General features: G+C 49.5%; 2 protein-coding genes, 1 non-coding gene and 1 pseudogene across 3 annotated transcripts; all 4 read right to left on the bottom strand.

The window, feature by feature from the left end:
• Positions 1–8449: 8449 nt before the first annotated feature.
• Foxe1 (forkhead box E1) lies at positions 8450–9544 on the bottom strand. Its single transcript, XM_021641485.1, has one exon. It carries the CDS (start codon positions 9542–9544, stop codon positions 8450–8452), a length of 1095 nt encoding a protein of 364 aa, XP_021497160.1.
• A 641-nt stretch (positions 9545–10185) lies between these two features.
• LOC110551131 (basic salivary proline-rich protein 1-like) lies at positions 10186–11299 on the bottom strand. The gene is made up of 2 exons (XM_021641487.1): positions 11024–11299; positions 10186–10611 (listed from the first exon to the last, which is right to left on the bottom strand). Exons 1-2 carry the CDS (start codon positions 11297–11299, stop codon positions 10186–10188), a joined length of 702 nt encoding a protein of 233 aa, XP_021497162.1.
• An 18972-nt stretch (positions 11300–30271) lies between these two features.
• On the bottom strand, positions 30272–33253 carry LOC132652841 (small ribosomal subunit protein uS5-like; annotated as a pseudogene).
• A 34243-nt stretch (positions 33254–67496) lies between these two features.
• On the bottom strand, positions 67497–67603 carry LOC132653448 (U6 spliceosomal RNA). Its single transcript, XR_009591187.1, has one exon. It is a non-coding gene; the product is annotated as a U6 spliceosomal RNA (small nuclear RNA).
• Between the last annotated feature and the right edge of the window lie 3114 nt (positions 67604–70717).

Raw genomic sequence — 70717 nt, 5'->3', positions numbered from 1 at the left:
ACACACACCAGGTTCGTCTCCTGCTGGTGTGGTGTGCAGGAGGCAACGGCCTGGCCCTGTCTCTGGACCATGAATTCAAGAAGAAGCCCTCAGGGGCTCCTGCAAGCTCTTCCTGACAAACAGTTCCTGGCTAGCCAGCCTGGCAGGAGTGGTGTGGTTCTGTGAGAAAGCCACACATGCGAATGGCAGGTTGGGTAGAAAGCTCCTTCAACGCTTTGCTCTCCACTGGCCCTGCTGCAGGCCCAGACCCGCCTCTGCATGAAGGAAGTCAGTCCTCCTCCCCACGGGAGGGAGGGCCCTCCTGCCTGTGGTTGGGCTTTGTGCTCTCTGGATTCCAGGCTGTCAGTCTCCCTGGAGGCGGGGCTCTGGGATGCTGACCCTGCAGATTGTTTTGTTAGGTTTCTCCCACAATTAATTTGGAAATTACCCACCTGCCCACAATCTCTCCAGGTGTTCTATAAATTACCCGCATCTTCCTGCACTTCGGTGTGACCAAGGTAGACTAAAGCTGGGGAGGGTCCCCAAAAGGGCCACCAGCTCTGGAAGGTAGACTTGTTTTTTTTTTTTTTTTTTAAAAAAAGAGCCAGTCTCCTTCAGCTTTGGCACTAACCATCTGAAGCAACTAGATCCACATACATCATCTTTAAGCCTCACACGCCCTGTGGAGATAAGTCATGGGCTTGTGGAGTCACCAAGCTGAGAGGCTCCAGGAGAGAAGGCTCCAGGCGGCACTGACACCCAAGGGTCTCACATCCAGGCAGGGGAATTCCTCGCGCTTCTGATTCCCCGAGGCTGCCAGTTCATCTCCTGAAGGGACCCCGGAGCCTTGAACCCGTACACTTTTCGCTTTCTTTGCCTGAAGAACACACTCGAAGCCTGCTTCATCTCAGGGCTGTTGTGAGAATCCACAGGTGAAAAACCTTGTATACCCCAATGGCAGCAGGCTCTGCAGTGATGTCTGGGACCATTGGGCAGCTGGGAAGGGCTCTGGCCTAGAGTCTGTGGCTGACATTACTTCACAGAGGAACCATGGTGTGTCAGCCTTGCTGTTTTTCACAGTCAAGCGTGAGGGAGGACCACACCAGTGGTTCTTAACCTGTGGGCCATGACCCCTTTGGCAAACCCCTGTCTACTCCAATATTTATGTTATGATCCGTAACAGTAGCAAAATTATAGTTATGAAGCACTAACAAAAATAATTCTATGGTTGGAGGTCCCACAACAAGTGGAACTGTATTAGTGGGTCACAGCATCAGGAAGGCTGAGAACCACTGGGTTATGGCTATGACTGTTGACAAGAGAGTCAAAGGAAGGAAATGAACTGAGGACTGCTCTGACCCGCAGGACTGTACCCCGTAAGGGTCACCTTCTGCGTCAGGTTACATACCACAAGAGTGGTGGCAGGAAGCTCAGGGACAGTGTCAAACTTGACATATATGGCTTATTTCCAATAGCAGGGCCCACAGGTAGAATGGAAGCCTCCGGGGTTGGGTGAGCTCAGTGATGTCCCCAGACCCTAGGTCCCCATGTTCAGGCCTCACGTGGCTGCCGTGCTTCCAGAGGTCACATTCATCAGCCAGAGATTTTGTTGTTGTTGTTGTTGTTTTTGTTTTGTTTTCCTGCTGCTCGCTTCCTGTCTTCAAGAACAAAGAAATGCCTCCGGCAGACTGTTCTGTGTCTGTCCTTGGCTGGGTCAAGAGTGGTATTATTTGCCTTAGAAAAGGTACCATGTCTCCCTTAGAAACGGGTGTAAGACTGCCCCTAAAACACATGCTCAACCAAAATTGGAACCAAATTAGGGCTGTGTGTTCAAAGAAGGCAGCCTTTCTGCCTTCTTTGAATAGACCAGAGGGAAGATGGAGTGCTTAAATTTTGTCCAGTATCTGGTCACCCCCAGCCATACCGTCAAAAGCCTACACAGACGGGCTGGAGACTGGGGTGTGGCAGAGCACTTGCCTGACATATAGAAGGCCCTGGGTCCAAACAGCCCTGTGGCCAGGTCCAGTCCCCCTGAGTGCCTGGTTAGCGGGGAGGAGGTCTTAACACAAAGCGGAATAGTGGGATGAAGTTGTGATGAAAAATTGGAGTGGAAGAAAGCAAAGTGACACACAAGGGAAACCCTGAAAATACAGAAAATATGGTTTCCTCACAGTATCAGGACCGTTCAGGACACATCAATCCTTATCACTAAGCTCTCTGGTCCTTAGGTGGAGCTCCTTCTCTGAGCGGGACTGGACCAGCTGAAGTTTGAGCTGAGCTGCACTCTGGCTGCTGGGTAAGGACCGATGGACAGGTGAGGCGGCATCAGGAAGCTCCTTTAGCAGACTCAGAGAAAGGAGGGACTCCCACTGGACGGGTGTTGGAGCTGGGATGCAGGGTTAGGAGGCTCACAGAAGGAGCCGAGCCGTTCGAGTGAACAGGTGTCTGGAAACAGCAAATGGCGTGGCAGCTGAAGCTTAGGGTGCAGACATGGTAGCTGTAGGGGATGAGGGCAGGGAGAGGGTGATAGAAGGGACCATGGTGAGAAGCCGGGGCTGTATGACACACTCAAAGCAACAAGCTTCTGGATGAGCTGGCGGCAGGAGCCCCGTGGAGGCAAGAGGAGAAGACACCCCTTGGGACCATCGCCAGTTGCTGGTGGCTGAGGGCAGAGAGGGCTAAACTCTACCAGGCACAGTTCGTGTACTTTATTTCTGTCTCTGAGCCTGCAGAACCATAGCTTCCTTGCTTTGTCCACCCCAGCGAAAAGCTGCTTCCTGTTCTCAGGTGGTTAGATCACCAGCCTGAGATCCGTCTGTCTTGACTCAGTTTCCCCATCCCCTCTTCCTTCTGGGAGGGGCTGATACCTGATCCGCTGGGCCTTTAAGACTCTGCCCTCCTGTGCCTAGGAAACCCTCTGGGCTCAGCTGGAAATCTGAGCTTTTGGCTCTCAGAAGAGGAGCTGACGCCATGCAACCTGAGCTCTACAAGAAGCAGACAGTGTGCCTAGTAGTGAGGGCCACTCTACTGAGAAAACCACTTTGGTCTCAACCAAGGAAATGGCCTGCAGGACAAAGGACAAGGGCTGAAAAGAGCTGGCACCAGCTCATTAGGGGCCTACCTCACCCGGCTCCCTCTCTGCTTATCCATCCCAGAGCCTGGTGTATCCCAGGCTAGCCTTGAACTTACTCTGTAGCTAAGAATGACTTGGAACTTCCAATCCTCCTGTCTCTACCTCCTTGGGTTCAGATCTGCATGGGCACACGGTGTGTGTGTGTGTAGGGTGCTGAGGAGGGGACCAGCAAGGCCACCACTCACTGAGCGTACCTTCAGCCTCACCACTTGAGTTTTCCACGCTGTTCGCTGCTGCATTTGCCATGACACATTCTGCTTCCCCTCCTGTTTCTAAACCAGTTTTCTAACCAGTCACTGGCTCCTTGGTTTCCACCCATGTGATGAGGGCTTTCCCAGGGAAGGTCCCCCGCGGCCCCCTCCGAAAGTCACACTCCATCGCAAACTGACAGCTCTCAGCACTCTCCCAGCCCCTGCCACAGCCGAGCACTTCTACCCTTGAGGGTGATGGCCAAACATGGTCTCCCCTGGCGCCGATACCAACAGCGAGAGGTCTTGTGGAGAGGTCTCCTGCACCTCTGGGCTCTGCAGAATGCTCCTGGGGACCCCCACACTTAGGGGTGCATGTGAGCATCTAGATGTGTGAGCACAGAGATGTGAGAGCACAGAGATGTGTGAGCATCTAGATATGACAGCACAGAGATGTGTGAGCATCTAGATGTGACAGCACAGAGATGTGACAGCCAGGCTCTTTCCTGTGTTGCAATGTGATCCTGGGAACAATGTTGCCCCAGCCTGTCCTTCATGGCCATCAGAACTGCTTTTCATCAAGCAGTTTTGTTTTTTTTTGTTTTCTTTCCCATAGCTATTTTGTCTTGGCAACACCCACCCAGGAAATAGCACTTCCTAGGAAGAGGATGGCCACTGAAGCCAAAGTGTCAGAATGGTGTGTGTGTGTGTGTGTGTAGATTCTTTAGGGCATCCAGAGAACTCTGGCTGTCTAGAGAGGACCCTCAGCCCTCACTGGGTGAAAAGCAGCAACCCCTCGCTGCTAGCTGTGTTGCCTTTAGCAGAAAGTTGTACTTTTAAATGTATAGTATTAATTATATTCTATGTATATGAGTAATTTGCTTACATGAATGACGGTTCATCATGCATGCTTGGGGCCCACAGAGGTCAGAGGAGGCATTGGATCCCTTAGAACTGGATTTAGAGACTGTTGTGAGCTGAAAGTTGAACACAGGTCCCCTGGAAGAACAGCCAGTGCCCTTAACCTCTATGTCTCTAGCCCATAAATAAATTTGTTTTATATAGATGCTTTCAAGTACATTCCCAGCTGGAAACTGTGGGGTGCACACCGAGGCCAGAATTCTGAGACTGGGAGAGAGCAGGCCAGGAGGAGGGGCTGTGTCCTGCCTTGGCCCTGGCAACTCAGGGCCCTCTTCTCTTGCAGCCAGTGCTGCAGGCAGCACAGAGGAGCTGCTTCAGGGTTCTTGGTCAGAAATGGGACTGCCAGAAGCTATTTTGTGGGCTCTGCTCTATTAAAGTAAAATAGTAAAATAGTTTCTCCTTTTTTCAAAGTTCTGTCTCAGCCTAGGGCATGAAAGCCCATGGCAGTTTATTGAAAGACAGGTTCTGGTTGAGGGGATTCACTGGGACCTGAGATCACACACTTTCAGCAGGGGAGGGGGAGGGGGTGCCAGGAGTGCTGAGGAAGCACCGGCCTTTAGTGGAAATAAACACAGAGATAGTTCCTCCCACCTTAGCTTCTCCTAGGCCTCGCAGAAAATTCAAATGACCAGGGCAAGGGGAGTCAGAGACCACAGGGGGCCAAAGGGACCTGTACCTAGTCTTACAAATGGTTGAAAGTGAGGCCTACCCACGTGAGAGAGACCGTGACGAAAAATCACACAGCATCCCGGTCCAGGCATATTCCGGAGCTCCGAGGACAGCCGGTCCAGCGGAGTCCCAGGCTCACGGCTGCCACACACACTCCCCACACACTTCCGAATGTTCACCGGTGTGCACTCTGCTAGGCGTGTTGGCACCTCTCACACAACCACACAAAATCAAGCAGAAACACAAGGAGACAGTCAAGGTTTGGGCCTCCTGCATTGGGAAAGCAAAAGCAAAAGATCAGGAAAAGGGACTGCCCGGTTAATGGGGGCCAACTTTAAGTATGCGTTCTTGTCTGTTTCACTGTTGCTTTGTTTCTGACACAGTCGCCCGGTCCAGGCTGCCTCAGCCTCCCTAGTGCTAGGAATACCCGTATGAGCCACCGTGCTCCTTTTCTTCCTTTCTCTTCCTTTTTTATTTTATTTTTTCAGACAAGGAACGGACATTCTGATTTTATAATAAAAACGATATTTGAACAGAAACAGGTTCGCCCAGACTTCGTAGAAAATGGGAGCGTGCTTTAGGAACCCGCAATCGCAAGCAGCAGATTCGCGTCCTGGTGAGGGAGGTGGGCTGAAATCTTCCATCGTTGAGTCCTTTTACTCTGCCGGGATCACCGCGGGGGAGGAGAGGCCGCGGAGGCTGGTGGTTCTCCGGGTCCCTAACCTCTGCAGAGCTGGGTGGGTGGCGGTGGCTGGTGGCTTTCTGCTCCAGCGGGGAAGGAAGCGCTCTGATCACAAGACACTACCCAGGACGAAGTCTGCTCTTGTTGCTAGTTTCCTCATCTTAATTGCAAAACAAAATTAATTTGAAAGAAAACAAATGTCAAGGCTCCGGGGCGATTCTAAAGAGCCTCGGGCGATCACGGAAGAAAGCATCTGATTACTCTGCAGCCTGCGGTGCCTTCACCACGCTGGGGTGCTAGGCCTGCTGATGTGCAAGCTGGCTTTTCCGTGCTCCCAACAGGAGGAGCGGGAAAGAGAGGAAAATGAACGCATTTCGTGTCTCAGAGCGCCCCCGAAACGGGGCCCAAGGGTCCGAGCCCGCAGATTTGGAGGGGAGCTACAAGGGCCAGGGCGATGTGCTGGAGTGTTCTCACCGAGGGAGAGCTTCCCGCCCCCCCCCCCCTCCCTGGGTGTCCTGGCCCACCCGAGGCGTGGAAGGGCTGTGGCTGTCCTCAGTGCACGCTCCCGGCCTTCCAGGGGCCGCAGCCCCTCCCGCGGGCCGCCCGTCCCCCACGCCCTCGGACACGGACTCTTTCCTGCGCAAGCGCCCAAGACTGCGTGCGTTATGGATGCGAACGCTCAGCCTTCCGGGCGTCTTCTTTCGGTAGCTTCACGGCAGCAGCAGAGCCCCCCCAAGTTTCTGATAAGGCAGGTTTTGGGTGCCCCCCCTTCCCAGCCATTGCAACGAGGTTTCTCCCCACTTCCCTCCCCTTTAACTTCAGGAGGACCATCTGTGGTAGCAATAACACAATCCCATTTCGTAAATGAGGGCACTGGAGGAGAGGGCATTTTAAGGTTAATGGTGTTGTCAAAGCGCCCAATTTGGTAATTAGGAAAGGAAACAAAAGCTCAACTCCGGAACTAATATGGGCAAAAACTGCTCCTTTTCAGCCCGGGGAACATGCCACGGCTGACGGTCAACTCCATTCTTGAAGAGGTGGGCAAGGCTGCAGACCTTCGTGCCTGTGTAGCACACAGAACCCCCACCTGCATTCCTGGAGGAGCCCACCACAAGAGGAAGGGACCTCAACCTCTGAACTAGTCCAGACTTACAGGGGGGAATGCCACCTGCCTCCATCACAAAGTCAGGAAAAGCCATGGCGCTGCTGAGCACTTGAGTGCGGCTAGACCAAAGATGCTAGCTAGAGCTGTAAGGTAACAGCTCCAACATCTGAAGGCATAGATCAAAGAAAATGGAAACATTTTAACTGTTTTTACCTAGAGTGTGTGGAAATTATATTTCAGATATATTGGATTAATACAATCTATTATTACAACTAATCTCACCCGTTAATTTTTATTTTATCAATGTAGCTACTAGAAAAAATTATTCTTGTAGCTTGTACTGTATTTCTTCTATTGGATGTGATTTAGATAAGTACTCCTCTGATAGAAACCAATTTCACCTGTCTTTGTACACAGGATAGTTCTCTCTCTCTCTCTCTCTCTCACACACACACACACACACAGAGTTACCAATGCTTTCACGACATCTCTTCACAGTTGCTCCCTTCCTTACCAAGCTAAATACATAGAAAGAGGTCAAGCGTCTCTTGCCAACATTGACTTGCTCACAGGTTTTTATTAACTCGGTCCATCTCAAAAATTTGGGCCGTCTGAAAGAGGGGAGGAGAGTCCCTCAATGTTAGATCTGTTTTCAAGAGAAAGATGGAGACATGCTGGATTTTTCTCTGACGTTGAATTCTAATTTCCGTGAACCTGCTGCTTCAATCAAACAAGACACAGAATATAGTTTAAAAACATTTTTTTTTTTTTAAAAAAGGGTTGCATTGTTAACCATCCAATTTATTACCTTTTCTCTCCCTTTTGTTGGAGGAAGGTGCTGAGGCAGGCGCTCACGGGGAACAGAACAGCCAGCCCCAATTACGGAAACCCTCCCACCTACATGCTCCTTAACAGAAAACCCGATTTTTGACTGGGTAGTTACTGCTGCTGAATGAACAATACATCTCGCTCAAAAGAGTCAATAATTAGGACATAATCTCTACTTGGAGCTAGTCCTGGGACTTTGGGTTAAATACTTGTCAGTGATCTGTTTCCATTCTTGGATGGCCTTCAGACATCGAAGCCCTGGGTGGCTCAACAAATGCAGCCAAATCTGGAAGGCTGGCACCCGAGATAATGGGAGGGGGTTTAAACATGAGAGGACAGAATCACACAGTCTCCTCTGTAACAGACCGACTGAAAACTCAAGTGATGGGGCGGGATCACCCGGAGGAACTGAATTCTCAGTTACGACCCAGGCGCGTGGTTCTCCGAGGCGGAGAAAAGCAGCCCAGCTGATCCGAAAGATTTTTCTTTTAAAGCAACTTCTTTTGCAAACTGGCCCCCACTTTAGTTGGAAAGGCACCGCCGGGGCCCTTTATTGTAGTAAGGTGGTCAAAAGCGCAGGAGGCCGGGCGTGCAAAAAGCCCGAGCTCGGCGCGGCGTGGCTCACGGTGAGGCCGCACAACTCCGCCAGAGTTCGGGCTCCTAGATTCCGATGGGGACGACTACGCTGCTCTCCGCCCTTTACTGCCAGGGCCCTTCCGGGCAGGACGGCGGCAAGGCGTGTTCTCCGGGACCTCGCATCGCTGAGGGTCCCGGTGCTGGTCCAACCGGGGCCGCAGCCTCCCCGCGTCGGCCAGCGTCGCAGCGAGCGGGGTCCGGGAACGGTTCAAGGCTCCGAGGCGCCGTCTGGTCCGGGCCGCGGGTCCCCGGGCGAGTGACAGGTCCCATGGTGGAGTCCGTGAGGTTTGGCGCCCACCGGCCTGGGCTCACATGGCAGACACGAAGCGATCCACCGCGCCCGGGTAGGCGGCGGCGTGGCGGGAGGGGTAGGCGCCGCTCGCCCCGGGCCCGAGCTGCCCGCCGGGGTTGTAGCAGGGCCCCAGGGCGGCCCCGAACTGGCCCGGCGACGCGCGCCCGTAGAAGTCCACCGTGGCCTCGGCGCCGCCGCCGCCGCCCCCCGCGGTGGGCGAGGCGGGTCCGGCCAGGCGGCCCGCGGCGGGGAAGAGCGCGCCGCCCGCCCCCTGCGGGTACGCGCCGTCGGGGCCCGCGTAGGCGGCGTAGGCGGCGGGGTTGACGGGCTGGAAGCTGCCGGCCGAGGCCGCGGACGGCGCAGGCGCGAAGGCGCACGAGCCGCCGGCCGCCGACGGCGCGGGCCCCAGGTCGGGGCTGAGGGGCCGCTCGGGGACCAGGCCGAAGAGGCGGCAGGGCCCCGGCGACGCGGCGGGGTAGTAGACGGGCGGCGGCGCGCCGAGCGGGGGCGCGTAGCCCGCGTAGACGGCGCCCGGGTAGGCCGGCCGCGCGGCGGGGACGGCGCCCGGGAAGATGGCGGCGGCAGCCGCGGCGGCGGCGGCGGCGGCCGCGGCGTCGTGCATGTAGGCGGGGTAGGTGGACAGGTCGGAGCGCTTGAAGCGCTTGCGCCGCCTCAGGAAGCTGCCGCTCTCGAACATGTCCTCGGCGTTGGGGTCGAGCGCCCAGTAGTTGCCCTTGCCCGGGCGGCCGGCCTCGCGCGGGATCTTGAGGAAGCAGTCGTTGAGCGTGAGGTTGTGGCGGATGCTGTTCTGCCACTTCTTGGGGTTGTCGCGGTAGAAGGGGAAGCGCTCGGTGATGAACTTGTAGATGCCGCCCAGGGTGAGGCGGCGCTCGGGCGCGTGCGCGATGGCCATGGCGATGAGCGCGATGTAGCTGTAAGGCGGCTTCCCCCGCTGCAGGGGGCGCTTGCGCCGCCGGCCCCCCGCGCCGCGCCCCGCGCCCTCGGCGGGGACCCCCGCCGCCGCCGCCTCGCCGCGCTCCTCCTTCACGGCCGCCAGGGCCTCGGGCCGCGGCGGTGCGGGCGGCGGCGGGGGCGCGCTCTCGGCCGTCATGGCGCCGCCCTGTCCCGCGCCCCCCGCGGTCCGCGGCTGCCGACGGCCCCCTGGAGGGGACCCGGGATCCCTCTGTCCCGGGGTCTGAGGGCCGACGCCGGGCTCTGCACGCCCCGAGGGCAGGGGGCCTCGGGGGCTCGGCGCGCCGCGTTCACCGACGGCTCCTGCGGGGCGCCGGGCCGGAGGGGTCCCTGGCGCCCCGATGCCAGGCGACCGGGACGAGATGTGGTGGCGGTGGGGGGGAGTCCGGGGCGGCGGCAGCTGTGGGCGAGTCCCGGCGGGGCTGGCCGTCGAGGCGGGGCGCGCGCGGAGGAGGCCGGGGTCCCGGGCCGGAGCGGTCAGCGGGAGCTCCGCGCACCCCCGCGGGGGCCGTCCAGGCCGCAGGCCGGCGGCGGAGCTCCAGCCCGGGACGGGGCCGGGAGGCGAGGCGGGCGGCCGGCGAGGCTCCCCGTGCAGCCCTGGACGCCGGCCCCGAGGACCGCCCGCGAGGCGAGCACACCTGGGCAGCTCCTCCCTCCGCCGCCTTCCCCTCCTTAAAGGCGCCGGCGAGCGCGGGGCGTAGCCGGCTGCCCGCCCGCCCCCGGCGGCGCCCCCCTTACCCCCCGGCGGCTGGCACACCTTCCCGGCTAGCGGCGGCGGCGTCAGCGCGGGGAGGGCGCCCGGAGGTGCGGGGGCTGCGTCTGCGCGCCGGGCGGGGAGAGCCGGAGCCTCGGGGATCCGGGGGCCTCGGTGCGGCGCCCCCGGGTTACGGTCGGTGTCTGCGGGGAGCCGGGACTCTCGGGCGGGGAGGGCTCACTGCGTTTTTTCCTTGCCCAGAGAGGGGGGAGCTGGCCGTGGGTGGGGCGCGTTGAGCTACTGTGGGGAGGGACTGGGAAGTTTGGGGGGGATGCTTTCCACACCCCGTCGTCCCCCACCCAGCAGACAAGGCTTTCCGGGTCCTCGGCAACCTCGCTGCTCCCGGGAGCCCGCGGCCCGCTCTGTTCTAGCCCGCGCTTCTCGGCCAGGCGCTGAGGTGGCGCCCTAGGTGGCCCCTTCCCAGGTGCCTGGCTCGGCCCGAGGTTTTGTATCTCCAGAGGTGTTTAGGGGGAGACGAGTTGAGGGTGACTTGGGACCCTCCTCTACGCGCTGGAGGGCGCCTGGTCGGAGGAGGCGTGGCCCCTGCCCTCCAGCATTGGCTTCTGGGTTCCTCCAGTAGCCCGGGGCCAGAGTGAGCGGTCCGCCCCTGGGGGCCTGGGAGGGAAGGCTTGCGGGAGCCGTGGGGGGCGGGGTGGGGTAGGGGAGGCGAGGCTGGTCCGAGGCGTCCGGCGTCTGCCCCCCTCGGCCAGGTTTCGGTGTTGGAGTGGGACTCCGCGTGGTGCAGCCCCACCCGCCTGGCTCTCGAGTTCTCATCTCGGGAGTCTTAAGCGTTGCTTCTAGGGAATCTGAAGTTCGGTTCCTACGTTTCTGACCTTGCAGCCAGACGCCTCAGGGGGGACGTACCTCTCCCAGGGGCGTGAACCGTGGCGCAGAGCCGCGTGGAAGGTTCCTGAATGGGAAGAGAAACCATGGAGGGTTCCGGGGGAACGTGGGTGGCCCGGGCTTCTGGTTACGCTGCTTTCTCCAGGGAGCACTGCGGCGCCCTGGGGTCCTCTCTCTCTGCAGAGGGCCTTGGTCGAAGACCTTCCCCAGCGGGAGAGCTCCCCAGGGGCCTTCCTCCGCGCTGCCACCCTTCACCCTGCGGTTTCCTTCTTCCAAAGAATCTGGGAGAATCCACATTCTCCTGTTTCTTTCTTTCTTTTTCCCCCAAAGCAAATTTTAAGCTGATTATCCGATCAGAGAGTTCCGTGGTCCTCCGCAGTTCCAAGGTTCCAAGATTTGTATTTCTAGACTCCAAATTCTGAACAGCTGTGTCAGTGTGGTTCTTCACACCCCGTGATTGTACATACCTGGTAACCGGCCGAGAGGCGGTTGGGGGCATCCGAGGTGCCTCAGCCTGTGGAGGCGCTTTCCACAGAACCCGAGGGCCTGAGAAGAGTCCTGCTAGCAGTCCTCAGACCTGTACAAAAGGATGTGTGTGTGCCTCGCCAGGGCTCGTGCAGCGCGCGCGCGCGCGCGCGCACACACACACACACAGTGTGAAAACAAAACCTAAAAGGCCACTGTATAAAGAGATTAGGAAGAAGGCTTTGTGCCTGGAATTTGCTCCACTCTTGCAAGTTGCTGCTTCTCCGGCTTTAGTTTTTCTTTCCTCTTCTCCGAAATATGTCTTATTTTAAAGGGCCATCTAACTGGAAGATTTGGGTCTTAATAAGCCCACAATTGTTATCTTCCTTACTTCCAAAATGGGAGTAGCACACTGACTTTTGTATTGGACTGAAAGAACTGCTCATTGTTGTGAGTTGTCTAATGTTCGGTAAGGATTGTCTCACGACTTTCTCACTTTTCCGAGCGCTCTGACTCTGGCTAGCCGCCTCCACGACTCGGGCTTCTGGTCCTGCCTACCTCATTCTTCTAGAATCCTGATTCCTCTCAGACTTTGCTTCACCCTGCTTGGTAGTGCCTTAGCCTCCAGGGACTAGAATTCTCAAAATCACAACTGCCAGATTGGATGAAAAAGGAAAAAAAAAAAAAAAAAAAAAGAGCCTTGAGATCTTACCACATTATTTTATTCAGACAATGTGCTTCTACACCGTGTAGGGTGAGGATTCTACCCATGATCCAAAAGTTCTGACAAATTATTTTTTTCATTGTATGAAAAAATTTATTTTTTTCTTTAATTAAATTTTTATTTTTATATTACAGTTTATTCACTTTGTATCCCAGCTGTACTCCCCTCCCAATCCTGTCCTCCCTCTCTCATCTCCTTCTATGCTCCTCTCCAAGTCCAGGGATAGGGGAGGTCCTCCTCCTCTTTCCTCTGACCCTAGCTTATCAGGTCTCACCAGGACTGGCTGCATTGTCTTCCTCTGTAGGGCTGTCGTCCCCCCCCCCCCCCGCCCCCATCGGAAGAGGCGGTCAAAGAGCTAGCCCATGAGTTCATGTCAGAGAAAGTCCCTGTTCCCTTTACTTGGATACTGAGCTGACATGGGCTCTGACAAGTTATTTGATAAACATGCCATGAGTTTACCCATTTGGATTAAAGCAGTACGTAAAAATTTCCTCCTACCTTTTCCCTTTGCTTCCTTCTCATTTATTTATTTATTTATTTATTTATTTATTTATTTAAAGCAGGGGTAGGTTGGTAATGGTCTCAAGTTCCCTCCTACTGCCTTTGAGCCACAGACTTCATTGGCAGTCGTTTGAATGCTAGGGGATGGTGGAGTCCAGCGCCTGGGAACTCATTCTCCCAGTCCAGCAGCGGTGGGGGTCAGCAGCTGAGTGTGGGCCACTTCATTTCCTTCCAGTGTTCAACCTCAAGTGTTCCCAGCACCCCTTGGGGAAACTTGCTTCATTAATGGCAAGCATGCTTGTGCTTGCGTGCGTGTGTGCAAGTCTGTGTGTGTGTGTGTGCGCGTGCGCCCTTGTGTCCGTGTTTCGGTTACTGGGGTGTCACAGAAGACCTGGAACTCTTCTGCAGCAACGACCTTCTCAGATTTGAAGCTCCTGGGGAGAGGCTGTAAATGAAACCCAAGGGCCATCGAGAATTCCTCCGTATTTCTCAACCTAGGTGTCTCTGCCTGCAGAAGCAGAGATAACTGGCCATCCGCCTACAGAGTTCTTGGGGGTGAAGCTGGAGGGAGGCCCGCCCAGGTCTTGGGGAGGAGACAAGGGCCTTGCTTTGAGAGGGCACAGGCTCTTACCCTAACTGGGTGGCCTCCTGGTGGATTCTTTTAGCCCTTCTTATTCAGCAGCAACACAAGTTGCTTGCATCGTTCCTGAGAGCTACACGCCCACCATTATCAGGGTTATTTTAGGGTTGTCTGCCCGGCTCACTGCGTTGTAGGGCTCCAGAGAGCGTTCAGAGTGCTGCATTCCCCCCCACCCCAAGAACCCCACCAAGTATGGTTGGTTGTGACCCCAGATCAAGATCACTCATCCAGGGCCCAGCGCCTGGGAGCCAGCCTGGGCCCTCTGAGGCCTCATTTTGCCTCAGAGGTGAAATGAAGGATCCCTTACCTGTGTCCTTTCTCCTCAGAGCTAAGCAGTTGTTTTCAGGTTGAAACACAGGTGTGGAGAAAAGACCAAAAATCCCAGCTTGTGCCACTTGTGGGTGGAGGTGAGGTTACCCCCATTGACGAAGTGCAAAGTAATTAAATAAATGTTTTCTGTGGCCTGGCTGGGGTTTCGAGTCTGCGCTGGAGAGGGGCCAGAGCGCAGGGACCTCTGAGGCTCCCCAGTAGTGTGGGGAGCTGGCCTAGGAAATGCTTTCTCTCAGCTCAGCCACTTAAATACTGTAAACAGAGTCATCGCTGGGGTGGGATGGGGGCACAGGAACCTCCCCACCACAGGGCACGGGGCATTCGGACTCCAGAGCGGATTGCGGAGAGCGGGACCCTGCTGGAACCTCCCCAGCCCCTCAGCCCTGCGAAAGCGGAGGGCCGAGAGCGCGGTGCAGCGGAGGCAGAGGCGGGCGGGCCGGAACCTTGGGGGCGCTCCCGCCCCGGGTGGCGCTTCACGTCTTCGGCTCCTACTGCTTCCACCCTGGGCGTCCAAGGCGACAGCTCCATCCGCGCCGCGGGCCGGGGAGGAAGGCTGCGGCGAAGGACAGAGCCTTTCAGCCTCGCTGGCCGGGATCCTGGGCTCTGCCTTGGACTCTCGGTTCCCGGAGCGAGTGGTGCGCGGAGCCTCCCGGAAGCGCAGATTTGCAGGGATGATTGCTGGTCTTTATTTCGGAGGAAATAAACGTAATTACTTAATCACACGGCGCCCGCAGAAAGGCTGTTCCTTCAGCGGGTGGCGGGCCCGCTCGCTGACCCGGGTCCCGCGTCCCACCTCCTCCGGAGTGTAATTCTGTTTACGGTGTTTAAGTGAGTAAGCTGGGAGCAAGCGTCCTCCAAGCCGTCCCTGGGGATGCCCACACTGCTCCGGGAGCCTGGGCGTCAGGGTCCCTGCACACCGGGAGCCCCGCTAGGTCGCAGAAGACATTTCAGTAATTATTTGGTACTTCTTCATTGGGCATCCCGCCTCCGCCCGCAAGTGGCACGGGCTGCAATTTTTGCGGCTTGCCTTTTTTTTTTCTTCCCTGAGGAAATGCTAGATAGTCTCAAAAAGACGAGGCGTTACTCTCCCTCCTCTTCAAGGAGAAAGTTGCCCCGACTAGATTTCAGTTCCAGGGTCAGAGGCACAGGAAGATGCCGTGACCTGTTCCTTTTCCTTGAGTCCTGGGCACCTCCAGCCTGTCCAGTGGCCAGGAGGCTCACTGCAGCCCTATCGGGTGGAAGAGAGGCAGGCGGTGGCACCCGGGGCTAGAAGTTTGAGCTAGGGTGTTGAAGGTGGTGGTGTCTGCGCTTCGCTCTCTTTGCCTGCCGTTGAGTTTTCCTTTGTTCTTTGTTTCTGTTTGGCATCCTGGGGTGCATGTCTGTGTTGGTCTCACCTTCAGTTATTTTGCTTGTCAGTGTTCTCCCAGAGCCACTCCTGATTCTTGACTTGGGACAGGAAGAAGGGAGCCACTCAGTTCTCACAGCCATACCATCCCCTTCTCCTCTTGGAAGGCAAGACCAGGGCAAATGGGTGTCTACCCCAGAGGATACTGGGAGTCAGATCCTTTGCTCTGTGGGGAAGGGAGGGACTCAGCCTATAAGATTCCAGGTTTTGCAGGTATCCGAGGCTGCAAACAGCCTTCTCCAGGGGGCATCCTCTGTCTCTGAACAAACCCAGGAGACCAGGCTGCCCACATGTTCTCATTCCTTCCCAGGCAACTAAGGGCAAGGTCAAATGTGCTTTCTGGGCCTGCCATTCAGAGCCCTCCCCACACAATTCCTTTCCACTTTTATCTCTCTCCTGATCTTTTCTTCCTCTTAACAATTTATTTTTATTGTCTTTGAGACAGACTCTCAAGTGTTTCAGGCTGGTCTCAAATTCACCATATGAGGATTTCTGGGGTCACGGGCATGTACCACCACACTTGGTTTGTGTGGTGCTGGGGATCAAACCGAGGGCAAGCCGACAAGTGCTCCCCATCAGAGTTACATTCCCCAGCCCTCTTCTCCTGCAGCCTAAAGACAGCACTCTCAAAGAGGTCCAGAAAAGGGCAGACGTAACCACAATCCCACCAAATACACGAGAAGAAAAAAACTATCAAGCTGGCGGAGGTTGGAAGAAGGGGCAAAGGGGTGTTTGGCCTCCTCCAGTAGACTCAGGATTCCTGAAAGGGGGAGACAGAATATTTAAACTCCTTCTGTTTTCTAGGCTAAGGGTGGGAAGCATGACTTTCATGCCACTCGCACCCAGGTCACTAGCACAGAACATGAAGAGAGAATGTGCATGTACGTACACACACACACACACACACACACTGGTCTCCAGGGAAATGGAGCTATAGTTGGAGAAGCTGAGCTCCCCTTCCTAGTGTGGACATAATCCAGGAGTGAGGAAAGGTGAGAGACTGGTAGAGGGGTCCCTCTAGGAGATCTCAACCTGGGTGGGTGTCGTGTGGCTCCTTATGGTCCCTGAACCCCATCCAGGCCACCTGCCCCAGAGGGCGGGACAAATGGTCTACCGGAACTTGGCTCCAGGTCAGTGGAATAACAGCAGTAAAGCCTTAAGTATATGCAAGCCCCTGTGGAGACGTGAGGGAGGAGAAGAAAACTCTTTGGGAAAGGCCAGGAGGTGGGAGATGACAGCTTTGGGGAAAGGCCATCAGATAGTTGCCACATTGTGGTTAGTGTCCTAGGAGTGTGCTGGGCTGTCCTATCTTACACACAGCAGGGACCTGACAGCTACTGTCACTTTCCCCTTTAAGGTTTTAGCCCTCTCCTAGAAGATCCACTGTGTTCCCCTTTCTGTGTCACCTGTGGGGCATTTGCCAGTCAGAGGTGATCAAATGAGCAAGGTGGTTCAAGCTCATATAAGTGGCTCCATCTCTATTCCTAGACATTCTCTGCTGGCCCACCTTTCAGTCCTTCTCCCTTGGGTCCCTAAAACCTGTCAGTCATGGTATTAGAACAACCTGAACATGAGCAGAAATAGAGGATTTGCTTGAAGAGACAAAAGAGCATCCTCCTAACTGCCGTGCAGGCTTGGTCAGCATTTATCAGTGGCTTAAATGCAAGCCAGTGGGGCTGTGGCTGACCACATGGAGGTGGTGATGCTAGCTGCTGATAGACCCACAGCAGGCAGTAATCCCCAGATGGGGAGACCAAGCCAAAACCAACAAGACATTTTAAAACTGTTATGAAAACATTGTAACTTTACAGGAGACAAACCAAGAAGAAAACGCTCTCCACATGCCAGTTACTCCTCATTAATCTCCCAGCATTTTCTCCTCTGTGTTTTCTTCCTCTTTGTGGTCTTGTGCATATAAGGAACAAAAGGTTCACACAGATGTCGCCACAGTGTACGTATTATCCTATGGTCTCTGCACACAGGGTATTTGCATTAGTTTGTAAATACAAATACATGAAGCATTTCGCTTTCTGTGTGTGCATGTTTATGTGTGTGTGTGTGTGTGTGTGTGTGTGTGTGTGTGTGTGTATGTGTATAGGCCAGAAATTGATCTTATTCCTTTGTTGCTGTCCTCCTTGTGGGTTTGTTTGTTTGGTTTTTGGTTTTTTGAGACATGGTTTCTCTGTGTAGCTCTGGCTGTCCTGGAACTTCCTCTGTCACCTCGAACTCACAGAGACTCACCTGAGGTTAAAGTGTCGCCACCACTGCTCAGCCACTTTGTGTTTTTGAGACAAAGTCTCACTGACCCTGGAGAGTGCTCATTGGGCCAGCTCCAGGCCACTTTGGTCTCCATCTTTCCAGCACTGGGATGACAAGTGCACATCACCACACTCAGTTTTTTAGGAGGGGTCCGGGGATTGAACTCAGGTCCTTACGCTTACAGGGCACACGAACACTTCCATTCAGTGAACGTTACTCCAGTCCCTCGATCTTTTTAAAAGCTAGGTTTTGCTATGGAATTCAAACTTGCCTCAAACCCAAAGCTGGCCTTGAACTCATTGTCCTTTGGTCTCAGCTAAAGGCTCTAGAGGTATGTGCCCTCACACCTGGCTCTTCACTTCCTTTTTATTTATAATTGTAGATGAAACTGTCCAGTACTGATCTATTAGCACTTGCATGGCACCTGGGCAGTTAGATCATTTACACCAGTTTTTGACCCAGGTGACGCTGCCAGGCAAATGTTTGTACAGGGAACTTTTCATTTCGTTTGAAAATATCTTTGAGAGAAATTTCTGAGAACAAGATCTCTGAGAGCACAGGCATTTCTATGGTTCTTAAAACGTTTTAAAAATATTTATTTTTATTTTGTGTGCATTGGTGTTTTGCCTTCATGTATGTCTCTGGAAGTGTATTGGATCCTGGAGTTGTGAGCTGCCATGTGGGTACTGGAAATTGAACCTGGGTCCTCTGGAAGAGCAGTCAGTGCTTTTAACCACTGAGCCATCTCTTCAGCCCCACATTTATGGTTCTTAATACAATGCCCCAGGATGTCTGTACATAGGTCTTTCAGTTCATCTCAGTCAAGATGGTTAACACATCTGTCACCTCCAGAAGTTTGCTGCTGTCCTTTGTGATGCAGCTACCCCATTGCTCACGGTAAGCAGTCACTGGCCCATCTTATGTTGCCACAGGGGAGTTTGGATGTTAAAGAATCGCAGAGAATGAAATAGCGCAACAGTTTACTGCTTTTTATTTAGTACAAATATTTTGACATTCACGCACGTTGGATTACCAAGTCCATTCATTTTCCACAGGCTTCAATGGCGTCCTCTTCTGTGAATGTGCCTCCACTTGTGGACAGGCGGGCGGGCTGTTTTCAGCTTTGGCTATCACAGTCCAGCGGTATGAACATTGGTGCAGCGTCTTTGTGTACATGTGCGTTTTCATTTCTCTTGGAGTGCCGTATGCTGTGGTGTGGTGTCTGCATTTTAAACAACTGACAGGTTATTGTATCATTTCTCCCACAGCGTGCGGAGTTCCAGTTGTTCGGCCTCCTCACTAATACGTGACATGTTCAGTCTTTTTTGGAAAAAAACAAAACAAAAAACAAAAACTTCGTTATTTTGTGTAGGTGCTTTTCCAGAATGTATGTCATTTGTGCGCTATGTTCATACAATGCCCTTTGTACAGTGTGAAATGGTTGTGTTACAAATGGCTGTGAACCACCCTATGGGTGCTGGGGATCGAACCCCAGTCCTCTGCAAGAGCAGCCAGAGCTATTAACTCCTGAGCCATGGCTCCAGCCCCTGAAGTTATTATCTTAATTTCATTTAAATCATCCACTGCCAGAGTAAAGGAATGCAGGATGTTGTGGATTATTAATATTTACTTATTGATTTTTTTTTTTTTTTTTTTTTTTTTTTTTAGTTAAACTGGTTATTCCCAAACCAGCTGTATACCCAAATCACCACACAGAGACTAGGATGTATTTAGTTAACCTAGTGCGCAATTCTGGACAATGATTGCGCCATCCTAAACCTCCAAACCCGCATAGCTTCCTCCCATTCAGATTTCCCTCATTATACTTGCTTTTTAGTCATAGCTTAGGTCCAGTTCATTGCTCCTGGTGTTTCCAGGTCATCTCCCTCAGATCTCTCTTCCTGGTGTTTCTTCCCACTCTTCTCTCCTCCCTCCGGACCAAAATGTCTGACCCTACTCTCTCCATTGCTCAGTATTGGCTGAACGTTTAATTGACAATACAGAGAACAAAATGGTGGCATGTTTACACAAACTTGAGACAGGTGATGCTTAGAATAAACATCACAATGCAATGTCTGGATTGAAACCTGATAGTGGGATAGAGAAATCAACATGTGAATGAACAAGGGTAAATTGTACACATTCCGCAAGAACATTATACCAATAGCAGGACGAACTATAGGATGAAGCTTTCTGAGCAGCAGAGGGTTCAGGACAAGTCACCATGGCCAGCTTATCTTAAAAGAGTATTGGTAATCTTTTTTCTTTCTTCTTTCTTTCTTTCTTTTTTTTTTTTTTTTTTTTTTTTTGGTCAGTTTCTCTGTGTAGCCCTGGCTGTCCTGGGACTCTGTAGATCAGGCTGGCCTTGAACTCAGAGATCCACTTGCTCCTGCCTGCTTCATTTATTTATTTTTGAGACAGGGTCTCACATATTGCCCTGGCTGGCCTAGAACTACCGTTAGACTGACGGCAGTCCTCTGGCCTCAGCTAGGATTACAGACCTGAGCTATCATGCTTGTAGTTTTCCTCATTTCTTATGGTAAAAATTTAAACTATTGGTTTGAGATAGTTACTTAAAAAAGGGGGGGGGGCTGGAGAGATGGCTCAGTGGTTAAGAGCGTTGTCTGCTCTTCCAAACGGACCCAGGTTCAATTCCCAGCACCCACATGGCAGCTCACAACTGCCTGTAACGCCAAGGGATCTGACACCTTTACACTAATGCGCACAAAATAAAGATTAAATAAATTATATTAAAAAAAAAGGCCTTGCATTTTTAGAACACTTTTAGGTGGGCTGGAGTGGAGAGATGGCTCAGAGGTTAAGAGCCCTGGCTGTGTTTCCAAAGGTCCTAAGTTCAATTCCCAGCAGCCACATGGTGGCTCACAACCATCTATAATGAGATCTGGTGCCCTCTTCTGGCATGCAGGCACACATGCAGATAGAACACTATATAAATAAATAGATCTTTGAAAAAATAAAAACACTCTTAGGCTTCCAGATCAATGAGTAGGTTAGTACAGTGTTTATTTAACCCCTTCCCTGCCACACAGCTTCTTAGAAACTTATAAATTTGCATTAGAGAAATCCATTTGTTATACTTGATGAATCTATGTGGATACATTTATTAACCAAAATCTACAGTATGAAGAGTTTTTTCCTGCATAATACAGGACTATGTGTTTTGTTTTGTTTTTTTGTTTGTTTTTTGTTTTTGAGGAGTGTATATGTAATAAACTTCTTGGGCTAAAGAGATGCTCGTCGGCTGAAAGTGTTTGCTGTTCTTTCAGAGCCCTGAGTTCAGTTCGCAGAACCACGAAGGCAGGCGAGGCTACGGAGCAAATGCTCTAATGCTTGAGCCTATGGCAGGCATTTCACACTCAGACTGTCATAGCGTCTCACTCACTGATCCTCACTGAGTTTTGAAATCAAATTCTTTCTTCTTTTTGAGAAATATATTAGTTGTTTTGAGTCCCTTCCATTTCCATAGGACTTGGAGAAACTTACTAAATTTTTAAAACAATGAACATATTGCAGGCTTAATGAGACGGCTTAGCGGTTAAGAGCACACACTGCTCATGCAGAGGACCTGCGCTTGTTTCCCAGCACCATGTCAGGCAGCTCACAACCGCCTATAACTCTGGTTCTGGCAGACCTAACATCTTCTCTAGCTCACAAGTACTGGCACACACCCACATTCACACACACACACACACACACACACACACACACACACACTTCTAAACATTAAGAAATTTCAAAGCAACATAACTCTTGGCACATCATTTTAATTTCCATTTGTCTCAAGTATTTTAAGATTTTCTTTGTGGTTTCTTCTTTGGCCCTTGGGTTATTGAGGAACATATTGCTTAGTCTTCACGTATCTTTAATTTTATAAGCTTTTTGTAATGCTGACATCTAATTTAGTTCTGCGGGAGTCACAGATTATACTTTGTATGCTTTCGATCCTGTAAATTATACTGGGGCTGTTAGTGTTTGTTGTCCCCTCCCACATTCCCTCCTCTGCCCTCACCCCCCTCAATCCTCCTTCCCAGTTTCCTCTAGATCTCTTCACACCATGTTTTATTTCTCCTTTCTTGGAAGCTTCCCCACCCCCTAAGCAGCTACCTAACCTCTGTGTTTATTCTAAATGAAACAACATGCCTAAAGTTTGAAAGTTACCATCCACATAAAAGAGAGAACACGCGGTGTTTGTCTTTCTGGGTCTGGGCTGCCTCCCTCATGATGACTGATTTTAGCTTTATTCATTTACCTACAAACTTCATAATTTAATTTTTCTCAAGAGCTGAATAATTTTCTGTTGTGTAAATGTACCAGTTGATGGACATCTAGGCTGTTTGCAGTTTCTGGCTCTTATGAATTGAACAGCAGTGATAAGTAAATGTCTCTGTAGTAAGATGTGGAGTCCTTTAGGTATATGCCCACAAGTGGTATGGCTGGGTCTCACAGACCTTGATTTTCAGCTTTTTTTAGGAATCTCTACACTGATTTCCATAGTGACCTTTTGATGACTCATATATGGGCACCTACTACTGTAGAAGCTCTCTAAAATACACACAGATATGAAAGACATTTAAATGGATTTACCATTTAACAGCAGAGGCATTGCCCCAGCTAGATGCCTTGTGCTACCAAGGACCTTAGTAACAGAGATACCAAGGACCTTAGTAACAGAAATGGGTTGCATCTTCTTGAGTTGTTGGCTCAAATATTATAGGCTACTGTTACCAGTGGTATCTGTTACCCTCCACAGCCTGATGGCAAGGGCCTATTGCTGAAGGTACCACTTTACTTTATGTTGTCAAACATGAAGAAATCAATCTGGTGCCCACATAGGAGCTTTACCCTTACTGACCAGCATTCATGGTGCTGGAAGGCGTTATACATCACTCAGCTATGAACCTGTGACCTTGCAACTTGCCTTCAAGATAAATACCTCCAAAATAGCCCCACAAGCTAAGGAACAAATGCTCAAATGATGAGCCTGTGGGGGCACTTTACATTTAAACTGTAACATCCACTGGTTAAATTATTCATAGATCTTACATGACATATGTGTACAAACATGTATGTGTACATATATTTACAGTCGTATATTTTGACTGTAATAAAATTTCTCAGTGTTTACTAAAAGTCCAGTTTGTGCCTTACAGCCCTGGGTATATGGTGAGGTCTGTAGCGTTTATATCCTCACATTTAGAACAGTTGAGAAGCCCTAAAATATTCCCCAAGGCCTGTTCCACCCCTTTAGCATGAAGTAATGCTAAAAATACTTAACAATTATGGACCAGGCATGGTGGCAGATACCTGTAATGACAGCCCTTAGGAGGCAGAGACAGGAGGGTCGCTGCAAGGTGGGGCCTGGCAGTAGGGGCTGACCGATGGGAATGTCTATGTTGGAACCAGGACCAACCTTCAGGGCTTCCTGCCGTGCCCTCCTTTCTGTGTTTAACCTCTTTCGTTGAGGACCGTGAGGGGTGCTCAGGAGTCCCACGAAGGACAGCTGGAGTTGGTGGCCAGAGTTTGGGCCATTTGTCTGCGAAAGGAGCGTCTGTACATCCCAGGGCTCGGGGTTTACATTTAGGCTGTTCTTCCAGTTGCTGCACTGCAGTGGCATTCAGTTCCTGTGGTGTGCAGTTGCTGTGGCAGAGAGTGTCTGTGGCATGCAGTGTGGTGGCATGCAGTGGCTGTGTCATGCAGTGTGGTGGCATGCAGTGCCATGGCATACAATGCCTGTGACATGTAGTGTCACGTCATACAGTGCCTGTGCCATACAGTGCAGTGGCATATGGTGCCTGCAGTGCCTGTGGCATACAGTGCAGTGGCATGCAGTGCCTGTGGCATGCAGTGCAGTGGCATATGGTGCCTGCAGTGCCTGTGCCATACAGTGCAGCAGCATGCAGTGCCTGTGGCATACAGTGCCTGCAGTGCACCGTGCAGTGGCATGCAGCGCTGTGTCATGGGCTTTGCCTCTTGCCTCTGGGATAGCTGATGCCCTGTGGCCACAGGCCCACCTGGTATGCACCCTTCTGCCATATATTTTGACTTTAAAATGCTGTATCGTGCCAGGCAGTTTTCTGCCCAGGTGGCAAACTTGTGACCTCCGAGTTGGGTTTTGAACGAGCTCATCTCCTCTTGCTTTTGTGGGTACAGGTGGACTGTATGAAGGAAGAAACTCAATTCTGGGTTCGTGTCTCAGCCCTGCTGATGTTTCCCATTTGCCTCCAGGCAATTTTAATTCACTTCATGGTGGGTAGAATGGATGGAGATGGGTAAAAGAAAAGAGGGAAGCAAACTGTGAAGCACTGTATGCACAGGAGCATCTGCGTCTCCTGGCCCAGAAGGCTTCATGGCCTGGAACGCTGTTGTCTGAGTCTCAGCAGCCCAGATGACCCATGGCTGCCATTTGTTTTGGACATTCCTAAGATGTGATCATGATGGAACTTCAGCCTTAAAAGGAGCAGAGGGGACCGGGCTGCAGACCTGTACAGAGCTGAGACAAGCTACCCAACAGCCGTTTCTCTTCCCTCTGTTTATGATGGGGTCCTAAGGCCCTCGGTCACACACGCGCTGCAGCTGCAGTCATCCCTTCTGGTCCTGGCTCTTCACACCACCACAGCCTTCCGCTTACCCAACAGCACTTACAGGGTCTTTACTATACAATGGCTTCTTGGCTGACCAGTTTCGGGGTGATAGGAAAAGGGGGACAGTTCTGCTCTTAGGTTGTTCAGAGTCCTAAGAGAGCGACAGTTGAAGTGCCATCCAAACAAGTCTGGCTGCTTTCCCTGGGGATAGAGGTTTTTCTTTTTTTTAAATTATTCCTATTTTTTAACTGCATTGTTGTTTTGCCTACGTGTGTGTCTCTGTGAGGCTATTGGATCCCCTGGAACTGGAGTTACAGATAGTTGTGAGCTGCCATTTGGGTGCTAGGAATTGAGCTTGGGTCCTTTGGCAGACCAGCCAGTGCTCTTAACCACTGAGCCATCTCTGCAGCCCCTGAATGATTCCTTGATCATGGTGAAGAAGTGTGGCCATGGGGTCAGTGGGCAGCCAGGAGCCCTCACCTCATCTCATCTTGTTTATACAGACATCTTAAGTGGAGAGGTTGAGGCTCATAGAAAAGGAGGAACGCGGGTCACAGAGCTGGCAAGTGGTGGTCACTGGTGGGAACTGGGGATTGCCGGCTCTTGCTGTTGTGAATGGGCTCATTTGGGGAGAAAGAGCAGGGTTCAGGTCTCATGGGACCCGGGTTCAGACCCCAGCGTTGCCCTTTTCTTGGTGTGTGACTTGGGCTGGTTATTTTCCTCAAAAAGAACAAAAAACCAGGGGGAATGTCAGAGGTAGATGAAGGCTGAGGCCTGGATGCTGGCCCCTCCCCCAGAGCTCGTTCTCTGTCAGTCTGTGTCTCCTGGGTGAGGCCTTCACCTGACTGCCCAGGGCTTGGGTTCTGCACGGTCCCTGTTGTGTTGTGACCTCTATGCCAGAGACTCATGAAAATCTTCCGCTTTGAATAGCCTCATGGCTTCAGGGAGGCAGGAGGCTGGCTGGGTTTTGCCAGTCAAATCACTTGGCTTTGTCTGTTCTCTGTCACAGGCAGGCCAGACATCCACACTACGCCAGGAGCTGCGCAGAAGCCAGAGCTGCGCCCTGTTGGACCTGAGGGAGGTCTCACCTGCCAAGTCCTCCCTCCCGATCAGAGCCCCGGAAGGCCTGGGCCACCGAAGCCGAAGATGCCTGAAGTGTGAGAGCTTGGCTCTCAAACTCCTGGAGCACTAGGACCCCCAAAGCCTGCCCGATCATTTCTTTCACTTTAATTACGGTGATCTGAGGACAGATTCAGAGCTGATGGTAATAAGCAAGGCAGCCCGACTGCCTGGCTACAGACCTTATGCCTTTTAAGTGGGCCACTTAGGTTTTTCATATTTTTAACTTTTGTGTTAAAAGCATTATCCTAAGACTTAGGGTATGTTTACTTGTAACCTTCCTAGTTTTAGAAGTTTGATTACAAAAGAAAACTCCTTTCTTCTTAAGACCCCCTCGCTGTTTAACTTTGAGGCATGATAGCTGTGCTTGTTCATTGAGTAGACAAATAGGTTATTTTTTTCTTTTTCTTTTTGTTTTTTGAGACAGGGTTTCTCTGTGTAACAGCCCTGGCTGTCCTGCACTCACTTTGTAGACCAGGCTGGCTTCAAACTCACAGAGATCCACCTGCTTCTTCCTCTCTGAGTGCTGGGATTATAGGGGTTCAGCACCATATCCAATGATGAAAAGGTTCTTAAAATAAAACAAATAGTGAATACCTCATAAGTTTGTTGGTGTTGGCTGGACTCATTTATTTATTTTGTTTTTGCGTTTTCACTGTTGGTTTTTCTCTTTGTTTAGTTTGGGACTGACCTACTGATTTGATTGATTCTTTCCAAATTTCTTCTCCTTACTCTTTTCCCAGCTTCTTCCACTTGTTTTAATCCTCAGGATTGGTCTATTGTAGCCTGTCTGTCTGTCCATCTGCTGTCCACTTCTATCTTATCTATCTATCTACCTACCTGTCTGTCTGTCTGTCTTCTATTAATCTATTTGTCTGTCTTCTATCAATCCATCATCTATTTATAATTTTCCAATCCATCCATCCATCCATCCATTCAGCCAGCCAGCCAGCCAGCCATCAATCTATCGTTGTTAGATTTAGAGTGTAAACACTCTTGCTGGGTAAGCCCATCAACCTGAATTTGATCCCAGGAACCCAAATAAAAAGTTGAAGTGCAATGGCAAGGATCTGTTATGCCAGCACCACTCCTATAACAGCAGGAAAGGAGTTGGAGACAGCAGAGTCAGAGAGAGAGAGAGAGAGAGAGAGAGAGAGAGAGAGAGAGAACATCAAAAAGGGGAGGGAGACAACCACTTCTGAAAGTTATACTCTGATGTGACAGCTCATGCTGTCTGTCTGTCCATCTATATGGAATCTGCCTGTCTATCCATCTATATGGCATCTACCAGTTATTTATTATTTATCTTCCCACTCTTCATCTGCTATTTTAATTACTTACCTTATTTTGTAGTACTTTGTATATGTGAATTTAGGGCCTTGCCTATCCTTAGGGAAGCATTCTACCAATGAGACACTTTCCCAGCATTCTTTTAAATGCCCCCTTGCTTTTAAAATATTTATTTTTACTTACATGTATAAGTGTTTTGCTTGGATGTATGTGAGCCACATGCATGCCTGCTGCCTACAGGGGCCAGAAGAGAGGGTCAGATCCCCTAGAACTGGAGTTAAAGACTCAATGAGCCGCCACGTGGGGCTGGGAACCAAACCCAGATCCTCTGCAAGAGCAGCAAGTGCTGTTAACCACTGAGGCATCTCTCTAGCCCCATCCCTGAGATGGAGAGCATCTCATAGGCTCTCCTAGGTTGGCCTTGAATTCTCTCTGCAGCTTCAAGCAGGTCTTGAACTTACAGCCTGCCTTCCCAGGGGCTCCAGGTTAGCTGAGGTAGGTGGATGCCCTCTTAGTAAAGAGCATCATTGCTCAGAATTACATATCAGAACCACTGGAGAAACTTTAAAGCCTGTGGCTGTGGTTAGGACAGTTGAATGGTGACCCCTGACCTGGTGTCTTCTCATCTGCATATATTTAAGGTCTTCCCAGACAATTCTAACAAGTAGGGAACTTTAGGACTTTCGTAGCCTCTGTGGAAACTGCTTGTTCTGCGTTCTAGAATCATCCTGGTGGTTTTTCTTTTCTTTTTTTTGCATACATGGGAATTTATTACATCTACTGCTTTATAACCTGTTGTTTAACCACACATATGAAAACCTTCCTATGCACTTAAGTATAGTGTAATCTGATATTCTGTGGACACATATATATGTTACATTTATCTCATTAGTTTTACGTTGGGATTGTGAGTAGGATTGTACCAAATCTATAAATGAATTAGGGAAGTTTTTAAAAAAAATTCTTTATTTGTTTAGGTGAAATATTCTGTAGTATCATTGGCCATCTATAGCGGGAGGAGTTCGAACAACAGCCAACAGACGGAAGGGAATCCCTTGTTTATAGGCTTGCTTATGTTCTTGTCTCTTATAGTTATTCATATGTCTATATTGTTTAAATTCCTTCTTTATAGAGGGGCCTCTGAGTTCAGAAGGTAAGTGAAGATAGTAGATAGGACATCATGCCTTCCTTTAGGAAGCTAATCCTATCCTCTCACCTTACCCGGAAGCCACTACATGCTAGGAGGTTAGCAGCCCAAGGAAGGCCCCAGATGGGCTTCCCCTACAGGGTAGCCTCTGTAAGCTAAAGACACCCTCTGTGGAATGGGGCTTAGAGCCCAAGCGGCTTATGGCTGTCCACTTTACTTCTGGTTATTTCCTGCTGAAATTGGGGCATCTCCGTGGGGCTAAGTCCCCTTCCTTCTCCATCTTCTAGTGGACAGGCAGTTGGTGATCTTTGAGGGATTGTATCAAGAGATGTTATTCATGTGGGTCCATGTGCTGTGCTGAACAATGGTCAGGATGAACTGAGATAACAGGCAGATTTGACAGGGGCCTCTTAGGCACCAGAGTTTTACAATGGATGTTGCCGCCGCCACCGCCACCGATGATGATGATGATTCAGGATCTGTAGCCCTTGCCTGGCTTGGAACTCACTATTTAGGCCAGGCTGGCCTCGAACTCACAGAAACCTGCCTGCTGCTGCCTTCTGAGTGTTGGAATTAAAGGTGTGCTGGGCATGGTGGCACATGTCTTTAATCCCAGCACTCAGGGAGGCAGAGGCAGGCAGATCTGTGTGAGTTCAGGGCCAGCTTGGTCTACAAAGTGAGTCCAGGGCAGTCAAGGCTACAGAGAGAAACCCTGATTCGAAAAACAAAAACCAACCAAACAAAAAAGTGTGTGTGTGTGTGTGTGTGTGTGTGTATGCCCTGCTACATCATGTATTTTAAATAATAATGTATTTAAAGAATTCAATAGAGAGAGGCACAGAGAGAGATTCAAGTAAAATATTGTTTAGTAGCAACTGACATTCACAGAAGGGAAGCTGGGATAGAAGATCCAGAAACAACCCCTTGATATTTATTTTTAATTGAATTAAACATTTTGATATTGCAAACATATAGTATAGCACACCTCAATGTGATGAATATGTTTGTATGTGAGTATTGTAATGTTCATTTTTCAGACGAGTACCAGAAATGGAATTGCTAGGTTATAGACCTAAACATATTACATTGATGTGTGTGCATGTATACGCATGTGTAGGGCAGAGGTTATCCTGCCAAGTTAGTGTCTCCTTCCACAAGGTGCATTCATGTGGTCAGGCTTTGCAGCCAGTGCCCCTGTCTGCTGAGCTATCCACCTGGCCTGTCGTAGACATTTTAAAAAGGTTGACTTTTTATTACTTTAACATTTTTGAGTATAGGGGTTGGAGCGATGGCTCAGGAGTTAAGAGTGCTGACTAGACCTGGGCTCAATTCTCAGTACACACATGGCGGCTCACAACTGTCTGTGACTCCAGTCCCAGGGGATCCAACACCTACTTCTGGCCTCTGTAACCAGGTCTACATATGGTGCACAGACACACATGCAGGCAGACACTTCCTATAATATATGTTTATGTAGAATAATAAAAAGTGTGTGTGTGTGTGTGTGTGTGTGTGTGGAGGTGCCTTCAGAAGTCAGAAGAGGGAAGCAGGTCCCCTGGAGTTGGCCTTACAGGTGGGTGTGAGCTGCCTGACAATGGATGCTGGGAAATGAACTTGGGTCCTCTAAAGGAGCAGCAAGCACTTTTAACTGCCCCGAGTTACCTCTCCAGGTTGATACTTTAATTGCCAAATTTCAGGTTTATAAAGCAACTGTGTAGCCTAGGCTGGCCTGGAAGTCACTATGACTCACTGTAGACCCTTCTGCTTCAGCTTCCTGAATGCTGGGGTTCCGGGTATGACCACCACAGGCTTCTTTATCTTTAGTCTTAAAGCAGCTGGGGTAGACAAGTTTGCCTTTTCTGGAGAGGGAGGAACAAAGGCTGTAGTGTTAGATTTTGTCATTTAGCTTCAGATACTGATTTCATTCAAAGGTCCTTCAGGTAGGTTAGGTTTGTTGATTACTCGACTCTGTGGGATTCAGCTTAATGTTCATCTAACTTCCACTACAGCTTTAACATGCTCACAGTATTCCCGCAATTTGCCCAGTGCCCTTTGAGAAAGCTTCAACTTGGTAAGCTCACCTCCTGGCTGTGGTTCTCAACCTTCCTAATGCCTTTAGCACATTTCCTCGTGTTGTGGTGACCCCCAACCACAAAATTATTTTGTTGCCACTTCGTAACTGTAAGTTTTGTACTGTGGCGAATTGTAAATATCTGTCTTTCCGATGGTCTTAGGAGACCTCTGTGAATCATTTGACCCCCCCCCCCCCCAAGGGTTCAAGGCCCACAGGTTGAGAACCACTGTCCCAGGGCATCAGACACAGACAGATCTGTTTGATGTACTAGAAAATATGCTGGGCCAAGACCCGAAAGCCAGAGTTTACAGCCTTGATTTGTCTCCATCCTTCTCCGAGCCTTGGCTAGGGCAGATAGGAATAATCTTGCTGAGATAAGCAGTAAGCTAGACATGGAGCAGATTTCAGAATCTCACCCCTGTGTGAACAAGCACACAAAGCCTGAGCATTGTCCCACTAAGCCTCCTCCCATCTCCTATCCTCTATCAAGCCTCTCCCCATCTCCTGCGCTTCTCCTTCCTCATCCTTTCCCTCAGAGAGCTCTATTGCTTTTCTTTATCCTGCCCCTGGCCTGCCCTTATCCTTCTGTCCCTCTGTTTCTTTCTTTCCTTCCTTCCTCCTTCCTTCCTTCCTTCCTTCCTTCCTTCCTTCCTTCCTTCCTTCCTGTCTTTATTAAACAGACTTGATTCACTTATTTTCTTGTATAAAAGCCCTTATGTGGTAGCCACAGCTGGAGCCTGGGTCCTCTGAACAGACTCTGGTGTGGGCTTTCACAAGATGATCAGTGAATTCCTGATAAGGAGACTTGGTGAACAGTTTCTTTCCAGAGGTCAGGGGTCAGATAGCTGTAGGTCTTGGAGATGGCGTCAAAGGAGGCCTTGGCAAAGTTGCCCAGGGTGGCAGCACAGCCCCTGGCTGATGTGTAGCAATCACCAATACCAGCCATCATCAGTGGCTTCTTGGGCACAGGAGTAGAGTAGAGATGATGCTGGTGCCTCTGGGGCAGGGATGAGACAAACAGAGCCACAGCAACCTGTCACCTTGCTTGGAACAGTGTGGGGCTTGCCAGTCTTGTTCCTCTCCGCACAGGGACGATGGATAGCTTGGCCAAGGTGATGGCCCCTTGGATGGCAGTGGCTACCTCCTTGGAGCACTTAACACCAAGACCAATATGACCAATATGTCCCCAGTAGTGACAAAAGCCTTGAACCTGGTCCCTTGGCCAGCCCATGTCTGTTTCTGCACTGGCATGATCTTTAGAACCTCATCCTTTAGGGATGCACCCAGGAAAAAGTCGATGCTCTCAGATTCCTTAATGGGCAGGGAGAACGGTTAGGTCTCCTCCAAAGATTTTATCTTCATATCCTCAACCAGGCAGCCCAGCTTGGTGGCAGGAATCCACTCCTTGTCTTCGGCTTTACCTCCATGAGCCCACGTCCTCGTCCTTAACCACAGCCATGGCCCCAGCCACAACCATGGCCTGTGAGACCACTGTAGAATCCTCTGCAGAAATCTCTGAGGCTTCCTAATCCTGGGCCCCAGGTCCTCATCCTTGGGCCCTCCCACAGCACCAGTCATCCTCCATTTGGTGCTTTCCCAAAGAAGAAAATGCTCTGTTCCTTCTTTTAACTGATGCCTGCCCTATGCAACCTACTCAGGATAGCTGCTCTTCTCCCTATAACTGGAGGCCAATTTGTCTGAACTGGATTAGAAGCTGTTTGATGCCGGGAATGGGATGAGGTGACCATCTCCCCAGCACTGCTTGCCGCAGCGCAAATGTGCCGAGCAAATGTCCACGAAGTGGAGAAAAGTGGATGGAGAACGTGGCTATCACCTTGAGTGAGGATTTGCTTGAAGATCAGTAGTCAAATACTTGAAGGCCTGTTCCCACGGAGAGTTAGGGAAATGAAGTAAGAACGGCAGGCAAAATGGCTGCTAAAAATTCCAGCGCTGCAGGGTCTTATTTCTCACACCTGGCCTGGCCAGTTTGTTTATTCAGAATTTTCTCATTTCCATGTAAGCCACAGTCCCTGATGGCAATTTGGCTTTGACTCTGTATCTTCCTTTGCTTTGGCCATTTGGTTAAAAAATAATCACACACACACACACACACACACACACACACACACACCGCTCTGTGCTCAGTGGGCTCCTGGAGTTAGCATTCTAGAGAACTCCTATGTACCAAAGCTTCCTGCTCAGGACAGCAGAAGTCCCTGGGGTCTGCTCTCTAAGCCCTCACTGGTGAGTGCTATCACCCCCCCTCCCGCTTAATAGGTAAGAAAAAAAAATCTAGGGATGTTAACTCTTTCATGGTCACCTAGAAATGAGCTGAGAAGCTGAGACTTGAACCTACATGGGATCTTTTCTTTCATCAAGTCTTGTGTCTCCTACAAAAGGGACCCACAGTGATCATTTCAATTGCTCCTGAAGCCACTTCCATGAGAGAGGAGAGCTGGGCCTAATCTCACCTTGGAGAGGAAGGATCGTGAGGTCTCCATCCCCACCGCGGTGGTGATGGAAGGTTTAAGGTTCAGCAGCTCTGCCCTCATTCACAGGATACCTCCAAGCATAGCAGGAACACCTCAATCAGATATAACCGTTTGGTCTTGACTTTTTGGCTTTTAGAAGTGTGAACGGTGGAGTTGCTGCTCCTGTGCATCTCAGGCTGTGATGCTCAGCTGTAGTCGCCCAGAATGGACTACCATGGGGATTTAGCAAGCTTAGAGACAACCTTTCTGGGGTCTCTGGCACAGCAAAGTGGAAGAGCTCCTTGAAGAACCCATCCACACTGTTTCTGGGGGAATGACATGAGATGTTGGGGGGTGGGGTGGAGCTGCCAGATGGTAAGTTCTCTGCAGGAAGCTAGAGTCTGCCAGGTAAAGGGAGGGGAAAGACAGACCCCGAGGCCAGAGTGGGTGGAATGCCCTGGCAGTGTGGGGCAGGAGGATGGTGGCTGAGCTCCGTGGGCTTGGTGGAGACCTCCACACACACTGTGCTGTCTAGAACGGGTCACAGCAGGGAGAATGACCCAATCCAAGCTGCCATAGTGACATCAGGAATGGCAGAAGTCTGGGCCCTATCTCTTCTTGCTGCCCCTGTCCCCAAGTCTTTCACACTTCCCTCACCAGCTTCTCAAAAGCTGCTCTCTCCTTCCGCTATCTTCCAAGTCCAATACTCATGCATGTACAGGCACACATGCGTGCGCACGCGCGCGCACACACACACACACACACACACACACACACACACACACACACTCCTAGGATTTGGACACTATTCTAAGAAACAGCCCATCATTTCTCCCAATGGTTAGCATGGGGCAGCTTCCTGCATAGGCCTTAGGGCTCATCCATCCACTCGTCCACTCAACCCACCCACCTACTCTCTTTGCTATTGTCCTCATTAGAGGAACAGTTGGTTTCTCAAGTTCAAGCAGATACTTTTCAGCTGAATTCTGTCTCTAGAATCTCTTCCATTATCACCAGCATTTTCCTTATCTTCAAAAAGACTTCAGAATTACCATCCAGACAGTATTTTATAAGATAATTAATTAACCTCATTGCTATCCCCTGCTGCCTGGGTTTCTAGCTCTCACCTTTTGTTTCTGTGCTATCCCTATAGAGCTGATTTTGCTGCCAAGGGGACATTGGGAAGTCTGAAGTCTGGGCATAGAGCACCCGGGTTAGAGTCATGCTGGTATATCATACCAACTAGAGTGTGTGACTTGCCTGCTACAAATCTCCAGTCTTCTGAGACGTGTGACGAGATGTTCCTACCTAATTCCAAAGCCATAAGAATTAGCTGGGATAATGTTTGTAAAGTGCTTAGCATGCAGCACACACCGATAATTACAGCTGTAATCCAAGTATGTAGACATTTCCATGACCCACTTTCTCTGCTTAACTTCACTTCATAAGTTTCCTATCTTGTTATTCATTGCTCATATTCTTTCTTTTGACGCTTACAAAATGCTTCGTTAACCGTCATTAACTCAGGCATTTCCTTGTTGAACATTTAAGCTATTTCTAGTTCTCTCCTATAAATAATGTGATTAATATTTTAGAATGTAATTTTTTAATAGTCAAACATAGGTTAGTCCAACATACCTTTTGTCTCAAGCTCATGTAAACTCTGGTGATGAACTCCAGTGCCAAGGGGAGAGTTAGTGACCCCAGGCAGGAAGGGCTCCGTGCTTTATGGCTGAAGTGAAATGCGTGTGCAGGAAGAGTGTTGAGCAGTGGGAACACTTAGCCCCTCCATTCTTACACACTTGTGATAGGCCAAACCCTCTGTGCATGCATGCGTTCAGCCCTCTGGGACTTGTATACCGTTGGGGTCCCGACACACTGACTCTCATTCCAGCGTCAGCATGGGTGGGAAGATGAGAAAAGCTCCTTCCTACCCCAGGGGCTTTGCCTTGGCCTGGGAGGGATGAGGAAGATGGTCTTGGGGCGAGAGTCACAGGTGGTTGGAGCACTGGATGGGAGTCCTCTCAGGGAGAGGGGAGACTGGCAGGAGTCCCACCAAGTTGTCTCACTCCAAGTTGTCTCGGATTGCGAGTTCAAGTGCTGGGGGAAGAGCCGGGACTTATGCGAGTTACAACCTTTGCTTACAGGGAGTCTAGAGGAGCCACTGATGATGAGGGGTGCTGGCTTCCAGGTCACTGCACCCACCACCCTTCACCTCAACACTGCGCAAGTCACTGCCACACTCCCAAGTGCCAGGCATGCTTTTCATCTTAAAAGTTTGCTTATTATTATTGCATATTTGTGATGTGCTGTGTGAGTGTACATAGAACATACATGTGGAGGTCAGAGGACTTTCCTTAGTCAGTTCTCTGTCCACCGTGCAGCCCCATGATTGAGCTCTGCGAGTGCTTTTAAGCACCGAGCCACATTGATGGCCCAGCGGGCATCATTAAAAAGGAAGTGTTGGCAAAAAGAGGCAAGGCAAAAGAAAACAGAAGGGTTCACATAATATAAAATTTACCGTCTCCGCCGGCAGCATTAGATCTATTTACCTGCATCTCATGAAACTGAAGCTAACGTAACTACTTTCCTCTCCCACAACCCCTAGCAACCGCATCTTAAATTTCAGCATCTATGAATTTCACCGCTTTAGATCCCATCGGCAAACAGGATCCTGCACATTCAGCTTTTGAGACAGGGTTCCACTGTGTAGCCCTTCTTGGTCTCCAATGTATCAAGGATGGCCTCAAATTCATAGGGATCCATTTCCTTCTGCCTCCTGTGTGCTGGGATATTAAAGATAATATGCCATTGTACCCAGCGAACACTCGGTTTTAAAAGAAAAATTATTCTATTTCATGTGTATGAGTGTTCGGTCTGCATGTATGTATATGCTCCACAGACATGCAGTGTCTATGGAAGCAAGAAGAGGGAGTCAGGGGAACTGGCGTTATGGATGGCTGTGAGCTGCCGTGTGAGTGCTGGGAACCAAACCTGTGTCCTCTACAGGAACAACAGGTGCTCTTAATTTCCATCTCTCCTGCCCTCACATTGTCTCACTTCACTAAGCATGCCCTCAAGGTCATCCGTGTTGAAGTATGAACTAGCATTTCTTTCTCTTCCAGCATACTCTGAGGCCATTTATACATGTTAATTTTTTTTTGAAGCAGGGTCTCATGTAGCCCTGGCCTTGAGCTCAATTTTAGCCAAGGATTTCCTTGAACTTTTGATCTACCTGCTTCCACTTCCCAAGTGCTAGGATTACAGTGTGGACCACCAAACCTGAGTTATGCAGTCTGGGGATCCAAGCCGAGCTTTGTGCCTGCTAAGCAAGCACTCCACCTACGGAGTTAGAGCCTTGGCCCCGGTTTTGATTTTGAAATGTCTCTAGATCATCACAGGCTGACTCCAGACACCCTGTAGCCCAGCTTGACTTTGAACTCATGACTCTCCCACTTCAGCATCCCGAATGCTGGGATTGCAAGGGTCTTCTACCGTGTCTGGCTGTATGTATTATGCACAACCATTCTTGTAATCCTAGCAACAACCAGGTTCCTCACCACTGCTCTGGTGCCCTCCCACTCCTCAGACTGAGAAGCACATGGTATCAGAGACCCCTTTAATCCAGTGAGATAATACCCAGGTCATCAATGCCTTCCAGGGTGCTGGTTCTCTGGACAAGTAGCCTCTTAAAGAGCATTGGCTGTGGTGGTGACAGTGGATGACTCTCCGCTGAACAAATGCAGTTTTCTCAGAGGCAAGTTCTCGGAGCATGGTGGGAGGGCAGAAGAGAAAAAGCAGGAAGAACACACTGCTTTCCATCACGTGAGAGGCATACATTGCTGACCCACAGCTGAATCCCAGGCAGCCACTCCCAGCCTCTGTGGTCCCAGTGCTCAGGAAATGCTTGAGTGTGCCTGGAAACCTGAGCTTGGCTGGTCAGAGGACATCACCAGTTTATGCGTTTTGTCTGGCCGTGCTGCTGTGCCACACCGCTACCATGGGTTCACAGGGGACGCTGTTATAGCGTAACATGCATGTGAGGCACCTCCCATGATCCCGGTGCAGGGCTAACTTAGAGGGAGAGGGAGAGAGACAGACAGGCAGAGACAGAGAGAGACAGAAAGACAGAAAGGAGGGAGGAAGAGAGAGAGAGAGACAGAGCCAGAAGAGGGCACTGGATCCCCTGAAACTAGAGTTACAGGTAGTTGTGTGCTACCTGAACATGGTTGCTGGGAACTGAACTTGGGTCGTCTGGAAGAGAGGCACAGAATCTTCACCATGGAGTCACCTTTCCAGACTTAGATTTGCTTTAAAAACAAAGCTGCGCTGAGTGCTAATTCACATACTTCCAATCTATCTTTTTTTTGTTTGTTTGTTTCTTTTTGCTTTGTTTTGAGACAGAGTTTCTCTGTGTGGACTTGCCTGTCATAGAACTCCCTCTCTTGATCAGCATGGCCTGTAACTCACAGAGATCCATCTGCCTGTGCTGGGATTAAAGCCATATACCACCCCCACCTGGCTGAATTCCTCCTTCTAATGTACACAGTTTAATGTTTTTAGTACATTCACAGATGTGTGCAGTCACCTCCAGAATCAACTTTAGAACACTGAGATAGCACACACAATGTTACACAAATGGCCAGTTCACGCCCCAATAGTTTTTTCACTCCTCTCTGTCATCTTGTGAGCAAGCTCTTTACTGTCTGCGTTCCTACGGGTGTCCTGGTCTTTTGAACTCTCATCAGAATCACCCATGCAGTGGGGCTTACAGCTTTCTCTAGTACACATCTTCAGATGTTTCCATGGCACTCATGGATATCTCTTCTAAAAACCTTAGGATGATGTGGTCAGGTTTATCAGAGCGAACCCCACTCTTGGTAACAATTTTCAAGGGAAGGACGTCTTACTTTATTTCACCGTCACAGTGGGGAAGGCGTGAGGTGGAGATGTGCACACGGCAGACAGGAAGCAGAGGTGAAGGTGGGAAGCTGAAGCAGGCATTGCCTTCAAAGACCTGCCTCCATTGACCTCCTTCTGCCTTGCAGACATCTCCTCCTAAAGCTTCCACAGCCTTCACAATCATGCCACAAGCTAAGTTCTCAAAACAAGGGCTGGTGTGTGTGTGTGTGTGTGTGTCACATTTGTCATTGTAGTGGACATTTCAGATTCAAGCCACTGCAGCTCCATTGAAGAAAGGGAAAAACTCAACTTAAAGTTCACATAGAATTCCAAGAATACAAACTGGTTAAAACTATATTTAAGAGGAAGAGAATTGGAGGACTTATTGGTCCCAGTTTCAACCTGCTATTAAATCACACAATCAAAATATTATGGCCCTGCCATACCGAGCAATGAGATAGGCTAAAAGGCATTTACATGCCAGTGGAATATAATTCAGAGTCCGTAAATAATTCCACACATGTATCAGCTGTTTATGTATAGGCATATCTACATATGCACACATATATGTATGCATTCATACAGATACATATATGTGGATATGTATGCATGTATATAGTGTTTAAGCTCAGACTAGAGCCTTGTGCACATACAACACCACTGAGCTACGTTTCCAGTGTCCCTGTTAATTTGATTTTTTTTTTCTCAAGTCAGGATTTCTCCGTGTAGCCCTGGCTGTCCTGGAACTTGCTCTGTAGATTAGGCTGGCCTCAAACTCAGAGATCCACTTGCCTCTGCCTTTCGAGTGCTGGGATTAAAGGGGTGGACCACCACTGCCCAGCCTAATTTCAAAATTTTCTGAGACTGTATTTTGCTATCTGCCCAGGCTAGCCTCAAACTTCTGAGCGTCTCAAGTTGCTAGGTGACAGGTTTATGCCACCACAGCAGCTTTAGTGGGCTTTGACAGTTTATTTTTCACTATGTGTCTGCATGTGTATCTGTGTAGGTGTGTGTGTGTGTGTGTGTGTGTGTGTGTGTGTGCGAGTGTAGGTGCCCTCAGAGGCCGGGGGTGTTGGACCCCTTGAGCTGGTGGTTACAGGTGGTTGTGAACTGTCTGAGTGGGTGCTGGAAACCAAATTTGGGTCCTCCACAAGATCAGTATTCAATCTTATGCACTACGCTATCTTTCCAGCCCCAGGCTTCAAATGATTTTTAACAAAAGCACCAAGACCATCCAGTGGTCTCTTCAACAAGTAGTTCTGGAAACTGCACGCCCACATGCACCAGAAGGAACGGGGCCCTTCCTTTACATAACATGCAAAATCCATCAAACACCTAAATGTAAGAGACAATCTTAGAAGGAAATATATAGGAGGAAGCATTCATGTCCTTGGCTTTGGAAATGCTTTCTAAAACTGATAGCAAAAGCATAAGCAACAGTAACAGTAAAAACTGATTAAAGTGGGCTTTCTCAAAATTCAGAGCATCCGTCCAGCAGAGGATGCTACTAAGTGGGAAGATAAGCCACAGGATGGGAGAGAGCAGTTAAAAGGTATCTGATTCGGGGATATGAAGGACCCCTAAAACGGAACAGCAACAATGCCCCAACAAGCAGATTGAAAACTAAGGACTCCCATAGGCAGTCCCCCAAAGAGGATATATAAATGGACAATAGATATATTGTCCCAGTGTCCCAGTTAATTTAATTTCTTTTTGAGCCAGGGCTTCTCTGTGTAGCCATGGCTGTCTTGGAACTCATTTTGTAGACAAGGCTGGCTTCAAACTCAGAGATCCACCTCTGTCTTTTCAGTGCTGGGTTTAAAGGCATGTGTCACCACCACCCAGCTTGAAAACAAACTCAACCTCCCTCCTCACTAGGGAAGTGTATAAACTACAGCTAGCAAATGAAAGCACCACCGAGACCACCATCAACAAAACTCCCACAGTTAGCTAGCACTTCATACCTACTAGAAGTGAAATAAAAATATGGAAAATCAGAAGTGATCTGATTTAATCAGATCTGATTTAATTTAAGCGATCGTATTAATTTATTTTCCTGTTTATGTGAAAAATTCCTCTGAAAAAATCAATTTAAGAGTGCATTTGAGTTTATGGTTCATGAGTATAGTCCATCATGGGGCTTGGGGTATGAGTGAAGGGGCAGGAAGCAGCGGACCACTCTTCATCCACTGTCAGGAAGCAGGGAATGATGCGTGCAGGCCCCTGCTCTGCTCCTGCTCTCCACTCCAGCAGCACAAGGTCCTCCTGGGGAATGGTGCCTCCCACAGTAGGCAGTTCTTCCCACTTCAAGTAAGCAGTTGGAGGCCGGTCTCCGAGGTGATTCTGGATTCTGTCAAGTTGACAACACTAAGCATTGCAGAGATGATGTGAAGAAATGTCCTTCGGGGTTGTAAAGTGGTACAGCGGCTGTTTAAGACAGCTTGATAACATACACGGCTATGGTAGGACACACCTATAATCAGAGTACTTGGTACATAGAAACAAGAGGAACACTTACCCTTGACTGCATAGTGAGTTTGAAGCCAATCTGGGTTATAATGAAACTGTCTCAAAAACTTAAAAAACAAAAAGCCAAATACATTTATTATTATAAATATGTTTATCATATATAAATATTGTATTATATAGTTATAAAGATTATATTTATCACGCAAAGGAGGTTGATTCCGGGGGTAATTAGTCAGTGGGGCTTTAGTCAGGAGCAGAGGGGGTCTGAGCACACTCAGAACAAATGGATGCAAGGCTGAGGTTGGCGTCATTGGCAGGAGGGCAGGGTCAGCACCCAGCCCTCAGCTGCCCAGGATGGCTAGAAAGCTTTGGCTCATCATGGAAGGGCATCTGATCTCTCAAAGTGAACCCCTGGCTTCCTACTGAACACCTACTGTGTGCTCAGTGTTGGCAGGATGTTGGGGCTACAGAACAAGTGAAGTAAAGGTTGAAGCACTCAAACATGCCAAGGCATGGGTAATTGTCAACACAGTTACGCTAGAAAGCCTGGCACAGGAGACCACATACTGTGCGGTTCTGATCACGTGAAATGTCCAGAGAGAGTAACTGGACAGAAGCAGAGCCAGGTCATCTGCTCCCTGGGGCTGCGGATGGCAGAGGGAATCTGCGTGGGATGATGGAGAATCTTCTGGAACTGTACTGCAGTGGCGGCTCACACAACCCACACAATGAACTGAACTCAGTATCGCGCACTTAGGTGAAGTTTATGGTGTGCATGTGAGGCCAAACATTTTTTGTTGTGCTTGTCGGTTTTTTATCACAAGACTGCCTCATCTAGGGCAGTGTGGACAGCTGTCGGGGACCCAGGGCATGGGCTTTGAGGTGAAGCCAGCATGTGCCAGCCCTCACAGGACAGGTGGAGACCAGAGGAGAGCGTTTCTACTGTAGAGAGCACGGCTGCCCTCACGGTGCCATCCACAGCAGCCCCAGAGCCTCTCGCTCTCTTCTCACCTGGACCCCTACTCCCCTGCAGGGCAAGGGAAGTGCTGGCTTTCAACGTAGCTGACTGGCTGGCAAGCGGAACGCACCCCGGGTTAGAGGGCACCGCACCGGGTTTCAGCCATGTCCTGAGCAGTGGACGGGAGCCGGGAAGAGAGAACGTGGAACTTGGCAGATGGGGTTTAAATGTGATGTGACCTCTGGGTACTGAGTGGTCTTCTCTGGACCTAACTGTGCTGGATCCTCCAAGGGTCCCTGGACAGCTCAGCAAGCAAAAAATTAAGGGACAACCAGGACCCTCGCAGTGTCTGTTCAATGGCACCCTGGTGAGTTGTTTGCCTGGTTGTCTGTTTTGTTTTGGAGAGAGGTTTGGGTTATGGTGCCTAGGCTGGCACTGAGCTCCTACACCTACTATGTACCTATATACCCATAGCTCAGACTGTAAGTGTATGTCACCTACTGGGCTTCAGGCATCTCTATCTATCTATCTATCTGTCTGTCTATCTATCTATCTATCTATGGTCATCCCTCCAGCTTCTTGATCTCAGGACTCTAAGGTCTGGAGGTTTGGGGATGTGGTTCACAGGCTGACAAATTCTGGCTTTCTGCTCCTTCTCGGTAGGTACCCTCTCAACTCCTGAGTGTGTAGCTGTCTAGTTTCTTAGACAGTGGGAATCTGGACCTGAGACCCAGTTCTGGAGTAGGAGAAATTGTGTTCCTTTTGCAACACGGGCGTGGGAAGAGAGAGATTGAGATGATCTCCTTTGAATTAAGGCCTTTCCCCAGGGAGCTGGGTGGTTTCAACCTGCCCAGGAGCCTGGGACACCCTTGCCTGTGGGCAGTGCCCTAGAGGTGAGTCACCGGGAGGAAGGCTGTTCCCCTGTGGAAGAGGGCCACCCACCAAGGCTTCATTACCCAGCACAATGTAAAGTAATTGCCTCCATTTAGCCAGTGCCTAATATGAACCTGGCACTGTGGGAGGCGCTTCCTCGGCTTTATCCCACTTAATCCAGCAGCAGAGCAAAAGGTGGGCGGTATTCGTCTTGTTGCTAAAGAGGAAACTGAGGCTCAGGGTGAGGCAACCTGGTAGCATGCATTCCTTACGTTCTGCGGGTTGGAATCTCACTCGGGGTTCAAGATTCATCTCTTTCCCTGCCTTCCCTCGGGGCCGTCTCTGTCCTGTGTCTGCCTGTCAGCTCCTGGTGCTTGCCTCAAAGACTCTGTGGGTCTCAGAGTGTCAGTTCTTTCAGTGGACGGGAGCTTCTGAAACCCTTCCTACGCCTACTGGGCTCTGCGGGTTAGGCCCCTTGATCTCCAGACTGGACCAAATAACAAAGTTGAAGAGGACCTCAGTTAAGGTCACAGGGGTAAACTGAGTCCTGGCCCTCACACTGCCCTGTGAGGTCAACACAGTGACCCTTTAAAGACATAAGGAAACAAGTTTGAGAATGATAGCACACTGCTGGCAAGCAGGGGACTTGGAATCCAACCGTGGCCTGTCCGGGCCCAAAGCCCATTCTTTTCAGCATGCCAGGGAAGCTGTTTAATGTTTTAGCCTTTGGGGTCCTTCCGTATAGTTTTTGCTGAATTCACAAGCCACCTGTGAGTTCAGCCAATAGTTTTTTTTTTTGTTTTTTTTTGTTTTGTTTTTTTTTTTTTTTTAAAAGCTCACTTAAAGGAAAAAAGAAAAGAAGTAACCCTCTTCATTTATTCTAAAAAGAAATGTTAGCCGGGCAGTGGTGGCTCACACCTTTAGCCCCGGCACTCGGGAGGCAGAGGCAGGTGGATCTCTGAATTCAAGGCCAGCCTGGTCTACAGAGTGAGTTCCAGGACAGCCAGGGCTACACAGAGAAACCCTGTCTCAAAAAATAAAACAGAACAGAACAAGAAAGAAAGGTTGGCCGAGAACCCACCTTGACCAGACTAAGTATTCTAATAAACACGTTCATCTGTGTGCCCTGCTGTTGTTTCGGGTGCCATGTGTAAATGTTCTGTGACTGCCCTCTGTGGCCACATGATCCCATTGCTCCCAGGGACCCTTTCAAGTCTCTTCTCTCTCCACCCTGTTTACTGTTATTTTTATTATTTTTGTCTTGTCATATGATGCTTAGAGTTCTAGAGGGTGAATGTTGGAAGGGACAGAGCTTTATCATGTTCTTGAGTCAGAGAACCGACTGCTCTTGCAGAGGACCCGAGTTCAGTTCCCAGCATCCATATTGGGTGGCTCACTGGCTCTGAGGGATCCGATACCTCGGGCTTCCATGGGAACCTGCACATACATGCACACCCCCATATAGACACACCCACACAATTCAATAAAAGTAGATCTTAAAAAGAACAGATTAGATAGAATAGACTGAGCTGAAAGTTGAGAGCCAGAAGCCGCTGTGGTGAGGGATGAGGCAGCTGGTGGTGCTGCCCAGGTCAACCCCTCTGAGCATGAAGAACGGGCGGGTGGCTCTCTCCAGGCTCCTGTAGACCTCTTGCCCTGCCATTGCTTCATGCCTACACATGGAGGAGATGAGAGCTGAAGAGAAAGTTGGCAGGCTTCTCCATGACACCTTTGATTCATTGACTCATTTGCTGAGTGTTTATTGGCCATTTCCACAGTAGTAACATCCTCGGCTGGGGCAGCTGTGGCCTCAGGAACCTCTTTTTGGTGCCACGTGGAAGGACTTCAGATCACACCCACATGTTCAATGCAGAGACAAATTCCAAACAGTGAGGAGGAACAGAGGCAGGCCCAGGGAAGCTCAGGGAGGCTCACCCCAACCCCGCCAACCCCTTGGACCAGTCACAGCCACAAGTGTGCGTTACTGAATCAGCCATGTTGTGAAAATCTGATTGTGTACGGCTTCCGGACCCTCCACGTCTTCCTCCGGGAAGGCACCTTGGTCTAAGCATTCTCTGTAATTTTAATACATTTGTTTGTGTGTGTGTGTGTGGGTATCGAAGCATACGTGAGGCCGACTACCTGTGGAAACTGGTTCTCTCCTTCCACCGCACAGATGCTGGGGATTGAACTCAGGTCGTCAGGCTTGGCAACAAGCACCTTTCCATGCTGGGCCATCTCGCTGGCCCTTGTTCACTATCTTAAGATCCAAGATCCGTGCTATTATCCAACAATAATAGCATGATAAGTGGTAATGATGGTAGAGCACCTTGGAAGGGCTCTCCACGTGCCAGGCACCTTGTCATGTGCTTTCACGTTGTAACCCACTTCATCCTCGCGCTATCTCTATGAATTAAGGGTTGTTATCACCCACACTCCGCATAGGAGGAACCCGAGACACAGAGAAGCTGAGTGGCTTGCCCTCAGTTGCACAATGACTAGGTGGCAGAGCCAGGATCCAGCATGCAGAGGTCACAGTTTACACTGCCCTGAACAACAGTGGGATGTGACATGAAATGAAGACGTGGAGAACCTCAAGCCTCTCAAAACTACCTCTCCGCCACTCCAAAACCGGACAGCGGTCCTTGCATGGCAGCGTGGACCGAGGAGTTGACCTTGAGAAAATGACTTCCTCACGGAGCGGAAGGATGCTCACACCTGTTTCATAGGATGAAAGCAATACAACGTGCAAAGAGTGCTCAGAGAGTGCTCTGCAGGCAGCTGTGGGCTGGAGGGGACTGCTGCAGAGCTGAGTGTTTCCCTCTGTGCTTATCAGGCTCATGATTGGGGGTGGTGAGAACATACCTTGGAATGAGCAGTAACCGAGGAGAGAGGGAATGCATCCAAATTCCAGCTCAGCCATCACCTCCCTGTGAGATCCGGCAGGTCTGGCAGGCCACCAAGTCCTGGGTTCCAAGGTGAGGGGGTGGGAATTAGAAGGTCTCCAAAGCATTGACGAATACTATCAGTTTAGAAAGCCCCTGGCTAAATTCTTCAATGAATGAACATTCCTGCAGCATCCATTTCTACCGAAGAAGCAGATGCCTTCTCTTCCTGCTGTGTCCTTGAACTGGGAACGGTTTGCCTTGGCATCTAGGCTCCTCCCCTCCCGAGCTGGCAAGGAGCTCCTAAAAAAACCAATTTACTCTAGCCAGGTTGCCTTAGGCTTGTGGTTACAAATGGCCAATCAACAAACTTTTTTTTTTTCATTTCTAAATCTCATAATTAGATAAATGCTGAAGAGACAGATAGGCAAAATGAATAAGATTAAAATATTTTATAATCCCATTATTCACAGGGGATAACTATTACGATTTTGGCAGATAGCCTTTCAGATACTTTCCAGATTTCTTACTTTTTTTCTGTATGCATTTAATTTAATTTTAAGTTTATTTTTGAGATAGGGTCTCACTCTGTAGTTCAAGCTGGCCTGGAATTTTTGGCAAGCTTCCTGCCTATGCGTCCCTAGTGCTAGGATTACACGTGTTCACCACCACACCCCACACTCTTTATATGAATGTGAAGTAAAAATTAATCCATATAACTGTATCCAAAAATTTCTCCTGAAGAGCCCAAGCATTCTTATTTTGAGAGCAAATATGGAAGGATGCCTGGGTAGGTTAGGGGTTGGGGAGGTCAGGGAAAATCTATGTGTAAGGAATGTCTGGGCTGAGGTTTGTAGACAAGTGAACCTCCACCAAAGTCTTCTACACAAAAAGAACACGAGGCCTGGGAGACGGCCTGCTGAGGTAAGGTGCTTGCTGTGCAGGCCTAGTGATTTGAGTTTGACCCAAACCTGCCTAAAGGTGGAAGGAGAATCGTGACACACTGAGAGCAGAGATAAGCTCCATGTGGAGGGTAGGTAGGTAACAGGACAGCCAGACTGCAGGAAACAGCTATAAAAAGATGCCGAGACTGGATATCTTAGCAACAACAGAAACATCGGGCCCCTCACAATTCCGAGGCTGAGAATTTGGCAGCCTCCAGGTGCTACTTAGAAAGGGTGACTTTTCTTGTTCACTCTTTGTGACTGCTCCCTTGAGCCTGTTTTGTAAGGCCTCACTTCCCAGTGCCATCCCTTTGGGGGTTCGGGTTTCAGTGTGCAAACCCGGGACCAACATAAACGTTCAGATCATAGCAGAATGGTGTGTGCACTAGAAAGCGCCCTCTGGCCTTCAGCCTAGAGCGAGTGAGAAACTGAGATGGGAGAGGGACAAGCTGGAGACTGCTGCCATCTTCCAAGTGACCGATATGGCAGTGATCAAGGCTGGGACCACCAATGGCAGAACTGGGAGTCTGAAAGAACATTCAGGGACAGGCCTTGGGGAGAAGAAATAACTTATGGACAACTCCACCTTGTATAACAAGGATATACAGGACCCAGGGTGGCTGTGTGGCTTTGGAATTGGAAGGTGACAGTGCTCAATTTGGGGCATCAAGTTGAATGTAAATAGGCAGCACAGAGAAGAGGGGTGTGGGCTACACGTGGCTGCTGGATCTGAAGTCTTTGGAGAAGATGGAGTCACCAAATCCCTTCTCTACAGAAGATAGGGATGGGCGCCTGAGGGCCTCGAGACACAGGTCTCTTAAGAGACAGAAAGAAAACCAGCTGTAGTCATGGAAGCCTTAAGAGAAAAGATTCCTGTGAGGGCAGTGGCTGGGTCTGAGGCTGGTATGGCTCTCACACTTCTTCAGGTGTCGTCATTTAATCTGAAGAGAGGAAGCCAAGGAAGAGGAGGCAGGCACATTTCCCAAGATCATCCAAAAGGCATGGTTGGCAGAGGCAACTTGAATCCAGTCTTTAAAAAAAAAATGTCGTTACATAAAAACAAAACAAAACAAAACAAAACGTGTATGTGTGTGTGTGTGTGCGCGCGAGCCCGCGGGTTTGCGTGGAGGTCGCAGGACAAACGGCGGGGATGGGTTCTCTCTTTACACTACGTGGAGCCTGGGCACTGAACTAGGGTCCTCAGGGTTAGAGGCAGGTGCCTCTAGCGCGGCCTGAATCCAGTCGTGGTTGGCGGCGCTGACGAGGGCGACCCCGAGCGCGCAGAACTCAGCGTGGCCTCGCGGGCGCCCGCGGCAGGCGGACAGCGTGAGAGCCGCTGCGCCGGGTCCCGCTCGCGCGGCCTTGCACAACGCGCCGGGATAAGCGGGGCAATTACCGCCCTGCCCCGCCGCCGGGGCCGGCTGGGCCGGGGGCCAGAGGCCGAGGGACTCGCAACCACCCAGGGAGCGCGGGCCGACCGACCCGGGGCCACCAGCGCGCCCCGCGATTTCACAACGCTCGGCCGGGGGCGGGGGCGGCGCGCTGACGTCACGGGCAGGCCACGCCCCTCCCCGGGAAAGCGGTCCTCGCGCTGCGTCCTTTTCCTGCTTGTCTCCTCTCGCTTTTCTTCTTCCTGGCGTCTCTTTCCCAATCCTCTCTTCTTTCCTCCGTTTCCTCCTTCCCTTCATCTCTTTTCTCTTTCCGCCCACTCTCCTTCTCTCCTTCCCCTCTCTCCCCTTCCTTCTTTCCTTCTTCATTTCTGACCTTCGACACATTTAAAATGTTATTTTCATTGTAAAACAACTCATAAAGTTTTCAGTCTCGACTGGATTTCAAGTATAGCCGAGTTCAGTGTATTCACACGTGGAGCAGCTAATCTCTAGAATTTTCTCACCTCGCAGAACAAACTTCCCCGTTGCACCCTCCCCAGGTCCCTCCCACAGCTGTTCTGACCACCATCCTGCTCTCTGCAGCTCAATCCTTCCTTGTCCCGCCTTGAGCCCTTCTCTCTTTCCCGTCGTCCCTCGCTTTTCTTCTCCTCCTTCCTAATCTTTCTTTGGCTTTTGAAGAGCCCAGTGGCCCCACTGCCCTGTTGGCAGCCCTCTGCAGCCCCTGCCAGGCCCGGCCAAGAGGCCTGTCAGCAAGGCTGTTAGTGGGCTGTGAGTCATCATTCCTCCCCCGTGTGTCAGGGCCAGTGGGCGGCCCCTGGAAGCCTCACCTGGCTTTTTGTGGTAGACAAACATGTCCTGCAGGAAACTCCTGCCAGCAGGAGTTAATTAGAGAGGCTCTAGCCCCGCAGAGTCAGAGGGTCGGGGTGGGAGCCCCTCTCTTCTCCGGGCCACCCCTAACCCCGGGGCTCGCCTTGTAGACATTGCAAGGCAGCCATGATACTGATGATGGTGATGATAGGCTGGCTCGAGCACCGTTCAGTGTACCGAGCATTCCCACAGACGTGAGCTCATTCTTGTTCCCACAACCGTCCTGGCAAGTGGTAGACTCCTTGCTCCCATTTTACAGGTAAGGAAGCTGAGCCTCAGAGAGGTGGATGGATTTGCCTGTGGCCACAAAGCTGCTATGCTGCCCAGCTGGCAGGGTGGGAGCCCCAAATAGCGTCACCAAAGTAGGGGGGAAAGTGGCCAGTTCTAAGTTCAAAATGTTTTTAAGTCATTCGCCCCTCCCCATGTACGACCCCTCGCCCCTGGGCAGGGCTTGGTGGGTTTGGCATAGGACAGTGAGTAAAGAAGCGAGGAAGGGCGGTGATGAGCACAGAGGAGCTGGTACCCGGGCAGCCGAGAGACTGTAATCAAATGTTGCCATCCATTCCTCTCAGGTTACCCTGGGTCTTGGCTTTTGGTACAGGGACTGTTTTGAGGTGAGGTGTCTTCCTGGCAAACCTACAGCTGCAACCCTTCCTCCTGACCCTCTGGCGGGGGGTGCCTCACATTCCCAAATTCTGGTTCTGTCTCTTTAGAGTGCGTTGGGGTGAGCACACTTATTTGTACAATGGGGAGTGTTGATGGAGTTGTGGTCTTCACTCATACCCAGCTCTCCTTTACTACTGGCTATTACACGATGGACAGACTCTCCAGGCCTCTTGGAGCAAAGTGTGGCCACGTGGCTTTCTTTACCTTGGTTAGAAGTGGTATTCAGGCCATTGAACTGCTGCTGTTCAATTCTTCAGCTGCACTTGGACCAGGGGGACCTATACTGGAGAATGGTCTAGCTTTATTGGCCAGGGTCCCAGCACTGGTTGGAGTGGCAACTGGTTTAGCTGAAATGGTTAGCTTAGAGTCCAGTGGAAGATGCTGTCTTAAAAAAAAAAAAAAAAAAAGGAAGCAACTGGGGAAGACATCTGACACCAGCCTCTGGTAGCCACACATGCTTACACATGGGTATACATACTCATGAACACAAGTATTCATATGCACTCCTGCCCACGTGCCCACATAAACACACACACACAGAACATGTTTTGATTTGTATTATCTGCCCGAAGAATCTTTTTCACATACAATTTTAAATGTTTTTTTTTTTAGAGGTTCATCAAGGTATTACCGAAGCAGAGTAGGCTTCACACGTGTACTTCATACAGTTCGATAGAGCGTGGCCTGTGTGTGCAGTGGGCAGCAGCCAGTGCAGAGACACACAACCGAGGAGTCGTGGGAGAGGTGCTGAGTGTGAGTGCTCAGCTCTGTGTGGGGAATCTCAGACAGAGCCCTCCCCCCCTCCCCCCAGGCCCAGCCCAGGCTCAGGGAACACCGTGAAGAGGAGGCAGAAAGACTGTAAGAACCCAAGGGCGGAGAGGAGTGCTGTCCTCTGGACAAGGCATGGCTGTCGCACTCATGAACTCACTACCGCCGTGGTCACCTGCATAAGACCCGCACAAGATCTAGCCCACCAAAACTCCTGCACAGATGAAGGAGCCCTCCAGGCCCCACCCACTACTGAGGAGCTACCGGCAGTTCACAGCCGCTCTGAAAGGGAGAAGCATTCTCCTTGGATGGTGGTCACTGCTGGTTCTCCCATGCTCCTTGGGGAGGCCATGGGAGCCACACCCATGCCCTAATAAGGAAGCAGCACTGATTAGACTTAGAGGGTTATAACATGTATCTGTATACATGTTATGAAATTCTCAACAACAAAGAAAAATGATGAAAAAGAGTTGCCATAAATAAAACCGTTGCTACAATCATATCAGTGAATATACTCATTGCCCACAGAAGTTTGTTGTGTTCTCTCTGTTTTTTTCAAATAGGCTTTTTGTGTCGCTTCAAACTCTTGGCAATCCTCCTGCCTCAGCCTCCAGCATGTGTAGCAGAAAGCCATCTGTGACGGTCTTCTTTAAAACTCTACTTGATTTGGGGTATTTGGGCCTCTACCTCCCTTCTACACCCCCCCAACCTTAAGTAGGAGATAGAAAAGGTTAGTGGGGAGAGGGAGCCCAGATCCCTTTACTTCTCTGGGCTAGTTAGGATTAAGGGGTTCTTTTAGGGCTCTACACCAATCTCTGTCAATCTTGGATACAGCTAGCAGTCTCCTCCACACTGCTGCACCCCAAAGTGTTTCTCTCTGTCTGTGTGCTCCAAACTGTAGGAGGAGAAGACAGAGACCTGTGGACGCCCATGCCACCCACCGACCAGCTCTCTGGTGTACTGTCCGGGTGGGCCATATGTACCTGTTGGTCACCATGCCATGCAGCGTGGAGGAAGGATGGCACCCAGGGGTCCGCCAGCCTTGTGGTCAGCCTGCAGCGAGAGCCAGCACCAGGTACAAGTGTGAGGTAGTCATATCGGAAAGAAGAGAATTGGAGCAGCTTGAGCATTATAAGGGAACATGGAACTGGAAGCTGGAGGGTGGAGAGGAGTAGCCAGCCCCGCCACTTGGGGCCATGGTGAGGTCCCAGTCCCAGCTGCCACTGAGGACCATGTCTGAGCCCATGGCTCATATTACCACTAGATAACCAGGGGACGTGTTGTGGTATATTTATTAATTCTAAAAGGTTCATCTATGACCTGGCTAGTTTCCCAATAATTGAGACAGAGATCTATTGATTTATTTTAAACAAGCCATAAGCACAAAAAGTGGGCAGGTATGATTTAAACTAATTTTCTAAGCTAGTCTAGCTACTTCCCAGCTGCATTCCCCGAGTTACTCGCCAATATGTCGTCCTGTCTGGGCTGGACCTGCTTTATCAGGTCACATCCTCTCTCTATATCTTCCTTCTTCTTCCTCTTCCTCCTTCTCCCACCTTATGGTCCCTACTTGAGATGCCCAGCCCGGGAACTGAAGCCCCAATTACTTCTCCTCTGCCCAGGGTACAGGCTGTCCAGACTGGTTTTTTGGTTGTTTGTTTGTTTGTTTGTTTGTTTTAGACAATCAGAGAACATTGGAGTATAGTTTACACAGCATCATTCGGTGTACGTGACAATGTACACTGAATTCTGGTTTGCTACCAGATCTTGGGGCTCAGAAATTAGCATTTGTATACATAGCACCAGACCAGCCCCCAACAGGGACATCCTTGATCAGGGCATGGCAGCCACAGGGGACCACCCAGATGACCAGGGGATGTGCAGATCTGGCCCTGCCCCTCCCCAAATGTGAGGCTCTGGAGAGCTGGCCCATCTCTCACCTGTGGTAGCACTTGGGAGAATGGATTCTGCACCTCACCTAGGTAGCACAGTGGAGCTGATCCTGATGGCAGGGGTGTGAGTGAGCCAACCTGAGGGCATGAGAGTGGGAGAGCCGACCCTACAACTCGCCAGCTGTGAGGTGGCATGGGGCAAAGGTGATGCCTCCCAACCCCTGGCCCTTGCCACCTCTGGCAGTGGGGAAATCTGCCCATGGGGTCATGGGTTCAGGAAAGCTATCCCTGCCTCTCACCAGCTATAGCATTTGGGAGAACAGGCCTTGCACCTTGCAAGGGGCGGGGCCAGCTCTCCTGCTCTCACATCCTCCCAGATGCCTCACCCCTGCCTTCGCCACCAGGAGAGTGGACCCTGCACCTTGCCTGGGCAATACAGTAGAGCTGGCCCTGGTGGCGAAGGCAGGGGTGAGCCAGCAGGGAGGATGTGAGAGCAGGAGAGCCGGCTGCCCCTTGCAGACTGCAGCACTTGGAGACTGGGCCCCTGCTTTGACTGGGGCCAGCACAGTGGAGCTGGCTCTCCAGGCCTGGGTGTGGGTGAGCTGCCCAAGGGTATGAGAGCAGGAACACTGACCCTGCCTCCTGGTGATGGCGGCCTTGGGTGTCCTCGCTGGAGCCCTGGTGGTGTGGATAAGGGAGAGCAGCTAAGCTGACGAGCTCAGCTGCCAGATCCAGGGCTCTGAGTTAGCCCACCCTCAAATCTAGATCATCTGGGAATGGTTGGGACACATGAGAAAGGGCCAGTCCAGCTGTTCCAAAGCTGCAGGATCTCAAGGACACAGGGCAACAACAGGATAACTGGGAGAAGTCCCAGTGAGGCTCCAATACTGATGGTGTCACAGAAGCCAGAGACCTCAAAGCAGATCAGCGACTCATTGCAATGAGCACCTGCAACTGAAGATGTGCGGACAGAGGGGTGTACTGTGAGGGCACTGTGACACACTACAGCTTCCAGGATGAGAGGTTTTCCATGTTTTTATAAATTTATTTTTATTTTGAGGAGGAGGTTGCAAGTGCAGAGGGTGGATAGGGGGGATGGGGAGATGAGTGGGACTGGGCGCACAGTGTGAGATTCAAGAAGAATCAATAAAAAGTAAAACAAAAACAACAAACAAACAAACAAACAAACAAAAAACCCAACAAAAGACACACACTGACCTTAGTGGCACATGCCTTTCATCCCGGGAGGCAGAGGCAGGCAGATCTCTGAGTTCAAGGCCGGCCTGGTCTACAAAGCAAGTTCCAGGACAGCCAGGGACACACAGAGAAACCTTGTCTTGAAAAACCAACACACACACACACCCCTCTATGTGTGTAGCTACACCATCTATGTGTAGGAGCCCATGAAGGCTAGGAGAGAGTGTGGATCCCCTGGAACTGGAGTTACAGACAGTTGTGAGTCACCATGTGCTGGGAACTTCGCCCAGGTCCTCTACAAGGGCAGGAAGCACTCTTAACCACCGAGCCAGCTCTCCTGCCTCTGGAAATCGTGTCTTCCTATAACTGGTTTCCTCTGCCTTTTCTCACATTACATTTTAGGCATTAAAAACAAAACAAAAAAACAAAACAAAAACAAAAAACAAAAAACCACATTGTTTTAGGTGGTTCAGAAGAATGTGGGCTCCGGAAAGAGGATCGTAGTTAAGTTCCCATCCCATGCTGGCGGTTCACAACTGTAACTCCCAGCTCCAGAGGACCTAGTAGTCTCCTGGTTTCCACGGGCACTGTGCTCACATGAATATATCCAGACAAGGACATCGTATTTTTAATTGTATGTCATATAACTAAAGATAAATCTAACCGTGGCTGCAGGAATGGCTCAACAGTTAAGAGCCCTGGCTGCTATTCTAGAAGATCCAGGTTCAATTCCCAGAATCCACATGGCCGCCCCGAACTGCCCGTAACTCCAGTTCCAGGGGATCTGATGTCCTTTCCTGATCTCTGAGGGCATGGTGCACAGACATGTATACAGACACAAGAGTTATGGGAACATAAAGAAATGATTTTTAAATGAAAACACCAGTTTAGGAAGATGTCTGTTGACATCCGTAGGTGACTGGGGAGGTCTCTAGCGCAAATGTTGGACGGACTGTCCCTAGACTAGATTGTTTGTGAATTAAATTAGGATTTTATCTTTCCCAGAGCGATTCCTTAAGATACTGAAAGTTGCTCCAACAGAGGTGCGTTTGCTCATTCAGGGTTGGGGACACTCTGGGAAACCATACCTATTTTTTTTTTTTTTTTGTATTGCTCAGAATCTGTTGTTTACCAACATGCCTTGAATATATGTGTGCAGGGGATGTGATGAGTAATGGCTCTCAGATCTGATGTAGCACAAAGTATATACTTTCTCCCAATTTGTTACTTAAAAGTCCTTCTAATTGTATTCACCTCAATAAATTCTGCAAACGAATTGCTCCAAAATAAACAAAAGAGCCGATTAACATTGTTACATTATTGTGGGTGTTTTTTAGACTATCATAAGAATAATCAGGTCTGGAGAGTTGGATCAGAGGTTAAGAGGACCCAGGTTCAATTCCCAGCACTCACAAGACAGCTCGGAACCATCTATAACTCCTGGGATTCTGACACCCTCTTCTGGCCTCCCTGAGCACTGGGCATGGGTATGGTGCACAGACATACAGGCAGACAAAAGACTTTTACACAATAAATAAATAAATCTTAAAGAATGCTAAGGGCGCTGGACACCTCAGAATTGACTTAAATATGTTTTATCCTTATGTTATTTAAGTAAGTACAGATATAAAATGAGATACAACTTTCTTATTACAAACAAACTTGTGAAATAAATTCTCTACCACAAAAGCCACTGAGATTCAGAGTAGAATGGCGAAGGCTGTAGAGCTTCCGGTCGTGCAGGCATGGTGTGTCCATCTGCAATGTTGCAGCGAGCTGACCTGCTAAGGAGAAGGGTCTTTCCATTTTCATGATTATCTTAGCAGCCATTTCCCCATGTGAATGTCTACTTGCCTCCTACAGGGCTTGGTAAGGTTTCATCTTCAGTCAATGTCACCAGATCGCACTTTCAGGTTATCAGTTGTGCTTTGGGCTGGAGAGACAGATGGCTCTGAGAACACTTGCTGCTGTTGTGTGACCAGGGAGATGCAACACACGTTACTCATACCTGTAAGAGGAACTTGTATTCACCTATTTCAGTTGCTGTCTCTGAGGCTTCCTGCCTCGGTCTGCTAACCTAGGCCTAGTCCTGCAAGCTTCTAGCCTCCGTACAATTTAACCTAGTCCTCCAATGCTTTTACCCTCTGAAACTTACTGCTTAATAAGCTCACCCTTTCTTGTTCTTACTGAGCTCTGGGCTGCTCAAACTCCTCCTAGCTAACTTATTTGATCTGGCTTTTCTCTTGGTCTCTGAATTGCTCTGCTTGGCCTCAAACTAAATCAAGCAATCTTCTCTAATCCCTTGGCTCCGTTTCCTTCTCTGGCTCATTTGGTCTTCCCCTGAGTTTGCAGCCCATCTCTTTGTTACTGTCCTGCTAAGACTGCCTCCTCTTCTCTCTGTCTTGCCTGTTAAGTAGCTTCCCTTTCCTCTCTCTTCTCATGAGAGTTGGACATTTCTTACTGTGTCAAATCTGTGATTTGTCATTGTTTCTGCCACTCAATTAGACATCATTTTAAAAAATGGGTGCTTCCTTAGATAAACTATCTTTACCTTCATTGTTTGGAATTAAAGGCCTGCATCACGGTGCCTAGATCTAAGTTTGTTTTTTGTTTTTGTTTTTCTTTTAACCTGAAACTTGCTGTATACCAGGCTGGCCTTGAGCTCAGATCTGCTTGCCTCTGTCTTCTGGATTAAAGGCGTGTTTGTATTCCAGCCAGATCACACAGACCTAGAAGATCTTTGGATGTGATCTCTTGCCAGAACAGCCATGTTCTGAATTAACATTCCTCTACACGTCTCAGCTAGGAAACCCACAACAGACCAACTTATGGATACCACTGAAATCCAATTTAATGAACCAATGAGGTGGTTACTTACAAGAATATGGGTGAGGGGTTACTTACAAGAGCAGAAATGACTCAAAGACAGCTGTATCACCAAGGCCCACCCCAGCATGGGGTGAGCTCAGAAACACTGGGAGCCTGAAGCATGCTGCACAGCTTCAGGCAGCTCAACAAATTGGAGAGTGCCCTTTCCAGGTGCCTTACCTGGTCTGAGCCTCTTCCAGGACGCTGCTGGATCTCAGAGTCTTGCCACACAAAGTCTAAGAACCTGAGGTTGAATCCCCTGCCCTTCCCTCCCACAAAGGCCAGGTGTGGTTGTTGTGCACCTGTGATCCCAGCACGGGAAAGGTGGAGACAGGTGAACCCCTGGAGCTCCCCAGCCAGCCTGCCTATGAATTGCTGAGCTCTAGATTCAGCGAGAGACTCTGCCTCAAAAACTGGTAGAGGGCTAGCAAGATAGTTTAGCTGGTAAAGGCTACCAAACTCCAGACCTGAGCTCAATCTCTGGAACCCACATGGTGGAGGAGAACTACCTCCTCCCGTCTCCACATGTGCACATGTGTGTTATGCGTGTTTGCTCCAAAAATAAATATATAACATTAATTTAAAAAGTTTAATTGTGGAAATTGATTGAGGAAGACAGTCAACATTGACTCCTCACATACTCATGCACACACACACACACACACACACACGCATGTGCACAATAAAAGCTTTGAACATTTCGCCCAGCATTTATGGATGGGTATAGCAGGGAACTCCGGCTGGCCTGCTACACTCCCAGTAGTTAACTTCTCCCCAATGTTTAGCCTTCATCTCTTCCTCTCCCTCTAGTCCATTCCAGAGCTGGAGAGGAACTCAAGGGGTTGCCTCTCTTGACCCTAATGTTTCTACTGAGTCCACTGTAGGAAGGACTGATGGGGACTAGAAGATTCAGAGTTGGGGCATCCCAGTGTAGAAGTGCTATGTAGCATCCTGTGACAAAGCCTGCTGCAGGCATGAGAAGAGTGCCACACCCAGCTGGGCTCCTTCCCAAGCAGGAATAGTCAGCCATTTTGCTTTCCTACCTATGGAACCATGTCCATATCCACCTCCTCAGCCTCCCACCACCTGCCTGGCTGACCCCACCTGCCTCACTCCGACCCCTTAGGCTAAGCATAGCACTGGCCCGTGGACGTCCATATTCTCCCTGGTGTCTTCTGCTCATTTTGGGGCTCCTTTCCATTTGACCCTCAGATCTTCCCTGCCTTCCTAGAGGAGCGACGGGAGGCTCTCTTCATATCCTTCAGCCTCCCGTAACCCGCCCCTGGCCCTTCCGGTGTCCCATCAGTCACACTCTACTGTTCCCGTCCATGTCTGTACAGTCCTGAGAGGAAGCCATCTGACCGACGCCATCCTGCCATCCTGCTCAGCACGACACCTTGCTTCATTGGTTGGCTGGCTGTGGTGCTGGAATGGAACCCAAGGCCTCACACATCCTAAGCACATGCTTAGAATTAGATGAATTAGAATTAGAATTATCACTAAATGCAAATTACATTTTACGGAGAATTAAGCAACGGTGATAGCGTTCAAGAGTTCACTCCATTAGGTACCACATCGAGCACTTTAAAATCACCCATTTTATCGTTTCCGTAACACAAGGTGGAGGCCATCGCCACTACTTCACAAGTGGGGAGGACGCGGAGAGCTTGGACATCCGGAACAAGCTGGCAGAGCTAGCAGGTGGAGGAGTCGCCTGTGGTCCAACCCGCTCTCTCCAAGAGACCCACAGGAAGGCAGTGTCTCGCCCGGGAGCCCGGGCCCGCAGAGACGAAGGCCCTTCATTCCTGGGCCTTCCGAGACCATGAGAAGAATTTCAAGTGCACTCTCAGACCCGAGTCCACCCCCTCCCAGCTGTGTGGGACGGAGCCCGCTCTCAAGCACCCAGCCAGGCAGAAAGATTTCATCTCCAGGGCGGGAGGCGCTTCCCGCGGCGACGCCTGCTTGAGTCGCGGCTCTGGTATGAAGCAGGACTTGTTTAAGGCAGTGAGCGCGGCCCGCTCCATTGTGCCGAGCGGTGACAGCATAATCCTCCCTGATAATTTTGCTCGCTCTTCAAACTCCCTTCCATTAGGCCTCCTCAGAGTGTGACTTGAAAGGTCGCTTTAGGGGTCCGGTCCTGTAAGTGCGGGGGATTTGGTGAGAGGGGCCGAGGGGAAACCGTCCCCCGTGCAGCGGGATCACTCAGGAGCGTGCGCAGAAGGCCTCCCACCACGCCCGGACTCCTTTCTTTTTCAGAGTTATTTGCATTTACCCTTTAAGTTGTGCGTGCACTCGTGCATGTGTGTGTCCACCTGCGCGGTATGTGAGCGTCTGCGTGTGCAGGCTTGTGTTTGCCTGGACACAGAGTCTGGAAGAGGACGCTGGGTGTCCCGCTGCATCTGGAGACAGGCTCCCGCAGCACCTGGAGCTAGCCGGCAGTCCCCAGCCGCAGCGAGCCCTCTGCCTCAGTTTCTCCCGCTGAGCTTACACCGGAGCGCGTGAACACACCCACCGTTCCATGAGTTCGTTTGGACTCAGGTCCTGTCCTCACCCTGGGCCGTCCTCAGCAGGTTCTCTTCCCCACCGAGCCATCGTTCCCTGCCATCTGTTTATGCCTTTAAACAGAAATTTAAGTGACACAGAAGACACCGGTACATGAAAACTCCGTATCTCCATCACCCCGCTTCAACAGTGTCAACACGTCATCAGTCTTGTTCATGCCCCATGTCCACCACAGGGTTGTCTTACGCCCCTGCGGCAGGCTGTTTTGTATATCTGGAACACACTCATCTTTTATCGCTAAATAAACATTTTATTTTAAAACACCATGATATTCTATAAGTATAGAGTTTGACAATAATTTCTTAATATTGGGAAGGGGCTCCCAAAGCCCCACCCCTAGCTGATGCCTGCTCGGGGAGGAAGAGGCATTTTCCTTTGGGAGTGTGGTCCGTGTCCATTGTCCGTCATGCTCCAGTGGCTGGCCCCGAATCTGTGAGCCTACGGGGGACTAAGATAACACCATGGGTTATTAAAAGAGGGGGAAAGGGGAGACATGAAGTTGGAGGAGATGCAGTAGGGATGGATATTGTCAAAATACGTTGTATATATGTATGAAATTCTAAATAAGTATTAAAAAGATTGGAAATAATTTCTTTTTACAATACCTATTTATTTATTTATTTTTATGTGTACGTATGTGCCCTCACAAGTTTAAATGCACTATGTGTGTGCAGGTGCCCTTGGATGCCAGAGGATGACGTCAGATCCTCCGGAATTAGAGTCATAGATAGGCTATTGAGTCATGTGATGTGGGTGCTGAGAGCCAAACCTGGATCATCTGAAAAAGAAGTAAATGCTCTTAACTGCCCATTAATCTCGCCAGCTAGTGAAAATAATTTCTTAATATCATCAAATACGTAGTCATTATTAAAGTATATGCGTATCGAAATCCAACCAGTTTGCATACCGAATGTGTTACCAGCAGAGCCATCTCTCTTTCCCCTACTTTACTTTTTAAGGACAGTTTCATTGTGTAGTGTAGGCTTGCCTCAAACGCATAATCCTGCCTTAACCTTCTGGGTGATGGAATGACAGTACGACCAAGCCCAGATTTTTTTCTCTGCCTCAAAAATAATTTACCTTAAAAAATTTTGCTGACCTGGGATCTCTTGGAGATTATTCATTTTACCTCTTGTAGTGAGAATTTTGGAGTCTTGGTTCCCTTAAAACACACACACACACACACACACACACACACAGAAATATTATAAGGATATGTTTTCATTTTAATCCTAGGGGTAGGGATGTGGGGCTGCTTTCCAGAAGCTGACTGTGGTTTGCCTCGTGCTCTAGCAGGGGTGTAATTTTGCCAGCTGAAGGTAGTTTCTGCAAGTGTGTGACATTTGGAATTCTGGGGATTTTTAAGGGAAAATAAAAATGCTAGGTCCCTAAGAGGCAGGGTGGGTTGTTGTTGGTCCCAGATTGTTAAGGAGTCATTCACAAAGAAGAAAAAAATTAGATATCCTGAGGACGACAAAATTCAATCCTTCCCCAAGGAACTTGATGCCCCTAATCAGCAGGAAGTAGTCTAATGATAGTGTCACCCCCTTTCTGACCCCTGGCTTTATTTCCTTTTCTCTCTGTCCTTTTTTGTCTCTTCTCTAGTGTTTGAAGGTTGAAAGGGTGGAGAAAAGGGGTGAAGGGTGGAAGGAAGAAGAGCCCACAAAGCAGCGAACGTTGGCTACAACTCCCCTCGTCCCTGGAAGTGACTTCCTGAAGTGTGGTCAGACTCCAGGGCCCTGAAATGGAGGGAGAAGGAGCTGTGGAGGTGGTCCTGCAGCTGTTGGCTCTCCTCAGGGCTCGGGCACTGTCTGATCTGCGCTCACCGTGGCTTGTTAAGACAGAGATCAGGGTGTGCAGTGCCCACAGCCTGGGCCATTCATTGCAACGCTGGCTTTTTGCCTAATGATTTTAGCAGTTGTTGGTGATCCTTGCCTAATGCTAGTGTTTCATCTGAGAGCTGGTAGTCTACTTTTGAGCTTCCTTCTTTTATTAGTTATAATTAAGAGATTGCTTTCATGTACTGTTTGGTAATTCTGTAATACAACCCTTAAATGAAAGGCAGGATAAACTCCATCTATCTATCTATCTATCTATCTATCTATCTATCTATCTATCTATCATCTTCCCTCCCTTCCTATGGAACATAGCGCCTCCCATGTGCTTGAGATGCGTTTTCTATCCAGCATCATTTCCCAGCCCTTTCCACCTTTCTTTGTCTGCTTTTGGAATAATGAGCTTGTTCTCCTCCAAACAGGATATATTTCCTCCAAATGAGATGCCTAATTCTTGCCTGCAAGCCTAGGGGCTGGAAACACCAGCTGTTTTATTATATCCAAGTTTGGAGGTCAGGAGTGTGGCGGTTCTTCAGTTCTGTGCGGCACTCACCAGGATTCTATGGATGGCTTTGGCTCATGCCTGGGCTGGGCTAATGGAGCTAACTTAGCTGTGTGCATATGTGGATGCCTTAATAGACATGGTCGGAAGGTTGGGTTGCTGGAATGGTCCACAGGAATGACTCCATGAGACTTCTCCTGCACCGGGGCTTCATATGTAGGAGCTCAGGACTCCCAGAGAAGCTTTCAAGAGGCCCAGGTCAAAGCTGCCAGACGTTTCTGACCTAGCTTAGGCAGTCGTCCACTTCTGCTGCATTGACGACAGGTGAGTCCCATGGTTGCTCAGCATCAGGAAGGAAGATGACATACAATCACATGAACTTGGGAGGCAGAGTTTCCTGGGACCCTTCTCTAGCTACGTGGAATATACAGTCAAAAGCTGCTGCCTCTTGGAATGTATCTGGCTCCTTTCCCTTTCCCATGGGGTCTGGCCAGCCTATGAAGTTTGGCTGAGAACTGGCTTCAGAAGGCACAGCCAGAAGTCTGTATTCACAGTCTCTTTTGGGCCAGTACAATGTAAATGATCCTATTTTGAACAGGATCAATTATATGTCACCAAACGTCTGCATGTTGGAGTGTCCATTGCCACCTCCTTTCAACCCATTTCTGGATGATATCTCAAGTCACATAGCATGTTGTTATGTTCACAAGTTATTGGGAACATTTTGGAGAGCTTGGCCTTGGCTTGCTTACACAGCAATCTGTTCTGGAAGCTTGGTTCTCCCTGATCCTGAAGAAGCATTGAACCTGTGGGGCTTTTGCGAATGAGACTCATGGCCACAGCTGTGCACACGCAAAGCCACAGCTTTTCGTGGCTGCCGGTGAATCTTGATTTAGTAAACTGTTTCCTTGTTTTGCTCGTTGCTTACAATATTTTGCTTATTTATGAGTAGTGCTCTATTTTTTGAGCACATCGACTTCTTATTCTGTTGATCCCCCCCATAAAGTTAAATTTCTTCTCTCTCTCTTTTTTTAAAAGATTTATTTATTTATTATTTATACAGCATTCTGTCTGCATGTGTGCCTGTATACCAGAAGAGGGCACCAGATAGCACTCTAGATGGACAGGAGCCAACATGTGGTTGCTGGGAATTGAATTTGTGGCCCTTATCTCTCCAGCCCCATAATGTCAATTTTCAAGAGCAAAATGGACTTTTAGTTCTTGACATCTGTTTGCTTAGTCCCAAGAGTACTGTCTCTCAGGCTCCTCTCCCCTCACAGCATTGAGAGCCATTGTTTTAACGGCCTTTCTTATGGTTATAGGGAGAGGAATTGCCTCTCCCCACCTGCCCCATGCCCCAGTAGGCCCTCAAGCCTCCAAAGCAGCTTTGGCAGGTGAACCTCCCTCCCCCCACCCCCCGGGGCAGGGATACACTCTTTGTGAGGATAGAATCAGTGGCCCAGGAGTCCAGAGGTCTGCCCAGCTTGAGCCCCAGTCCATTCTCTGTGTGATGGAAAGGATTACACAAACTTCCCAAAGCTATCCATCCTTTGGTAATTCTGGGAAACAGAACCTGGATCTCTTTATCTCAATGCCCCATCTTTAAGCCAGAACGGAATGCAGCGCCAGGAACAAAGTAGGTGCTAGAAAATGCATATGAAATTAGCATGTATGGTTGCACAGGATAGAGCTATGCGGTAAAACTCATCAGAGCTAGCTTCCCAGACAATGTGGCAGTTTTCCACCGTGTTCGTGATGGGCTGGACTGACAGTTTGTTCAGCTACTTTCGAGAGATAATGAGTGAGTGATCTCGGTGTCTGCAGGATCAGATAGCTCCATTATTAGGGAGATCTAGTTACTATAATATTTTCCTGTGTCTGGAGCCTCAGCCTCTGTGTATCTGTCCTAAGCGAATCTTCATTTTAATCCAAGAAGTACACACACAGAGTTGGAAAAGTCAAGCAGCAGAGAAGTCAAAGTCTTCATCTCTTCCTAGACTTTCGCCCCTCAGAATGGCCCTCCCCACGGCCACAGTCCTCTCTTTAGCTGCTTTCCCCATACTTCATGCATTGTTTCCTGATTTACCGCTTTGGAAATCATCCACTGATTTTCTATGTTTATGGAAGAGGTTAAGCACTCTTAACTGACACTTTCCAGCTTTTCCTTTCCTTTTTCTCTCATATCCTGTCACAAGTTTTGGCTTAATTGGCACCCAGGGGTGGGAGCATTCTTGTAGCTGTGTAAATACTGTTCAGTAAAAACATGAGTGAAATACCATGCCTCTCTTTGTGCTCCTATTTTTTCCCCTGAAGTGAATAATTGCTTTGATGCATTTTAAAACCCACTTTTTTTCTATTTTCTCAAATATTTCAACTACACTGTAAACCACCCATCAATATATTCCTTCCTTTTACTATTTTTCTGTGTGATGTATGCACCTCGTGTGTGTGTGTGTGTGTGTGCGTGCATGCATGTTGAAGTTGAATGTCTTCCTCAGTTACTCTCCACCGTATTTTTTTTAAGATGTGGTCTCTCACTGCCTCCAGAGCTCCAGAAATCTGCCTTTTCCTGCCCCACAGTACATGGGCACAGAGAGCCCTGGCCTTTAGGTGAGGGCTGGGATCTGAACTCAGGTCCTCCGGCTTACAGAGCAGGCACTTTGCTGACTGAGCCACCTTCTCGGCTCTGTTCCTTTTCACTTGTAAGTTTCGTCACTCATATGCCTGCACAGATTAAAAAGTCAAGTAGATATGCCGGAGTTGATAAATGAGCTAACAGAAACCTCTCCTCTCTCTCATTTCCTCAACTCCAAAAGCAGTTTCTCCATGGCTCTTTTGACTGCTCGCTTCGCTGTTTCTTCCACAGCTCTACAGAGCAGGATCAAACTATTTGTCTGTTTGCTTGTTCTCTGTTGAGCTACATGGCTTCCTGTGTATTTTGGGCATTGACCTCCTATGAGCTAAGATTTGAAAATATTTTATTCTAATCTCTAAATTTCCTTTTCATTTTGTTGATCGTGTCTTTGTTGTGTAGAAATCGTAAGTTTGATATAGCCTGCTTGAATTTTTGGCTTCTGTTATAACAGCATTTTTGGTGTCTGCGTCTGCTTAGTTTTTCGGGTCCTGGACTTCCCCTGGACAAGGAAAAGGGAACTTTCCTTTTCGTCTGCCACCATCGTGTGTGAGCATCTTCCCTAATAGGCCGCCCTCCCAACAGAGTCATGGCGTTACAGCAGTGACATCAACAGTACGGGTTGCATAACTTTTCACAGCTGAAGCGATCTTTTCGTTTTTGGATTTAGTCTTGGAGTTGGTAATCATGTGTGTTTTTAATTGCTTAGTTTAAAAAAAAAACAGCTGCTTTTCACCTACTCAATCCCTTAGCATTTGTTCATGATCTTAGGAGTTTCCACCTTTAATCTGGGCTCTTGCCTGTCTGACTTGTACATAGCTGTCACCCCAAGAGTCCCCTGTCACCAACATGGAGAGTCCCTCAAGTTCCCCCCTTGTTTCATGCCCAACTCTTGAATCTGCATCTTCATCTCTCTTGGTCTTCTCAGTTTTTGAGGGACACAGACTTAGTGACTTCCTGAGAAAAGGGGGAGTAGGAACCAGGGGAGCTGCATGGGGCGTTTGCTTCAGATGCAAGATTTAAGGGGCCACCGAAATCTCAGCCATCAGATCAATAATATTTTGTTTTATTTATTTTTTTTGAAGTATAGATTGATATGTTATCCCATGGTTCTCAGCCTTCCTAGGCGACCCTTTAATACAGTTCCTCCTGCTGTGGTGACCTCCAGCCATGAAATTACTCCATTACTACTTTGTAACTGCAGTTTTGCTACTGTTGTGAATCATAATGTAAATACCCGATATACAGGATATTAGATAGGTTATCCCCAAGGGGGTCTCGACCCACAGGTTGAGAACTGTTGTTCTATGCAAATGCTGTACTGCTGAGTTTCATCCCTAGCCCGAAGGGAACCGCATTTGAATACAGCACTTTCCAAACTCCAGCGTTAATGCAGAATACCCACGAAGAACAAAATATCAAAAATCTGAATGCTGAATATTATTACTGATATTTTCTTTTGCTGCAGCTTTCAACACAGCTCTGATAGAAAAGTAAACATTTTGAGGGCCAGTAAGATGGCTAGGGTTGAAAGGCTCCCATGCAAGCATAGCGACCTCGGTTCAGTCCTGGAACCCATAAAAAGGCAGCAGAAGAGAACTAACTCCACGGAACTACCGTCAGACTACCACATGCATTTTGGGGCATGTACATAGCCCTACCTCTATCATACGTAGCAATAATAATAATAATATTACCTTTTTAAAAGAAAGCAAATATTTTGAAATCTTGCAGGTATGAAAGCATTTTTATTCTATCCTTATACTAAGCTAGGAATTGGAGTCTAAGGAAGAATTTTCCTTCCGGGTTTTGACAGCACTGTCCTCGTCTTCTGACCCCCGTGTTGCTAGTGAGAAGTCTTCAGTCTACTTGCTGACCTTTGGATACAGCCTGCTATTGCTCTCAGGAAGCTCGCACGATCTCTTTGGCCCCATTATTCTCGGACTTCGGGAGGACACACATGCTCATTCAGGGGCTCATTCCTTCCAGAGACCAGTTTTTCCCGGCTAGGAAGTCAATGAATCTTTCTAGAATCGATTAGTAGCAGGTGTCTGTGTGTGCGCATGCACACGAGCCATCTTGCTTGTCTGGAAGTCAACAAATTTCCCCCCAAGATTTTATCCTTTTATGTATATGAGCGTTTGCCTCCAGGTATATCTGTATAGCGTGTGTGCACCTGGTGCCCGTGAGGTCTGAAGAGGACATGGATCCCCTGGAACTGAAGTTGCAGATGGTTGGGAGCCACCACGTGGGTTCTGGAAATGGAATCCGGATCCTCTGAGCCCTCTCTCCAGCCCCGTCAATGAGTCCTTTAAACAAGTTTCCGCGTCTTGCTTTTCCCTGTCTGTCTGCAGTGGTTTCTGGCCAGCCTACCTGAATGAACCCCGCAGTTTTCTTACACGCTTACACTGTCTGCACATTGTGGCTCTCATATTCTGCCCCACGAGAGTGGCCATGTGGCTAAGGGGTCAGTCCAGGGCTGCTGACCGATTTGCTTCTGTTGTTCTGAAAGTCAGAACATTGAACGCCACTTGACATTTGGCCTCTTCTTTCGTTCTCTGGAAGTTGTTCTCCAAGATCCCAGTTGGCGCAGATTGCAGCCACAGCTTCCCTTTACACACTGAAGTGGAGTTTTGGGAGACTGTGGCAGGTGTAGCATCTCATTAAAACAGTTGCCTAGGAGAATAACTATAACACTTCAAGTACTCATTGTGTGCCAACCCTGCTCAAAGTGCTTCCCGTGGCTTAGAGAATCTTCTAAACAGCTCTGTCCTGTTATTACCGTCTTCCAGGTGTGGGAACTCAGCTCCACAGAGGACAAGAGCTAGTAAACTGCAGAACCAGGTGTGGATGCGTGTTTTCTCTTAAGTCAGAACAGCAATAAACTTACAACTCCTCCACAGCTGAGAACTAGCATCACTTCAAGCAAGAAAAGGAAGGCTGGGTTGGGGGTTAGCCAAACACCTGGGCTCTAGCCTGTCACTCCTGGGAGGCAGAGTCCAGTGGAAGGAAGTTAGGTCACTGGGGGGCATACCCCAGGGAAGAGGGTTGTGGATCTCCAGCCCCTTTCACCCCCTTCTCTCCCTCCTCACTGTGAAGAAGTGACTCCCACAGACGCCACCTCAACAAGCTTCATACTCACAGCCCCCAAAGCAGCCACAGGCAGAAAGCTTTGAAACCGTGCATTGCAGTACAGTTTCTCTCTCTCTTTTTTTTTTCAATGCAGTTTATTCAGGAACCTTGAACAATCATCTGACCCTGGGGAAAGCCAGCCCACAGCTTAAATAGCCTCTGGGTAGCCAACCCAGGCGTGCCACGTGGGCAATGCAGATAGGTCCACATACATGGAAGCAAGCCAGATCCTCAGCCTTAGCCAAATGTGGAATTGTTTGTGACAGAGAGCACTCACCATCGGGAAGGTGGAAGGCGGAAACCAGCTCCATCTTTAAGGCGCGGCATTTCGCAGCTCTCTACAGTTCCCCCTTTTTGTTTTAGATGCATCAGGCAAGAGTAGAGGTCTGATCTCTGATATTAGAAATAAATTGGGACTTTGTACCCATGTTCATTTAGGTGTCATCCACCCAAAGAGCATCAGACCCGTTCGATACCTTTTTCTCAGAGGCGGGACCTGGGGCATCAACCCCAGTTTCTCTTTTAAAAGGTTGTGCCGGGTAGCTTTATGTTAGCTTGATGCCAACAGTGAAAAGGCCTCCCTAAGATCCGGCTGTCGCCATTTTCTTAATTAGTGCCTGATGGGAAAGGGCTGAGCCCATTGTGGGTGGTGCCACGCAGGTTGGTGGTTCTAGGTTCTATAAGAAACAGGCTGAGCCAGCCATGGGGAGAAAGCCAGTGAGCAGCGTCCCTCCATGGCCTCTGTATCAGCACCTGCCTCCAGGTTCCTGCCCAGCTTGAGTTCCTGTCCTGACTTCGTTCAATATGGACTATGGTGTGGAAGCGGAAGCTGAATAAACCCTTTCCTCTCCAACTTGCTTTTGGTCATGGTGGTAGAAACCCTGCTGAGGACAGTGGTTTTCTGAAGCACCAGAGAACAGTTACACAAAGACACAGGAAGAACCATCTGTTCCTTTCCAAATTATTTTCTTTTTGCTATTGAAAATGTCTTTTAGAGCCAGTGAGGTGGCTCAGGGAGTAAAACCACTTGGTGCATAAACACAATGACCTGAGTTCAGTCCCCAGATACTACAGTGGAAGGAGAGAGCTGATCTCTGAATGCTGTTCTCTGACCTCCACATACATGTTCACACAAATACACACACACACACACACACACACACACACACACGAAAGAGTACAGTTTTAAAAATGTATTTATTTTATTTTATTTTTGTTTTGTCTTGTTTTTTTAAATTTATTTTTCATATTAATTACAGTTTATTCACTTTGTATCCAGATGTAGCCACCTTCCTCATTCCCTCCCAATCCCACCCTCCCTCCCTCATCTCCACCTATGCCCCTCTCCAAGTCCACTGATAGGGGAGGTCCTCCTCCCCTTCCATCTGACCTTAGCCTATCAGGTCTCATCAGGACTGGCTGCATTGTCCTCCTCTGTGGCCTGGCAAGGCTGCTCCCCCCTCAGGGGGAGGTGATCAAAGAGCCAGCCACTGAATTCATGTCAGAGACAATCCCTGTTCCCATTACTATGGAACCCTCTTGGACACTGAGCTGCCATGGGCTGCATCTGAGCAGGGGTTCTAGGTTATCTCTATGAATGGTCCTTGGTTGGAGTATCAGTCTCAGAAAAGGCCCCTGAGCCCAGATTTTTTGGCTCTGTTGCTCTCCTTGTGGAGCTCCTGTCCTCTCCAGGTCTTACTATCTCCCCCTTCTTTCATATGATTCCCTGCACTCTGCCCAAAGTTTGGTTATGAGTGTCAGCATCTGCTTTGATACACTGCTGGGTAGAGTCCTTCAGAGGCCCTCTGTGGTAGGTTCCTGTCCTGTTTCCTGTTTTCTCCTTCTTCCAGTGTCCATCCCATTTGTCTTTCTGAGTGAGAATTGATGGTCTTACCCAGGGTCCTCCTTCTTGCTTAGCTTCTTTAGGTGTACAGATTTGTGTATGTTTATCCTATATTATATGTCTAATATCCACTTGTAAGTGAATATATACTGTGTGTGTCTTTCTGCTCCTGGGATACCTCATTCAGGATGATCTTTTCTAGATCCCACCATTTGCCTGCAAATTTCATGATTTCCTTGCTTTTAATTGCTGAGTAGTATTCCATTGTGTAAATGTACCACAAAAATATGGAATGCTTCACGAATTTGCATGTCCTCCTTGCCCAGGGGCCATGCTAATCTTCTCTGTATCGTTCCAATTTTAGCGTTTGTGCTGCCAAAGCAAGCGCTTGTCTTGTTTTTGCAGTGGTGAAGATTAAACCCAGGACCTCACGACAATAAGCAGGAGTTGCTTCGACATGTCCGCTGCAGTCTGGCGTTTGAACACATTGCTCGGTACGTCTTGTTTTTCTTTGCCAGAAGACGATGACATGCCTTCAGGAACAACAAGGAGGTGGAGGTTAATGCGGACTGCAGCAGATTAGGAAATGAAAGTCCAGGGACGGAAAATGACCTGCCAAAGACCGCTCAGCAAGCCAGCGCACTTTCCAAGCTGCACTGTCTGCAACTGCAACATTCCTTGGAGTCAGCGCTGCTCAACAGCGGAAGGTTAACCTAAAGACCAGTGGTTTGTGGGAGGTTGGTCTGTCATTGTAGAGACACTTGAGTGGATCACGGTGTGATGTCGGGCTCAGCTACTGCCGCTGAATGGAATGGAAGCCTTGAGACTCTGCATGCAAGGTGAGATGGCGCCCACACTCTCTGGTCCATGCAGAGGCTTAAATCTGACACATAGGGAGGTGAGCAAGTAATCTCACACAGGCAAGTAATCTCCTTACCCATCTCGTGTCTTCTTGGCTGGCAGAGACCAGTCCCATGCCACCTCAGTCCTTCCCAGGCAGCTCTCTTCTCGTTCCTGTTGGGAACCCGTAAGCAAGGAGGGAGATGTGGTGTGAGTTCTGGCTCCAGGCCAAATTCTTTCCAGTGTTCTGAATCGAGTTCTGTAAAATGGAAAGGGGGCTGCGCTCAGAAATGACCAGCATAGCTCCTGCACAGTGATGGCTGGAGGAAAGGTCACAAGCCAGAGGGTAAAGGAGGTGGACTGCTAAGATGTCTGGAATGGGAGGGTGTCTGTGTGCCTAAGCTGGGAGTAGTGGGACTTGACTTTGATCTTCTCTCTGTTGCTCTCTTGAAGCTCCCAGATCTTCCTGACCCCTGTCCTCAGCTTGAGTCCACAGTTTCCCCCAGCTCTCAGAGAGTCTGACAGTTGTCACTTTCAGGACAGTCTCTTAATGCCAGGAATGACTTGGCTCTTCTCTGGGAACAGACAGCTGGGTGCTGGGTGGACTAGTGACCTAGAAGCCTTACCGAAGCTCTGAGGTGTCTGAAGGCAGAGGCAAGCAGCTGGGCTGGAAGGGGAGCCTAGAGAGTGATGAGTATCTCCCCTTGCCTCAATTCTTGGGTCTACAGCATCCCAAGGTTATGGGGAGCACAGAGCTCCAGAGTTGGGGGGAATTTGTAAAGTTAGATTTTTACATGTCATTATTTTCCTTAAAAAGCCATTTCTATAACAAGCCATTTCACACATAATGTACCTTGAACACATTGCCTGCAACGTACATCCTGCCACTCCCTCTCCCCCTGCTCCCCTTTAGTGTCCTTTGTTCCCCAAGACAGTTTTGGTCCTATTTTCATATTATCTGCACATACGTGATCTTATTACTATATAAAATCTAGGACACACAAATGAAAGAGAAGATGACGTTTGTTTTCTGAGACTGACGTGACAATTCGCTTAAATTGATTCTTTCCAGTTGCATCCATTTTCCTGCAAATGACATAACTTCATCTTTTATGGCAGAAAAAAATTCCAGTGTGCCTGTGTGTGTCCATATCTGTGTATGTATGTATGCACATCACATCTTCTTTTTCCCTCTGTTGCTGGTGTGAACAATGTTTCAATAAACACTGATGCTCAGGACCTCAGAAGGGATGTTTTTGACATCCCTTTTAAGAAAGAAGTCTTAGCGGGCCCGAGGGCCTCACCCAGGGCTACCCAGCCATCTACTGCTGGGGTTGCCAACAGCGGCAGAGTTACAGGTGCTCACTGCCTGCTAAGCCAGAATGCTGGGTGAAGGGCGTCCTTATTCCCCCAGCTTCAGAGAGCAGCAAACAGAGGCTCCGCATTGTTACCCAACTTCCCCAAGCTGTGAGGCTCTAAAAGGGCAGGAGCCATTCCTGAGCCACAGCTTTAGCTGGTGATGTCAGTGAGACACTGGGTGGGAGGGCTTTGGATGCAGTTACCCTTGGCCAACCACGTTATAAAAACACCAAATGGACAATTCTAAAAACCAGTACCACATCAGGTTGTGTGCCGTTCTAAGCAGTGTGAGGAAGCTGTGCATTGGGTGTAAGCATCCGTGCTGTTTATGGCACCCCATCATCTGTCCCTCACCAGGCAGCTGAGTTACTGGACGATCTGCCACAGTGTTACAGAGCCTGTGGCTCAGTCATTGTCACTGTCGCTCCTGATGACCCCAAATGCACAGGAGTGACAGGCTGATGGTTTACACTGTCACACTTGACAGCACCTGAATCCGCCAGGAGACAGCCCCTGGGCACTTCTGCGAGGGAGCCTCTAGGTTGGGTTACCTGAGGTAGAACGAGCTGTTTTAACAGCAGGTGGCATCACCCATGGCCTGGCATCCCAGGCTGGACCCGAGAGAAAAGCGGGCCAAGCAGACTCTCACATTTTTCTGCTTCCTGATTGTAGAGCCAGTGTGACAGTGTGACAGTGTGATAGTGTGACAGTTGCCTCCGGCTCCCGGTGCCGCGACTTCTCTGTCATGATGGGCCCTGGGACTCCGAGCCGAAGTGAGTCCTTCCTTCTGTAAGTTGCCTTTTTCCAGTATTTTGTAGCAACAATGAGAAAAGCAGCTCACGCTCATGCCTGATGCTGCGACCCTTTGATACAGTTCCTCAAGCGGTGGCTTAATGCATAACTGTAATTTTGCTGCTTTTATGAATCTTCTTGCAAACATCTGATATGGGACCCCCAAAGGAGTCCCAACACACCGGTTGAGAACCACTGACCTAAGTGGAAAGGTGAAAGTGCTCATTTTCATAAGAAAAGAAAAAGTAGTGTGCTGAGCGTCCTAAGATGTACAAGGCAAGAGATGCTCCGAGAGACGACATCACATAACTGATTAGAGGGCATTACTACACCTGATCTGTTCATGATCATTGTTAATCTCCTACTGTGTCTATTTAGGAGTCAAATGATCATGTTTATATGTGTAGGAAAAGCGTATTATGTATCAGGTTTGGCACTGCCTGTGGTTTCAGGCAGCCCCACCCCCCCTGAGATTTTTGGAGCCCCTCCCCCCACAGAGAAGATGCTGGAT

Source organism: Meriones unguiculatus, chromosome 3 (genome assembly GCF_030254825.1).
Source record: "Meriones unguiculatus strain TT.TT164.6M chromosome 3, Bangor_MerUng_6.1, whole genome shotgun sequence".
Lineage (NCBI taxonomy): Eukaryota > Metazoa > Chordata > Mammalia > Rodentia > Muridae > Meriones > Meriones unguiculatus.
This window is presented reverse-complemented; position numbering and strand designations above follow the sequence as displayed.

Coding starts and splice junctions, on each gene's coding strand:
- Foxe1 (XM_021641485.1), bottom strand. CDS start 9,544: ATGACGGCCGAGAGCGCGCCCCCGCCGCCGCCCGCACCGCCGCGGCCC.
- LOC110551131 (XM_021641487.1), bottom strand. CDS start 11,299: ATGTGGATTCTCCCAGATTCTTTGGAAGAAGGAAACCGCAGGGTGAAG. Junction 10,612..11,023: donor GGTTCACGCCCCTGGGAGAG/GTACGTCCCCCC, acceptor ACACCTCTGGAG/ATACAAAACCTCGGGCCGAG.